The sequence below is a fragment of the Plasmodium brasilianum genome, assembly GCF_023973825.1.
Source record: "Plasmodium brasilianum strain Bolivian I chromosome Unknown PB_00_06, whole genome shotgun sequence".
Taxonomy (NCBI): Eukaryota; Apicomplexa; class Aconoidasida; order Haemosporida; family Plasmodiidae; genus Plasmodium; species Plasmodium brasilianum.
The window spans coordinates 1-72089 of record NW_027122933.1 but is presented as its reverse complement, the minus strand read 5'-3'; the positions used below and the strand labels follow the sequence as shown (position 1 = coordinate 72089).

General features: G+C 19.1%; 11 protein-coding genes across 11 annotated transcripts; 9 read left to right on the top strand and 2 right to left on the bottom strand.

Annotated features, from left to right (window-relative positions):
* Nucleotides 1–181: 181 nt before the first annotated feature.
* On the top strand, nt 182–1065 carry MKS88_000203 (uncharacterized protein; the record flags this gene model as incomplete). The annotated part of the gene is made up of 2 exons (XM_067219290.1): nt 182–268; nt 391–1065. The coding sequence occupies 2 exons, from the start codon at nt 182–184 to the stop codon at nt 1063–1065; spliced, it is 762 nt and encodes a 253-aa protein (XP_067070377.1).
* Nucleotides 1066–6956: 5891 nt separating this feature from the next.
* On the top strand, nt 6957–7918 carry MKS88_000202 (uncharacterized protein; the record flags this gene model as incomplete). The annotated part of the gene is made up of 2 exons (XM_067219288.1): nt 6957–7043; nt 7172–7918. The coding sequence occupies 2 exons, from the start codon at nt 6957–6959 to the stop codon at nt 7916–7918; spliced, it is 834 nt and encodes a 277-aa protein (XP_067070376.1).
* Nucleotides 7919–15709: 7791 nt separating this feature from the next.
* Nucleotides 15710–18291, bottom strand: MKS88_000201 (STP1 protein; the record flags this gene model as incomplete). The annotated part of the gene is made up of 3 exons (XM_067219287.1): nt 15710–16821; nt 17089–18142; nt 18271–18291. 3 exons carry the CDS (start codon nt 18289–18291, stop codon nt 15710–15712), a joined length of 2187 nt encoding a protein of 728 aa, XP_067070375.1.
* A 5928-nt stretch (nt 18292–24219) lies between these two features.
* On the top strand, nt 24220–25153 carry MKS88_000200 (uncharacterized protein; the record flags this gene model as incomplete). The annotated part of the gene is made up of 2 exons (XM_067219286.1): nt 24220–24306; nt 24434–25153. 2 exons carry the CDS (start codon nt 24220–24222, stop codon nt 25151–25153), a joined length of 807 nt encoding a protein of 268 aa, XP_067070374.1.
* A 1984-nt stretch (nt 25154–27137) lies between these two features.
* On the top strand, nt 27138–28095 carry MKS88_000199 (uncharacterized protein; the record flags this gene model as incomplete). Its single annotated transcript, XM_067219285.1, has 2 exons — nt 27138–27227; nt 27361–28095. The coding sequence occupies 2 exons, from the start codon at nt 27138–27140 to the stop codon at nt 28093–28095; spliced, it is 825 nt and encodes a 274-aa protein (XP_067070373.1).
* A 2748-nt stretch (nt 28096–30843) lies between these two features.
* Nucleotides 30844–32528, top strand: MKS88_000198 (PIR protein; the record flags this gene model as incomplete). The annotated part of the gene is made up of 3 exons (XM_067219284.1): nt 30844–30894; nt 31747–32178; nt 32358–32528. 3 exons carry the CDS (start codon nt 30844–30846, stop codon nt 32526–32528), a joined length of 654 nt encoding a protein of 217 aa, XP_067070372.1.
* Nucleotides 32529–39802: 7274 nt separating this feature from the next.
* MKS88_000197 (uncharacterized protein) lies at nt 39803–40792 on the top strand (the record flags this gene model as incomplete). The annotated part of the gene is made up of 2 exons (XM_067219283.1): nt 39803–39889; nt 40016–40792. 2 exons carry the CDS (start codon nt 39803–39805, stop codon nt 40790–40792), a joined length of 864 nt encoding a protein of 287 aa, XP_067070371.1.
* An 8632-nt stretch (nt 40793–49424) lies between these two features.
* Nucleotides 49425–49948, top strand: MKS88_000196 (uncharacterized protein; the record flags this gene model as incomplete). Its single annotated transcript, XM_067219282.1, has 2 exons — nt 49425–49508; nt 49637–49948. 2 exons carry the CDS (start codon nt 49425–49427, stop codon nt 49946–49948), a joined length of 396 nt encoding a protein of 131 aa, XP_067070370.1.
* Nucleotides 49949–54814: 4866 nt separating this feature from the next.
* Nucleotides 54815–55796, top strand: MKS88_000195 (uncharacterized protein; the record flags this gene model as incomplete). The annotated part of the gene is made up of 2 exons (XM_067219281.1): nt 54815–54889; nt 55017–55796. 2 exons carry the CDS (start codon nt 54815–54817, stop codon nt 55794–55796), a joined length of 855 nt encoding a protein of 284 aa, XP_067070369.1.
* A 5554-nt stretch (nt 55797–61350) lies between these two features.
* Nucleotides 61351–63095, bottom strand: MKS88_000194 (uncharacterized protein; the record flags this gene model as incomplete). Its single annotated transcript, XM_067219280.1, has 3 exons — nt 61351–61518; nt 61641–62930; nt 63069–63095. The coding sequence occupies 3 exons, from the start codon at nt 63093–63095 to the stop codon at nt 61351–61353; spliced, it is 1485 nt and encodes a 494-aa protein (XP_067070368.1).
* A 2663-nt stretch (nt 63096–65758) lies between these two features.
* On the top strand, nt 65759–67006 carry MKS88_000193 (uncharacterized protein; the record flags this gene model as incomplete). Its single annotated transcript, XM_067219279.1, has 4 exons — nt 65759–65785; nt 65927–66134; nt 66267–66745; nt 66869–67006. The coding sequence occupies 4 exons, from the start codon at nt 65759–65761 to the stop codon at nt 67004–67006; spliced, it is 852 nt and encodes a 283-aa protein (XP_067070367.1).
* Between the last annotated feature and the right edge of the window lie 5083 nt (nt 67007–72089).

Sequence of the window (72089 nt, the reverse complement as noted above, 5' to 3'; positions counted from 1 at the left end):
TAATTTTAAAGTTATTTTCCTTTGTATTCATTGTAAATTGCATTATATTATGTACGTATTATTAATTTTTTATGGTAAAATATTAGGAAAATAAAAATAATGTCCTTTGTAATTAAAAGAACATTATATTAATGTTAATTTTTTCCTTAATGAATATATTATATAATTAAAATTTTGTATCATGAAAGAAAAATTTAAGTTAATCTTTTTTATTAAAATTTCTACGTTTATCCTTTTAACATGGGGATATCATCTTAAGAATGAAGTGGTATGATAATAATATGGATACATGTATGATTACTATTATTTAGGTTTTATTTTTATTTATAATTCTGTTGGTATTATATTATTTATTTTACAAAATTATGAATGCTTTCTTTGTTTTTTTAGGGTAAATATAATATATATTTAGATGAGAAATGTGATGTTGATGGAAAATTAGGTCCAACAACTTATCGTTTACTAGCAAAATATAAAAAAGAGAACTGTTCAAGTACTGTACGGATAAATGAAGTGATACCCAACAATGGAACGTACGAAAAAAAAGATACATATTATAATGAAAAAATAGTTAAAGGAAAAAATATACGGACAAATAAATATTCACTAAACAATGGAGGAGATTATAAAGTACCTAGAAGAAGTAAATCTTCTACGTGCATCGGAAGAAATTCATATAGTGGAAAAAGAACATTTGACAAAATATATTATAAAAATATAGTTAGGAATGCAACGATTGCTGATTTTAACTCATTAAAAAAAGGTATAAAAAAAAAACAATTTTGGATTTTTACTTTAAGTATTTTTTATGTAGTAAATGGAATACTGCTATATTTTTTAAACAAAATACCATATTTGAAAGAAATTGTTTTTGATGTAACTTTATTGGATAATAAACTATATTCGAGTTATGGAGGATTCTTTGTACTCACGTTTATAGTTATAATTGTAGTTTTTTATCTGTACAGAATATCTGTAAAACAAATAAAGGTAACACATAAAAAAAGTCGTTTGAATAACACAACTTATCCTTCTTTACATAAGACAGTAATATTTAACAAATAACATCTACAATTTCCTAGTTGATATATATTGATAACAAATATACCTATAATTACTGAACTTTCATAAATTTACTTCAATGTACCTGAACTTTTTGATGCATAGCAATGATGACATAAATATAATAACTGTTTTTTAGTTAATTTTAATGTAATAAGTTTTTTCATTTTTTGTTTCAATATATTTTCTTAGCTAAACAGAGCATTTCGGTTCATATATATATATATCTGTATTAACTAGATTTTTTAAACAAACATTGTATATTATTTAATACTAATGTGTAGAAGTGTAATTGTATAATAATACTTATGTTTATACCAAATTATATTTATTACTATTAAAAAATCTATTAATTATTTTTTTTTGTTCTTTTCTAGTCTTAAATAATTATATGTTGTATAAGTAAAAAACGACATTATTCCTTTAAAATTATAAACAAAATACTTCTTTTTTAGTACATTATGAATTTAATTGAATGTACCGCGTTATATATATATATATATATTTAACACAAAAGAGAATTTACAGTTTATTTTAGGAAATAAGCATTATCATATATACATTATGATATATATTTATTTTAAAAAATATTTTTAATACACATATTATGCTTTTAAATGGTATAACTGTGGAGTTAAAAATATATAGTAAAGAAATATCCTTATAAGCAGACTCCATAATTTAGGAAATATGGTTAATATTTTAATTTTACCCCTTCTACTTTATTTTATGAGCTTAGGTACATAATTAAATATACAATTCTTTTTTAAAATGAAAAGCATAAACTTCAAAATTTTAAGAAACTGAAATATTTTTTTATTTATAAACGTAAAAAAAAAAAGTAAATTTGAAGGAAAAACAACTTAAATTTAAAAAATATTTTTTTAATCTTTAAAATTTGTTCTTTTTCTTTTAATATTATACTTTAAAATATAAACAAAAGGAATTTTTTTATTGCTGAAATAATTTATTTAAAAAGAATAAATTATTTATCATATGTTGAATTTGTATGTGAATTATAAAAATAATTCCTATAGATTAATTATGTTAGAAATATTTCAAGTTAATATTATATAAATGTATTTGTGAAAAAATTATATTTTATTATTTTTATAATTTTCTTTGTTATATAACTTATTATGCAGTTTGAAATACATATACATGTAAATATAGTATAATATGTCATTAAATTATTATTAAAAACAATAATTGACAATTTTAACAAATTAAATAATGCCTTTATGTGTATCAGGAGTATGAACCACATGTTTAGCACTATTGTTTTTACAGAAAGTATTACTATAAATAAAAGATCATGAAAAATATAATTAACCATTTCCTTATTATAGAAACATTTGGATTTATACTTTATACTAGATTATTCCATTGTTTCAATGGCGTGGTATAATTTCGTTAATGCACATTTTTTGTTTTATTATTTTGGATGTGATATTCATTATAATTCAAAAAATATCTTATCTACATTAATAAATTATATTCAGATGTATAGTTATATTGGAGAAAATACATTGTTATGTGAAAAAATAAAAATAAAGTGATTATTCTGATATTTCTATTGTCCAAATTAGAAGGGTATTTGAAAAATTTACATAATAAAAAACAGGTTTTCCAATTTCTCACATACCTCATGTTTAGTAATATGTTTGTAATGAGTTCCATGGAGGCTATAGATCGAATTATATGGGGAACCACTAGTGGAAATACCTTTCAATTTTCCTGATTTGTTTCATATTTAATGTTATTTGCCATTACATTGATAGGAATATTTGTCGTATTTTTCCTTTTGTATAAAGTAAATAAAAATGATTTATAGGAACATAAATACTATTCGTCGTAACTATAATATGACTTACTGAGAAATGTATAATTATATAGTATATATATATATATATATATATATTTCCTATTTATGACGTATCCTTTTGTGTATACCTCTTGGATGTTACATATATAAAAGGGTATTAAATAAGAAAAAAATTAATTGTTGTGCTTGAGATGAATATATTTATCAATTATTAAATAATGGATAAAAATATTCTCATTTAAATTCAAGAAATACTAAATTTCACATAGCATATTATCTTGAACAATGACCCCACTACAATTTAACATAGAATATATATGAGATATAGACATCAATATATTGTTGCATAGTGGGTTGAAATTTTAATTCTTTTTAATTGTAACAAAATAAATAATAATAAACGTTTAAAATAATGTTAGTTATATTTAAAATATATATATTATTTTTCTCTTTTAATTAATGTTTTTTTTTAAGTTTTTTATTTTTTGATTTATGTATAAATTATTGGTGTCATTTTTAATTTTTCCGTTTTGTTGCTTTTTTCTTCTTTTCTCATTTTCCGCCTTTTTTTAATACTTAAGTAATAAAAATTAGTTCATATTATTATGTACGAAAATCAACATTTTCTTCTTAATCTTGCGTTGCGTGTTTATGTTTTAAAATTATTTGTTTTTCATCCTAAAAAAAGTCTCATGCATATGTGAATTTTTCTATTTCTGATGTATACGATAGTGCTGTATTTATGTCAACCATTTCTTTAAAAATTTTTTATATTATTATTTTTGTAGTTTTTACACAAATTTATACATTCTTTATATTTATTTTGTCTTATATATTATTAAATTTTCCATTATATGTAAATTTTATATAAATGAGTGTTCTATTTTTTAATGAAAACAATATAAACTGTAATTTTGTATCAAGTATTACATCGGTACTGATATCATATATTATGTAAACTTCTTTCATAATTTATATTTTGTCCATTATGGATGTTTTGTAGGAATTCTGTTGTTTATATTTCAACTTTTTTAAGTTTATTATTTTTTTTTTTTTTTGTAAACAAATTCGTAGATATGATATCATTGGACAAATATATATGAAGAAAAAAACATATATATGTACTTAAAAGCTTTATTTTCTTTTTTGATAACTTCGTGCTAAAATGAATTATACGAATTGTGATACATTATTCACATTATTAATTAAAATTTTAATTAACCTTATATAAAAAAAATAAGGTGAACGTTGTTAGTAATACTGCAGCTTTGTTAAACTGGCAACAAATACATAATTTATTCTTGGAGGTGGTAAAATTTGTGGTACACCAGGACAATATGTTACATTACTCATTTTATTATTATATGCTTTTTTAAAATTGTTTAATTTTTTACAAAAAATGTTTTTAATTTTTTTCTGTTATTTATCGTAATGTTAAATAAAAAAGTCAGAGCAATTATTAATATATATACAAACGCTATCATTAAAATAACAATATTGCCCATTAAAATTGTTAAAATCATTATCATAACTGTATAGTCCTTAAGGTTTTCTAAAATTTCTGTATCAATATTTTTAAACTCTTGTACGAATATATTATTTAATTAGGACGAAAATTTATTATATTTTTCAAAACCAAGTAGTATTATTACTATATATTTTTTAAGCGTTTTATAGGTAATTCAAATCTTTAAAATGCTTGATGCTATAAGATTTATATTGTTCATTTAGTACAATTAAATATCCAAAGGTATCTAGACTGATATTATAAATTTGTTATTTCAACTACTGCCACATTTCTCTCCTGGATTTTTAGCACTTTACCCGTGTCATTTTGAAAATCTGAAATAGCATCTAAATTTCCTTTTAATGTTTAAGATATAATGTCACAGAATTTTACTAAATATAAAAAAAAAATGATAATAAGTTTATAATATAATTGTATGTTTTTGACTCTACTAACAGAATTCATTTTTTAAAATAAAACTAGTTTGATATTAACTTTTATATTGCAACAGTTACTTATTTTATTCTGTATAAATTAATAACTAGTTCATTAAAAATTAATAATATATTTATAATGAAAATTAATTAACTTCTAAATTAAAAGTAAATAAATTTTATGAATAAATACATTACCTGCATAACATTATTATATATAGATGCTTATTTATAAATTTTTCCTATTGTTATTTTTTTTACTCGTGCGTTAACCTAAACAACAGTAGAAATATTAATACGTGAATAATTGTAATTATATTCTATTAATGTCTTGGAATTTTTAAAAAATTAAATGTTCTTTAAAACAATATAAATTTTAAAGAATATGCGCGTTGTACGTATAGACAGATCATAAAATCATTATAGTGTTTTTATCAATGTTTGGACATCTAACATATTATAATTTAAATGTTAATATTTATTTTGTTAATAAAGATAAATTATATGGTTTTGCATGAAATTTATTTATGGAATTTTAACATTATTAAACGAAAAATTTGTTAAAACTGCTTTACGTTATGCTTATACTGAAACCCCCCTTTAGATAAATATTTGATTTATTAATAATATGGTAAATATTTTTGAAAACATGTAAGTTATAAAATGAAAAATCATAAGTTATTCAAATTTTTTAACAGATATATCTGGAGAGAGATATCTTAATATCAATATTTTTAATTTATGCATATAAATAAAATTGGAAATCTTGTAAATAAATATTTTAATGTTTTTTAATTATTTTTATTTTATCTTAATTAATTTTAAAAGATATAATATTTTATGAAATAATATTCTTTTCTTTATATAACATTCACACATATGTAACACTTGTCCGTTTAGATTCAGGTTATTATTAATATATATGAAAGAACTTATAATTCAAGTTTAATTTGTAGTGGTTAGATATGTGTGGGATAACTAATTTGCGTATTAAGAAATTTTATAAATAGAGGAAAAGATACATTTATTATATTATTATTGCAATTGAATAATAGTTTATTTAATAATATTATATGAGAATTAAATAAGTATTTATTACAAAATATATTGGTAAACAATATAGTAATGTTTATTTATTCTTAATGTAATTATGCAGATGCAATGGTAAACCAGCATCATTAGAATTTAATATTTTTTACATAAAAATTATTCCATAAATTTTTTTTTTTTTTTATTATATTACTACTAAAAATATAAATATATATTAAAAAAGGAAAAATTATATTATGTCCTTATATTTACTAAATTCACATTTAGAAATGTTAATATAAATAATACATAATTAAAAACTTTTACTTTGAATATTTATATTATAGAAATAAAAAATATGATCTTATTTGCGTGTAAAATAACTATTCTTTGTAGAATTGTTCCTATTTTGTATATTTTATTTTAAAAATATATCATGGATCATAAAAGAAAAGTATGTGTTTACGTAGTAACTAATGGGAATGCTATAAAATTTATGTTACAAAAAGTTGTACAGAGTATAGATTTCATCATTTGTTATTACTATTAATTATATTGTTATAATAATTAATGATTTAATAATAATAAAAATTATTCCAAAAATATAATTTTTATGCTAAAATTAATAATATAAATATATCAATCAAAACAGTAATAATTATCTTAAAATATAGCGCAAAGTATTCTCTATATTCTCTATATTAGGTATATATTCAATATATTAAGAAATGAAATACTATATTCTTTATTTTATATTTAAAATAATTATTAAATAATTATCTAATTTAATGTATTAAACAGATAATTTATATATTTTGAATATATGTTATTGAATTCGAATGATATTATTCTAATTCAAATTACCTTTTTAAAGCTAGGATTATAATAAAAACTTTATAATATATTTTTTAAGTTAATTTTCTTTGGTTCTTTTGTAAAAAATAACAGAATACATATATACTATTCACTTTTTACGAAAAAATAATAATAATAACAAAAACAAACTAAATAAATAATTATAGTGTCCTTTTTCATGAAATGAATATTACATTATTGTTAATTATTTCCTTAATATATTGAAATATTAAATATATATATAATGAAACAAAAAATGAATCTATTTTTTTTCATTGAAATTTCTACTTTTGTACTTTTATCTTTGATATGCTATTTTTACAAAGATGTGGTATAAAATTGTTATTAGAAAATTTTATTTTTTATTCATATTTTTTGAGTTTACTTTATATCAATGCTTTTTTGTAGCATGAGATTATTTAATCTTATGTATGATAAATATTTACTTTACGTTTATAGAATATTTTTAGCAAATACTTGGATGAGAACTACAAACTAGACAGTAAATTAAATGGAACTTTTCGATTGCTGGCAAAATGTAAACGCGATAAGAATTTATGCATTGTAGAGTTAAAAAATGAGATACCAAATAATGAATTAAACAAAAAAATATATATATCTAATAATATAATAGGGGACACAGGAACAACAATGCAACCAAATGAATGTTCACTGAATAAAGTTGGATGGAATGAACATGCTAATAAAAATAAATGTTATATACCTGAAACAAAAAAATATTCTCGTTTAGAAAAAAAAATATTCAAAGAACTTGATTATGAAGATTTTCTTAAAAATAACAGAACATTTAGTAATAAGATTTACAAAAAAATTATACGTAAAAAACTGGCATCGCAACTTGCTCCAACTTTAATATTTTTCATATTGTTATCGTTGTCATTTGTATTAGATTACTGTGGTAGTTATGGCCTTGTATGGGGGTTAGTTGATATATTGAAGAGCTTTTCAAGTGATTGGTCCAAAAATATAGACAGTTATTTGGGGGAATCATTCTTAAAACCGTTATTAGAGTATAAGTGTCCATCAGCTAGTGATAGTGGTAAGTGTTGTTATACCATACCACTTCTTTTCAATCTATTTTACGTCATACCCTTCATTATATATTGTATCATAACTATATCAAGAATCGTTTATTACCACAAAAAAGTTAAAAAATATGAAAAAATTAAGTACCGTAAAAGGTAAAATGAATAAAAGTAATTATGTTACTTTTTATAAAAAAATTTTCGCCATGAAAAGAAATATATATTTTCCTCAGTAATAGACTTAATAAATATACCCACAATAGCATACTTTTTACATGTTGACCAACGTATACATAGTAAGTTTTATATACAGATGTAATGTATATTGTTTTTAGTGTTATTATAAATTTAAATGTTTTAAAGTTTCTCAATTTGTATTATGAACTATTGTTCCTCATAACTAAAAATTATTCCCTGGTATATATACTTGTGAATTTCATCTGGCTTTTATGTAAAATACATATTTGTAGGTATTAATGAATATATAATACGACAACTTATATAATTTCAGTAATTTATCATGTTAATTTATATTTAAGTTACAAAGAAAATACTGCTTTATATTTTTTTATCATTTTGTAGATTGAAATGATTATTTGATTGCCTAATTAGAAAAATTTCTTTTCAGTTTACAATGAAGCAAAGTTTATTTTATTCCGTATATATATGTGTTTTTTATAAACGTAAAATTGGACTTTATATGTATTTTACAAAATTAGTTTTTTTTAAAAATACATTACCAAAAATATATTTACTTAAGATACATTTTAATATATCTTATACTTTTTTCATGGTAAAAATATGAAATTGTAAATGCATAATAAAATAATTTGATTTTTATATAGGGTTCTGAGATTAGGATGTATGGTTAATATCTTAATTTTGCTACTATAACTATTTTAATTTATTAATTTATATATATTATCAAATATACAATTACTTATGTTTAAAAAAAAAAAATAAATAAACGTTGGACATTTACAAAATTGAGATATATATTTTTTTATTTATATACATAAAAAAAAAGGTAATAGGAATGAAATATGAATTTTTAAAATACTTTTTTAATCTGTAATAAAAGTTTTTAGTTTATATATTATAATTTAAATATATAAAATAAAGCATCTTTTTTTTTCTGAAATTACTCTTCTATAAAAAATAAATTATTAATAATATGTTGAATTTGTTGATTAACTAAATAGTTTATATATGTTGTGTTAAAAATATTTCCAAATGATATTATATATATTGATTAGGAAAGAAATGTTATATTAATATTTTTATTTTTTTTTTATCATGAACATTTTGAAGCACAAAATGTTTAAATATATATTACATAGTAAAAATAAAAACAACGTTTAAAAAAGTATAATAAAAAAAATAGTGTTTCTGTATTTGTAACAAACTTCAACAATATGCTGAGATCTCTTTTCCTCATTAAATTTATAATTACTATAAAAAAAATTTTATGAAAAATAAAATTGAGTGTCTCCTTATTGTAAAAATATTACTATGTTTTTTTTTAATATGAAAACTTTAATGTTTCTATAACGTGAAATAATTTCAACGATAAATATTGTTTGTTTAATTATTTTGAATTTAACATTACACATAATCTGATAAATTCCATATTTAAATTAATAATAAAATTGCAGATTTATGGAAAAACTTAAGATAATACATGACTATGCAAAATCATTAAAATTAATACTCGTTCTGAAATTACTAATATGATTATTAGAACAGAATCTGAAATTTTTACATGTAATAAAAAAAGAGACTGAATTTTTAAAATATAATATGTATAATAATGTGTTCCTCGGAGATCATAATAGTGGAATTCTATTAGAAACATGAACAAAAGTAGATTTCTGTTCAATTTTATTTATTCTTAAGGTACTATAATGATACATGATATTACATTTAAGGAAGCAATTGTCGTATTTTTTCCTTACTATAAAGTAAATAAAAATGAATTATAGTAATATATATGCGATTTGTTACTTTTATAATTTACCTTAGTGTAATTTTTATAATTGTATAATAAATTTATATATGTTTTTTATTTATCATATATAGATTTACTTATTACTTTGGATGTTATATGCATAAAATATATTAGAGGAGAAAAGGAAAATTAAGTATAATGCTTAGGAAGAACATATATATGAATTATAAACTAAATATTAAGAGTTTTCCTATATAAATTAGAGATTGAGTCGAATAAATAACTCTTAATTACATATATAAATAACCTTTTTACAGTGTTACATAGAATATATACCATACAAAAACAACATTACTGAACTTAATGCATATTATTTTAAATGTTTAATTCTGTTTATATGCAAGTAGATAAATGATAAGGAAACTTTAAAGATATAAATAATATATATATATTCTTTTAAATTTTTGAATAATGTTTTTATTTTATGAATTTTATTTTTTTATTTGCACAATGATATTACTGGTGTTTTTTTTAAAGCTTCTGTTCCTTTTCTTCTCAAATTAATACTACTTTAATAAACGCTTCTATATATTAATGTGTAATAAAATAATTATTTATTTCACAATCTTGTGTTATATATTTACACCCTAAAATTATGTGGTTTTTATTCTAAAGAAAAATCCATATATAAGTGGATCTTTTGCTACTGAATCAAACAGTAGTACTGTATTTATGTTAACCCTTTGTTTGAATAATTGCTGTGTTATTTTTTTTAATTTTTATGCGCTTGTATACATTTCTAATTTTTTTTATATCATTTATTAAGAAATATCCTCTTATATGTAACTTTTGCACCACTGAGTATTAGATTTTGTATTGCAAATAATATAAACTGTAGTTCTTATATCAAGGATCACATTGTGGTTGATATCCTATACTATAAGAACTTCCTTTAAATTTTCTATCTAATACTTAATATATATTTTGTAAGGATTCTCTTTTTTCTTTAAATTCAACTATTTTTTTCATAACTAAGCTATTATATAAGCATGATTTCAATAAAATAAACTATATGAAAAAAAACATGTATATATACCTAAATATATTAATGTTTTGTGCTTGTAAATTTTTGTGAAAATGGGCATATTCATTGTGTTAGAATATTCACGTTATTAACTATAATTTTTTTTTAACTTTATATAAAAAAAAATAAAGCGAATGATGCTAGTAATACGACCGCTTTGTATAAACTGACAGCAAATATATATTATACTTGCGTAGATGATAAATATGTGGAAAACAAGTACAAGGAGTTACCGTGTGAATTTTATTATCAAATGCTTCTTTACAATTGATTAAATCCACGCAAAAAGCATTTTAACTACATTTTTGATGTTTTTTACAATTATTCTTGTAAAGGTTATAACATTTCTTAATATTACCACAAATTATATCACCAGAATCCTGTTTTTTATCATTAAATTTGCTAAAATCTTCATAATAACCGTATATTTATTCAAGATTTGTTAAAGGTTCAGTATCAATTTATTTTATTTCTTATATGCATATATTATCTAATTTAGACGAAACATCTCTAAAGGGGTTAAACCAAATGTAACTATTATTCTTTTTTTTTTTTTTTTTCTGAATTTATCAGGTAATTCAAGTATTTACGACATTTGAGATTATCGGAATAATATTTATCCTTAATTTCAATTAAATATCTACCAATCTGTTGACATAATGTAATAAAATTAGTATTAGGAATATTTAAAGAATTATATTTAGTATTAGAGCAATATTGTCCAGGACTTATACTACCACTCTTAATATTTTAACAACCCCCTTCATATTCAATTTTATACTGAAGATATAATTGCACGGAATTATTCTAATAATAAAAAAAATAAAATAAAAAATACTACTACTAATAATAATATATATTCGTAAAATTATATTTTAATGAATAAAAATATATATTTCATTTATGTAACAACAAATTAATGAAATATTATGATATATATAAATATTATAATAAACAAATAAATCTTACGCTTCCCCCTAAAATGTTTGCGCCATTGTATATAAATATACGTGAATGAAACAGCAAAAGTTAAATTAACGTCATATTGATATTTATCTAAGTGAAAAAATTTTACACATTAAGTATATATGTGATACATTCCGTTTTGTCATATATAGAATTTAAAAAAACAATTCATAATAAAATCACCACTTTAATTTTTAGTTAAAATTAATATGAGGTTGTATAGTTTGTATAGTACAATATAAAAGCTTTTAATTGTAAACATGATAATTTGAAAAACATAATTTCTTTATTGTATCTAGAATACAATTATAGTAATGAATATTCTTCCCTTTTGTTTTTATTCGTGTGAAAATTATATAAATGTACTTACATTCTATAGAAAAAAATTAATTAACTTTAGTGTATTCTCATATAAATTGCCAATTATATTCGAGTATCTAATTAAAAATCTTTTTTTACCTTTTAAAATACTATAAATAGATAAATATTATTTATTTTATAGGTATAGAATTTTCCCTTTTATTTTTATTTTAGTGTTAAAATTGTACCTTTCAAATTATTTCAGTTAATATTTAAAATATATTATAATAATATATGGGTTCTTTAGAAATCTCAATTTCATGATTTTTAGTGAAATTATAACTTTTCATAAATAAAAAATAAATTCAACTTAAATAGGTTTATAATACATGAAAATAAGTACTATTTCGTTAAATTAAAAATATATCGCATAAAAATAATATTTTAAGTATGAATGTATTATTCTAGAAATAGATAATATCATAAAATTTGAAACAATCTCTTATTTTTTTTTTCATCCTATTACACAAGAAGCTAAAGTTGCAGTTTAATCTTTATAAAATTTGATTTAGTATAATATATATGATTATATTTAAAATATAACAATTATATAAACAAAAATTAGATATTATTACAGGGTAGATTAATTAAAATTATAAATTAATAAAAAAAAAAATTTAAATGCCTAAAGCTTTTAGTAAAATATATTACTGAATTTAATTTATACATGTGACTTATTAAAAATATAAATTAATATATCAACTAAAATATATATTTACAGACAAAATATAACAAGCTCAATTAAAAAATAAATTTATGGCTTTTGTTCTACATTCCAAATATAGTAAAATAATTGATAAAAGAAATATCATAAAATTTTTAAATTTCACTTATTTCACTGGTATTTTATTTATCTCTATTATGTGTCTTATATATTGTAATATATATAAACGCATATTTCAAAGATCTCAGAGAATAATAATAAATTATTTTTTTTTTTTTTTTTATATATCATATTATTGTAAAATATCTTAAGGTCATATATTTAGTAATATATATAACTTGTATATTATTATATTTTAATTGTACTAATATATTTATGATATAATTAAATATATTTAAAAAACAATATAAAATTACATAAAAACAAAAATCGTTTTTATTATTAGTACATACGTAGAACGATTTCTCCTTTACTTTATGAACAAAGTAGTCATTAATATAGAAAAGTTATTGTTATAATGGTTAAAATAAATATTTTTTAAATTTACTTTACGTAAGATATCCTCTGTTATTTTATTTTTATATTTAGAACAATACTATATCATTTTTCAATACTCATATATGCGTTTCGTTTAATAAAATAGTCCTGTTGTCAAAATGCCTAATAAATTCCAAAGCATTACTGTTGTGCTGTTATGAGATTAATATTAATTCATAACTACATTTGTAGGTTTATGTATGGCAATATTCTATTATTATTTTTAATATTCAATATATTTTAAGTATAATCACAATAGATTTAATAGACTAAAGTTATATTAAAAAATTTATTAAGTACCATATCATATATAAAAAATAAAATATAAAAGAAAACATAAATATTTATTATTCTGGTAACGTATAATTTGTACTAATAAAATATGCATGTAATACTAATATTTTATGGTAAGGTATAAAAATATCTAATGGAATGAATCTTATATAAATTAAAAGAATATACATTAAAAGAACTATATATTTATTTCTGATAAAACAAAAAGAAAAAATATAAATTCTATTGAATTTATTCAAAATTATTGGAACAAAGACAATGCTAATATAATTATCTAAAAATAATTATTTTCCTAATAATATGTTATTAATATGTAATAATATATTTGTTTTATGTATTATAATGTTATTACATTACAATGACGTATATATATTTCATTTAGCATTGTATTAACCTATGGTAATAATTATAATTAATTCATGTTAATATATTTTTTTGCATTTTATTTATTAATATTATTTATGAATTATTTATATTGTAAAATTCATAAATAAAGTGATATTATTATTGGATTTACATAATATAAAACAGTAAATAATAATTTGTAATCTGCCTATTTTTTTGGTATATGATAGCAGTTAAAAATTGTTACATATATAAAATGGATTTTATATTTTCATAGATAAATCTAGTAGTAGTTATTTTTATAAACATTAATATATAGAGAGATGATTTAAAAAATAATAACCATTAATCTTATTAGCTAAGTAGAAAAAAGAAAAATATAATTAAGTAATTACAAAAAATCAAAAAAAAACATAAAGATAAAAGTCAAAATTAACAAATTATTTTTAAAATGTAAAAATATATTATATTTTTTAAATTTACTATAAAATATTTATATTTTCTTTAATATCCTTCTGGTTTTAGAAAAGCTCTGAAATTCATATAGTACTGTTTAACTTATACATTTTTTTTATATTTAACATTTATATCTTTTATTTTATAAAAATATTAATAAATAATAATGTAGATATTAAAGTAAAAAAAAATATAAGAATATTTTTTATTTAATTGTTTACATTTGTTTTAAAAGCGAATATAAATTACAAGTTAATATAAAAAACTATGTATTCAGAATAATTTCATTATTATCATGTTTTAGGCATTTTAATTAGTTCAATTATTTTTTTAATTTATAATTATAAAAGTTATACAATCCCAAAATATACTTGAGTATCATAAATATCTATAAATATGTATAAAGTTTTTTCATTTAAGTTACACTATTTGTTGTATAAAAAAATTGAATTCTTTATGAAGGGACAGTACATTTAAATATGATTTTTTCTTAGTGAGAAGATATATATTATTAAAAAAAAATATATTGATATATAACAAATGAAGGGTTACAAACTTACTATAAATGAAAATGTTTATTATGAGATTATCTATTAAATCATAATGACCTAGAAGTATTTCATTATGTATATAACATATGGTTTTTTTATAATATATTAAATTATATGAATTATATATATGTTTTCACTACGCTTTCATGTGTTTTAACGTATATCTGTTTTTTTTTATTAAATTTTTTTTTATATTAATTAAATCCTTAAACGATTAATTGATAGGAATTTTTTGAAGGATACAAATAAGCATCATTCTAAATATGGAAATAACCATATAAATAGAAATAATGAAATAACATAGAATTATAAAAATATAAGTAATTATGATGTATAAATTAAAAAAAAGTATTTCAAAATTAATGTTTTTGCTTTTTTTTTTTTCCTACAAGTTTAATATTTTTGGAATACATTAATATAATTTTAATTTTTACATATATATATATATACCTTGTTACTTGTATTTAATCAAATACTAATATAACATTCATATTGATAATCTTAAATAAAAAATAGTATATATAATTGAAATATATTTTATGCATTTTTATTTCAATCTTCATATTTCATGTTCGCTTTTCTTTCTTTTATTAAGTATTTTTTTAAATTATTTTTTTCATTGTTCCCTTAGTGAATAATAAAATTTATGAAATAAGTATCATATAAATTACATGCTTACGCAAAAATATTATCCTTATATATTCAGAATGTATATTATAAATTTTAAAAATGTATTTTTTTATAATTCAGTAGTATTTGTCTGCAGTATTCTCCTTTTCCATATAATTTGCATTTGTATTATCTTCTATTATCCAATTTTCTAACTCTTTCATAAAGCTATCGTCTGTTGAAAAATCAGGATTTTCTATATTTTCCAAAAAATGTCGGTTAAAGTCACTTATGTTTTCTATTAATTCTTTTTTACTATCTGAATTTTCTTTTTCCTTAAATTCAATTATGTAATTATCCAAATGTGATTCATTATTTTCAATGTCATGCTCTTTTTTGCATTCTTCTAATACTGACATAAGAACGAGTATACATAGTTTTGTTAATAATTTTTTTTTTATATATTTATATAATTCTTGGCAGTCTTCTTTGTTCGATAATTCTCCTATATTAATTAATGGCAAAGAATCTTTAATTTTTTCATTATCATAATCATCTGGTATAATCTGGAGTTCATTAGTTAAATAGTTAAGTAAGTCCTGTTCAATATATTGCTTAATAATTATACACTTCTCTGATATCCACTGTCTCCATATATCTTTTTCTCTTTGTGAAAATGGAATATTTTGAATTTCATCAGGATCATTTTTTAATTCTTCTCTTTTTTTTAAGTTAGCTAGTTCTCTTTTCCAATCATTTTTTAAATTATTAAACCAATGTTCCTTTTTCAATTTGTCAGCAAGATTTTGATGTTTTTCTATCCATTTATTCCATAATATTTTTTGTTTTCCTATTTGATTAATACTTTTTGTATTTCCCATTATGAGTTTGTCATTAGTCAAATAAGGGTATGTATTGTGTTCCCCTTTTGTTAACAATTCTAAGCATATTTCTATAAATTCTCCTTTTATGTACTCCCATTCTTCATTTCTGTATTCTTCGAGTATTTGCATATGTACTTCTATGATAGTTTTGTATCTACGTTTGTTTTGCTTTGATGCGTTTATATTATTATTCATGTTATGTTCAAGTATTTTTATTTTTTTTGTGATCTCTTCATCATCATATAATGGATATTCCATCTTATTATGTTTTACAAATTCGTTTTTTGCGCAAGAATAAGAAGATGTTAGTATTTTCAGAAATTTCGCTTGTCTTCTTTTTATCTTTTTTTTTTTTTTAAATATTACTTTTAAAGTGTACTAGAATATAAAAAAAAGAAATAATAGATTCATATATTAAATTATTACAGTAATCGAATGTTTTTCATATAATTAAACTTTTATATTTATTTTACTTTAATAAACAGAGAAAGTATAATAATAGTTACAAGACTTGTTAAAATAGTTGGTACGCGTACAATATTTCGATTTGGTGGTTGACCTATAATTGTATTTTAAATGTATATATAATGTAATTACTTCTAAAACGGAGAATAAATTAGTATAAGTTATACTTGGAATTTTAGACTGCACAGTGACCGCAGGAAAATCTGTAGCAACATTTGACCTTGCAGAAGGAAAAGAAACAATTTGAAAGTCCTGGGTTTTTCTGGAGACATCAGGTTTTGTATGTAGTGGTGTAGAATCAGGAGGTTTTTCTGAATCTAAAGAAACAAAACATTTAGGTTCTGATAATTCAGATTGGGGAGATTTTACACATTTAGCGTGCGTATTTTCTGTTTTTGTTGATAATGCTTCAGATGGAGCTGTTCCTGGGGATAGAGTTGTAGGTTCGTTTTCAATATCTTTTTCGGGAGCACTATGCTCATCATGTTGGGATCTAGGTTGAGCTGCAGTTTCTAGCACATCTGGTACAACTTGTTGGTTTATATCTTGAGTTGTAAATTTACTTTCAATTTTTTTTTCGCCTTCAGATGAACTCTTGTTTTTTGTTTCAGCTAGAACTTGACCAGGTGGTACTGGATGGGAGGGCGTGCAGTTAAGCTGTTTTTTAAAATTTTGAGGATCCATTATGTTGCAAATCTTTTTTGTATCTTTTTCTGTTTGGTTTCTATCGTAACACGATTCAATAAGTTTTTTTTTTGTCATAAAATGCTCATTTCTTTCTTCTATCCATGCATTATATTCTTCACATTTACTTGAATAACTCTCATCAGATTGAGGTCTTTGCTTCAACCGTTTTATATCTGTCAGATCGGTATTTCTCTTTTTACAGAAATCATCTACTTCATATTTTAATTTTAAAATTTCTAAATGTTTTTCGTCCATAATCAAAGGGCATCCTCCTAGTTTATCTAGCTTTTCATAATAAGGACTTAACCATACATTTAATGCCTTTTCCCATATTTCTTTTTGTGATATGTAATAATCTGGAGGAGTCTTATTGACAATTAGATATCTAGCCAAATATAGGCATTTATTCCTTAATTGTTCTTTATCTTTCTTAACAATAATGTCATTAATAATACTCTTTATATGATTTACGACATTTGTAAAACGTGGTTCCCTTTGGTATCTTAAAACAGTATTGCCATAAACCTTAGAATACTAAATTAAAGAGAATTATTAAGAATATTTAGGCAAATATTTTCATGTATATTGCATTAGCACACTTTTTATGGTAAACAAATAATTTATGCATAAATTTAAAAATATTAAAAAACAGTGAATATTACCGTGGGTAAACATTTTTCCATTGTGAATATACATTAGTACTTTAGAAAGCTGTAAATAAAAATACGAAAGCAAAAAAAAAAATATATATCTTTTTATTTATCTATGAGAAAATTTTAAATTAATATACATCAATAAAGAGTAATTATAAAATTATCATTTATATTAGAACTCATAATTGTACAATAAAATAGTTGAATACATTAATATTTATTTTATATGATTGTTATCGTCTTTTACCTTAAATAAAATATCTAATATATATTAATAATATTTTAATATTATGTTAGAGCTAAATATATATTCGAATATAAAATTCATATTCCCCATATAAAGTAAAACCCAAATTGTTAAAAATAAAAAATTACATATAAGTAACATTAATAAATGATATTAAATTTATGGTTTACGATTAGTATATATATATATATATATACCCTTTTTTTTTAAATAAACAACATATAAATTCTATTATTAGTGTTACTATAAATAATACTTTTTGTTCTTTTTTTCTGAAAATAAATAGTCTTTATATCAAATCATTAATAGAACTGATGACATGTTTCTTTTTATTTTGTTATTTATGTTTGATCTTAAGCATTATAATGATATAACTATTTTGATAGCACTTTTTTAAATTTAGGATGCCCTGAATATAGAAAAGAATCAATAATAAATAAATAATACTAAATAATTTGTATGGATGCATAAAGTAGAAGCAACTGAAAAGTAGTTATGGCAATTAATATTATATATATATATCAATTACCTATATATTAGTTATTTATAATATGTATTGTACCAACGGATATTATTAAAATAACATAATTTACTATACATATAATATTCTTATGTTTATATCTATTACCACTTTTGTATGTGATTGATTAAATAAGGATTATATTTTATTTAATAAAGTGTATATTTAGGAATATCAGCTAATGAAAAAAAGATTGTCTACTTAATTAAAATATGCAAAATTATTAGATATACGTGTACCAAAAAATTATGCTATATCGTTAAAAATAATTAAAAAAAATTAAAACTTTACTATAAAAAAAATTATTATTACAATTAATTGTAAATAAGTAATGTATTACATTAAATAATACAACAAGTATTGAAGTATTATAACATTATTCCTGTAATAATTAATACATATGTTAGAATAAATATATTAAAAATATTTAATTTATTTTTTTGGTTTTTAATGAATTTGATAACTGTATGTAAGTATCGTTTTAGTATAACTGATGAATATTTATTTAGCATTAAAACTAAAAAAGATCATGTATTATTTTATAATTCTTTTGATTATTTGAGTTTATTAATGGAATTACAGGACTATTTAAAATTATATTGAACAACGTATCTTGTTCTGTTATAATGTAAATATATTATTTATAATTTTAATCCTTTGTTTAAAACAAGTCTATAATGAATGTAGAATTATTAGAAAAAAAAAAAAAAATATATATATATATATATATATATTAATTGGTACTAATTTTTTGTAAGTAGTTAATTCACATAATTATTTAATTTATTATAATAATGTTATATCAATTAAAAGTAATAAAAAATTTTTTTTTTCATATACGTTTAATTTATAATTTTAAATTTATACAAACCTTTTGTTTTATTCTTCTTTTTTCTTTTAATATTCACAATTTTATCAAGTTGCATTTAAAAATACCTTAATTAATAATAATATATGAAGAAATAACATAAAAATAATTTATCGTTTTTTAAGGTATTATATATTAAAAAACAAAATTTGAATATTTTTTATATATAGTAATCATAATACATAATTAACATGTAATAGTGGATGATTATGTGGAAAATAAAAGAAAATATGAGTTTCTGAAATATATGAAAGCACTTTGGGAGAAATATTCAATAAATGTTTTAAAATATATATATACAGTATTTTTGTTTGTTGTAGATGTTTTCCTCATTATTTTATTTTAAACTTTATTCAAATATATTTTATGTTACAGTTGTTTTTTCATGAAATTTAATTTAAAATAATAAAAAATTAAAAAATATACATAAAATTTACTGAATATTTCTTCATATAAGTATTATTAATTTATTTATTTAAAAAATAATATTTAACATTAAAATATACATCCTGAATAGGTAAAATTTTCAGATCAAATACACTAATGGATTTACAATATATATATATGTATAATAACAAAGGATGAAGCTGAAAATATACATAATTTTAATCTTATTTAACATTTTTTAATGAAATTATATAATATGTAAGAATTTATATCTTTCAATATGTATAAAAGTACAGTGTAATATGCCTGATGTATATTATAATAAAAAGCACTTATCCATTTAAGTTCATAGTTCATTTCATGTCATCCTATAATTTATGATTGTTCATATATACTCATAATGTAAGGATTTTTAAAAGGCATTGTACATGAAAAATATAATAAAATAATTTATTTCAATATAAATATATTTTAATTTTACCTATCTTCTATTACTAATACACGTAAATTTTAAATCGAATTATATTATAGAACGAACTTGTCTTTACATGGAATTTTATTAATAATGCAATAAATATTATTTATCCACATTATTTTAATGTATAATATATGATATTATAGTTAAGTATAAATTACTATCATTTAGTCCAATTGATTTATGATTATAGTGCAATACATAATTCATTTAATATCATATTGTATGGATATAACTCTGATATATAAAAATATTATTTTTATAATTTATTACATTTTTCACAATATAAGTATCATAGTATATAAATAATAATTTATATATTAATACAACCTTGATGTGTGGCATACACTTATTACTACGAATTTTTAGTTAATTTACTAATAATTTTGTTTATATATTACAACTACTGTTCATGTTTCGATCATTTAACTGTTAGTTTTTCCTCTTATTTAGGTATCGATTAATCTTTTTTATATGTATGTATTGCTTCTAAAGAATATTATTTATCCTAAATGTGTTAATGTTGAATAATAATATGTATATTGGAGATCAAATTAAAATTAATGCTTTTATATATTTTCTATTTCTCTGCATAACTTATAATTTTTGAATAAAATGTTTGTCTTTTAATGCCCTATATTTTTTTTTACCTTGTTTAACCAGTTCACTGTGGATTTTATATAAGAACTTTTTATAATTTTGTTAGAATAATACTAATATACTATTATATTTGCAGTATAATTATTAAACAAATTTACCCTAATCTTCTTTTTTGTACTTTTTCAAAATACATTTTAAGTAAACTCTTCAAAACTCTATGTTTTAAACTGAAAGATTATTATTGTTTACTATTTATAAATAAAGATTTTTCAAAATATTCTATGATAAATTATACTTAATGTGACCTGAATATGTAGGATCATTTCAGAATCATGAATAGATTATTGGTATTGTCTTTCATCCTGATGTTTCAAATACATAATTTAATTTTTCTTGAAAACAACAGCAATTTTCAAATAGTATAATATAGTATTAAAAAATACAACATATTTGTAAATACAACGCTATTACGACGATAAAGTTTTGCCTGATTAGTATGAAGCTTTGAAGGCGATCATTCATATTTCTAACGAGAATAATTTAAAGTTTTATATAAAAAAATTAAAAAAAATATTGCAATAAATGATAATATTTTTATTGTAAAAAATGATGTATATTCATATGAAGTAGCACCAGATCGTTTTTCTTTGATGACTTTAAACCATCGAATTAGGATTTTTCTTAAATTAAATATCGATGGGATTCAATACGTTCGTGTTTTCATTAACAAATTTTAATTTGACTGAATATCGTATCTATCCACATTATTTTTACAACTATATATTCATCTTTAAAGTTTTACAATTACATAAAAGTAGCATGGTATTTTTGTAAAACACATCCATAAATAGTCAATTATATAATAATTAACATTTTTCTCCGTAGATACCAATACTCTAAATATTAACTGAAGTATTAGAATTTTATAGAATTAGAAAACAAATAATTTGTAATAAAAATATGAAAAAAGGGAAATTTACAAACAATTTATCTTTGTAGAACAACAAAAGCATAGATCTTTAGTTAAATATATTGAAACAATATAAATAACACATTACATTAGATAAAAATTGAACATTTAAATAAATGTATTATATTTCGTAGATTTTGAAATACGTAAGTATTATAAAAATCATATAATATTCTGGAAATTGAAATTTAATATCATTTTATATTAATCTTGTTTTTTTTATATATATTAAATATTGATAATATATTTTATTAAATATAAAAATGACATGATAGGTAAATAATATAAAATATATATATATGTATATACAATGGATGTGTGATATATAGGCTTAATAAGGAAAAAATTACATATTTTTCTGCACATTAAATTTTTTGTTGGTAATTTCTTAATTTACAGAATATAAATAATTTTGACAAATTTAGATTTAATTTTTAAAAAAATAGATAGAAAAAAGCTTTGGAACAGTAGGTGTTTTTAAAACTAAAAAAGATCATTTATATATATATGTTTAGGACTTTATTATATAGTGCCCCTATCTGTAATATTTTATGTCACATTTTATATACATAGGATATTATGAGGTTTTAAAATGGAATAAAAAGTGTTATACATGGAAAGACTAAACAATAGAAAAAATATGGATTGTTCACATTGTGAGAAAACATAGAACAAAATAAATAAGAGTCTCAATAAATTTTATAACGAAATTAGTATGAAAGTTAAAATAATAAAAGTATCATAATGTTATATTTAATAAAATATTATTATTTATATATATATTTCTATTTATATTGATTTACCTCTAAAATATATTTATTATAGGCATTATATAATTTTAGAAGAATATATAAAAATAATAGTTTCCGATTAACATTGTAAATATAAAAATTACTAAAGCATGCGTTAGAGTAATATGTATTGTTATGTTTTTTTATGTGTTACGTGCATGATATATCCCGTATATAATTTGTATATATATTTCTTCTGATATATTTTTATATTAATGAAATTTTTTACGATATTTTTATACAAATATTATATTTAATACGTTTTTTGTTATTCACTGTGTTAATATTTTTTTCTAAACATATAATTAATAAAAAATATTTTCTTAGTGTATTAATATAAATATTTTTCATTTAAAAATAAAGGTGTAAACTGGCCTTAATTGAAAAATAAAATATTCTAAAACTATAATAAAATATTAAAATATCGCTTTTTTTTTTAAATTTAATGTATATATTTTACGCTTAAAACATACATTAAATTAGGAATTCGATTTCTTATAAATAGGTTTTACACCATAAAAGTAAGCATGTATTATAATTGGCAAAATACGAAATTTTTTAGAATATTTATATTTTTTGAATTTATTAATAATTTTTTTCATTGTTGCAAATAATAGCATTTTTTTAATAATAAATACACTTATAAAATAAAATATTAATAAATTTAGAATAATTATTGAGAAAATATAAAAGTAGTAATTATTCTATAAATAACTAGTACAATAACATATATCTATATTTTATACATTACATATTGTAAATAAAGTAAAAATTTGCAAATAATTATAAATCATAGAAAAAAATTTGTTTAATTACCCTAAAATGTAATTAAATTATATCTTAATGATATATATGTATGAATTAAAATTTTTTTATTTTAATTAAGGTTAATTTATTATAAATAACACTAATTATAAAATTTTATAGAATTCTCTTTTAGGCATTTTTATTTTGACTGTGTAATAAAATATGCTACATATATTAATTTTTTAAGAAAAAATATTATAAAAATAAAAAGGTTAATTTTTTATTGTTAAAGAGTATAACTTGATGTTAATTTTTTACTTTTTTTATATATTACAATATCAGAGATCTATAACATGGGACAAATTGTTAAGTTTATTTTTTTTGTCAAAATTTATGTGTTTATCGTTTTAAATTGGATATATCATTTTTACGGTGACACGGTATGTTAATACTTCTTGAATGAATATTGTATTATTTGTATTTTTATTGTACATTTTTATTAATTAATTTTTTGGAATGGGAAAATTTATCTGCTTATATATAAAATATTAACTTTTTGTTTTTTAGTTCAGGTTTAACAAAATTTTGGATGAGAAATATGGTTCTGGTAGAAAATTGGGTAAACGAATTTATCGATTATTAGGAAACTGTGAAAAAGGTATTTTTGCAAATGTTAGAGATTTAGAATTGAAGATACCGCATAATACTAAAAAAAAAAACGAAAAATGTGACAAAGAAAAAGAAAAAAAATTATATAGAAGTTTATTATATAAGGAAAAATTAATTAATCAACTTATGAAAAATAAATGTACTATGTTACATAAATCATATAACCATTATGAGAAAAAAATAATGAATGGACTTGACGATAAAGCTTTTTTTAATAAAATGTTGTTAATTAATGATAAGGATTACAAAAAATTAAAGCATAAAAAATATAGATTACGACTTTTTTTGCTTTCACTATTGTTCGTGGTCACATTAGTGATACCTGTATTAGATTTATCAATTGGTAATTTATTGATGAAATTTTTTACCTTATTCGAAAATAATACATCAGCTGGTTCGGGGGTTGGATTACCTAGTTCTGGAACCGCGTCGAACTCTTCCTGGATCACTTATTTTTCTGAAAATCTTTCTGTAACATACAAAGCCCAAAGTGTTTTAATATATTGTGTACCTATCTTAATAATGGGTATTTTACTTATACTAGGAGTTTTTTATTATTATAAAAATGTTATAAAACATAAAAAAGTTAAGTTCTTGAAAGCATTCAATGAATGGTAAGAAATATGTTTACTTCGGAAAAGAAGTCTTTAATGTTATTTACTATCTGTAATATTTTTAATGACATATTAAATATAAGAATAATCGATTATATTTTATGTATGAATGTACATATGCAAAATTGTATTTATATGTATATGTAAATAAAATATGTTTTTACATTTTTTGTGAATTTGAATACGTAAAAATTTTTTAATATGAAATTTAATGTATTCTTCATATGATTTAATTATTATGGCTTAATATACATATATATATATATATTGTTCTTTATATGAAAATTTAAACAAAAAAAATATATTTGAACGCTAAAATTAATATATAACGGAATAATTAATATTATTTTATTTAATTCATTTGTTAATTTACATTTTAACTATAAATATTACTGATTTATATTTTATTATAATTTTCTAGTATAAAATTATTATTTTTTTTGATTTTTAAGAAAATGAATTATTATATTTAAATTAACAAATAACGTTCTCCGTTCTTTTCATAATGAAACTAAGTAATTGTATTACTGTACCGATACTTGTTCTCTTTTTTCTTGAAAAATTAAATTAGTATTTTAAATTTTACCTTTTTTTCTTTGTTCTTAATCTGTTAAATTATTTAATCAAAGAATAATATTTTTCTAAAAATAAAATAATACATAATTTAGGATTTTTATAGTATTTGTTTCGAATATAATGATTTTATAATAGATGTTATTTGGTTTATATTATATATCAGTAGTAATAATGGAAAATATCATTTTTTTATCTGTAAGTAATATTAAAAATAACATTTGTATTTATTTGTATTCATTGTTTAATCTGTATTTGTAAAAAATATTTTCTATCAAAGCATGTTTGTGAAAAACCAAACAAAAACTAATTTATTTTCTCTTAAATTGTTATTATAAATATTAATATATTATGATAAATTATATTGTTACACTTCCATATTTTTATTTTATATATAATATTCCGTATGCTAATCTCATAGGTAAATTTATATTAATTGTAATATTTTTAAATTATGGTAATTGTATGAAACATTCATATATTAACTTTACTGTATCCTTTTTTTTTTTAATTTTTCCAATGTGTTAATATTACATAAAATATATATTATTAAAAAATGAAAACACTGAAGAGATTAATTTAAAATTTTTTTTTTTGAAATAGTGGAACATATTATATTTAATTACGAATGAAATTATTTTAAAATACGACACAACAGAAAAATAAGCTTTTATTTAATTTTAAGTATATATAATTTTTCGTAAATTGAGTAGTACGTTATATATTGAACTTCTTGAATATACTGTAAATCATAACCTCATATAAAAGTTTATGTAAAAATTAAAATGTGCTATATTTTACAGAACAAAAAACATTGTACGAGTTATGAGTTACTTTATTAATTCTTGCAATTATTTTATAGATAATATGATTAATATTTTTAGGATAAATAACACCTTTTTTCAAAGTGTAAAATCATAAAGATTAAAATTAACAATAGGAAAATATTATTAGAATTAGAATTTACTATCCTAATACAAAATATATTTCAATTAATCTATATTCTATACGTTATATGCTGTAAATTAAATGACCATTTTGAAATATTATTATATCAAATTTTTTTTTTGTACATTGAAAAGAATCTTTAAAAAAAAATTTTAATTCCTCAACTATATGTAATATTTAACTTGTAGTTTTTGTATATTTATAAATGAATTAATATTATTGTAATTTATTGAAATTAATTTTTCTATTCACAACGAAACTATTAAAAATTTATAATATATTGTTAAAGCTTTTTTATTTTGTTCCCCAATATAAAATGAATTTTAGGTATATATATAACTAAGTTTCTATGAAGAAATAATAAACAAAATTTGAAAAAATATAGATTGTACAATTTGTAGTTGAATGTATAATACTTTATTATAAATATAATTATTTCTTAATAAATTACAGATTTAGAAGCATACATGATGGAACAAAAATTTATGTTGTTTTTATATATTAAAATTTCAGCGTTTATACTTTTAACTTGGATATGTCACTTTTACAATAAGGAGGTGTGATCATATTATACAATTACGTTTGTATTATTTATATTATATTATTTTATATGTACTTATGCATTTATTTAGGTTGAGAATGTTTTTCCATTTAAATTAGGAATATTTACATTTTTCTTTTATTTCATAGAACACTTCGAAAAATAATTTGAATGCAAAATGCAAACTAAGTAGAAAGTTAAATATTATAAATTATCGATTACTAGCAAAATATAAACCGAATAAGGATTCATATTCTGTAAATTTTGAAGATGAATTGCCACATAATAGAGAAAAACAAAATAAATGTGTAACTACTAATAAAAAAGAAGCAAATGTAAAACACAAAATATCACGTTTAAGTTCATTATACATTGAAGAATACTGTAAAAATAATGATAAAAATAAACCTGATATACCTAAAACAAAAAAATATTCTAATTTTGAAAAACAAATATTTAAAGAACTTGATTATAAAGATTACCTTAAAAACATCAAGGAAATTGAAGATAAGGAATATAAAAAATTATCACGTAAAAAACGCAGAATACGATTTGTTTTCGTTCTATTATTTTTCTTCGTATTGATTGTACCCATATTAGATCTTTTATTAGAATATTTTGTAACAGATGGATTACTGGGTTCATTAGGTTTGTTAAGCTTAACTAAGGAAGGTAGTGTATATACACTAGAGGGGATTTTGAGTACCTTGTTTGAAATAGGAGGATGGGGTAATTCAGATAAAATACGTGCAGCAAATATTTTCATTTATTGTTTACCTTTTCTAATATTTGTTGTTATATTTATATTAGGAATGATTTACTACTATAAGAAAGTTATAAAATATGAAAATATTAAGTTCAAAAAAAAAATAAATAAGAAATAATATATGTTTTTTTTAAAGATGAATTTAACCTATAGTAAAATCTTTGGTATTATACCTAACAACTCTAACAGTAACTATTTATATTTTAAGAATACTCCTATATATACCTATTTTTTTTTCGCGAGACAGTAAAAAAATATGTTCTTATTTCTTTTGTTAATTTGAATTTTTGACAGAATAATTTTTAAGTTATATTTTAAGGAATAGCTTAAGCTTAACTAAATAATTTGTTTCCATATATACAGCTTAATGTTAAAATATATATCATGAATAATATACATATATGCTTTAAAATTAATATATAATGAAATAAATTATATAATTGTGTTGGAGTGTGTTAATTTTTATTCGACTAGAATTTTTTGCTTTTTGTTTTTTACCTGGATCTAGTATAAAATGATTATTTGCTTAGTTCATTCGAGAAAATAAATCAATATTGTTATGTTAACAATAAATATTTTTTTTTTGCATTCAGTGTATGTATATGAATAATTTTTGTTACAGTGATACATACATATATTTTTTTTTTCATAGAAAAAAAAACTAAATAATTATTCATAAAATATAGTTTACACGGAATATTTTACATAAGGTGCGAGTTCTAAAAGACATTTCAACAGAATTAATTTTTTATATAGTCTAAATGTGAAATTACGTATATAGAGAGAAAAAATATACTTTTTAAATTTACAGTATTTATAAATGCTCATAAACTTCGAAATTATAAATCATTACAATTAATAGAAGTATTTATCTGAAATGTTATATTATTTATATATTTGTGATGTTTACGGAATGTTTCACATATTACTCGAATAAATGTTATATTTAAAATTTATCTTTAAATAATCTATATATTTATTTATTATACTATTATATGATTAAACTATTGGGAAATAATTAAAAAATATCAATAGATTATTTGTTAGATTTCTTTCTAAATATCATTAATTGGGGTTGATATGATGGAAAGATTATATATAATTTCATAATGTGATTTGTACTATTATTGTCGTATTTTGCTAATAATTACATTAAATTTAATGAAATTTATTGATATTATATGTAACATTCAGGTACATTATAGTGTCCTGTATATTATGCTACTTAAACCAATTAATAATAAAATATTAAATTAATATCTTTCTCTTATTCTTTGCATCCTTAATATGTTATAATTTTTATTTATATTCAAAACAGAGGGAAAAAATACAAATATACATAAGGAATCTATATGGATTATTATATAAATATATAAAAATTAATTTTAATGAATAATATAAAAAATTAATATGAATTAATATTTATAATTAACATCTAAATATTTACGCATAACTAAAACACATATATAACTACATAAATTTCAAATCATATATATAAAAGTAATATGAAAAACAGCAATGTAATTTCCAAATAAGTGTATGTTAACATTTAACTTATATTAAAATTGCGTTTTCTAGTACAATTAAATTATCTTGTTTCATAATACAATACAAAGTAAATAAATATATAAAAATATACGAATAATATTTATGCTTAAGTGATAATATGATAATCTATATATTAATGTAAAAAAATTATTTAATAAAATATATTTTTAAAGAGAAAAGAATTTATTTAGAGAGAAAATTTTATATTATATATATATTTATATATTAATGAAAGCGTATTACATGCTAATTTTGCTTTTACTATATTATTAACCGACATTTTTTAAGTGATTTATTTAAATATTCTAAATATAAACATAATTGCAAGTTAAATCGTATTTTTGTTAATAATTACATATAATAAAAAATATGCTCAAAAAAATTTAATTACTAAAAAAAAATTAGTAATTATATTTAATGTTGGTTAAACAAAATAATTTATTCATTATATTTTAATTACACATTGCGATGTATATACATAATTAAATTTGTATTTAAATATACATTATATATATATTTATGTCCTTATTATATTTCACTACCAATATTATCATATAAATGACGAAGTAACAGTAAAAAAGTCAGCATCATCATATGTGATTGAAAATGAAAATATATATATTTTTCAAATTTTAGTAATTTCAATATAAAAAATATGAATTTTTAAAAGTGCATATTTTTAATGTATACATTATTTTTTTAGTTTAATTGTTAAAATTCCAAATTTTATTTTTGACGAAAATATTGCTTATAAACTTGATAAATGATAAAGCCTTGTGGAGAAAGAAAGCATACAGAAATTATAATTTATATATTAACTATATTTAATAATATTAAAATTTTTTGTTTATTTCGAAAAAAAATAAAAATTCCATTTTATATTGATACTTTTTATTTTTTACATATATTTAGGGAAATATAAAATGAATTTGAGTAATATTCAAAATTTTTTTAATTATACCTACACCATTTAGTTTTTCAATATCTATAAATTATCATCAGTGCGTATAATATTATTATATTTACCGAAATGCATTTCATGTTTTAATTATAAAAATTTATAATAGTTTTAAGACCAAGAAGAAAATTTTTATTTTTTAAGGGTTTCTATGAAATAAAATGGATTTTATTAATTCTTCTAATTTTTACAATATTAAAGTTATTATAATTCTAAATCTTTATAATTAGTTCGGAACAATAATTTTTGCTTTTTTTTTTTAAAGTTTTTTTTTAAAAGAACTTTTATGTTTTATTAATCTCTACCTGCATGAGTTGATGTTATACATATACAAAAATATAAAAAAAATTAAATGAAAAAATGATTAGGTTATACCTTTTACAGTTAAAATATAAGAATACTAAAGCGGCAGTAAAGTCTGCGCTAATAACGTTTTTAAATTAAATATGATAATATATGAAAAAATTATAGAATAATTCAATCATTTTTTTATGTTTTATTTTTATTACTATAAGAAAAATTATGTAATATATATATATATGTTTGTTGCTTACGGATTATGTCATAATAAATGATAAATTAAAGCACTTATCTTAATTATTATTATATGTTTTTTGTTATCTTTGAATTATTATAAAATAAAAAATTATATTTTTTCTATTATCATTATAAATAAATAATATTTAAGAACTAAATTTGAAATAGATTTATTGGAAAATATAAAATTTTATATAAAATAATACTTTATTTAAATTTTTATATAAATAACAATTTATTCTTGAATATATATATAATAAGTAATTAATGCATAAAATGTACAAATATCAGCTTTCGTAAGATTTTTAGAATAAAAATCGTTTTTTATTTTTTAAAATATTAAAAGAAGTATTAATAAAAAAATTATATTCTATTATTTCATTGTTAATATTTAATAAAAATTTATGTGCTAAAAAAAAATCTATATTTTAATTTCTTAAGCATTGGAGGAAAAAATGTAAATATGAATATGCGTTTTAAATAAAATAAAAACAAATATATATAGGAATATTACAATTTCTCACTGTTAATTTAATAACATTTAATAGACTTTTTTAAATATGGAAGTAAATATATAATTACACATTAATGTTTACCTAAAAAATGTTATGAATCAATTTGAATATTATGTTGTATATATTATTTAGCATTAATTTTTTAAAACGTTTAATATAATTGTATTTTCTTACTTGTATTTAGTTTTATTTTTTTATTTTTAATTTTCAGATATTAGAAACAAGTAAGAAAGATAAAATTTTAGAATATTTTGATGAAGAATATAACCTTAGCCCTTATGGAACATCATATGAATTTTTAAGTACTATAAGGGATACATATAATAATTTATATGAAATTGGTTGTAAGCTTCATAATAATTATAAAAAGAAGGATACATTATCTATATTAATAAGTGATAGTGATAATGATAGTGTTAGTGATACTGAGTACTGTGAATTATTGAATGAATGGTTAAATGAAAAAAAAAATCATTATATATTTAATGGTTCTAGTTGCGAAAATAATATAAAATTATGGAAGATGTACATTGAGAAATTGTGGGAACTGTTAAAAAATGATACACGTGACATTTTTTTATGTGATAGAAAGACAACTCACTATTCTTGTTCTATTTCACTTGAATTGAAGACTGCAATATCAGTTAGTTTTACACTTTTGGGTGCATTTCTTATTACTTTTTTTCTTCTGTATAAGGTATTATATAAATTATCGTTAAAAATTATAAAAAGTCCGAACAAAGGTATACTTAATTTTTATTAATATATTATTATTGTTATATATATATAGAATATTTCATTCTTTTTCATTTTATATAATAGTTTAGTCCCCTTGGACCACGGATTCACAATCTTCTAAATAAAAATAAAAGAATAATAGAGAACATAATTCCAGAAGAATCATATGAATTATTAGAAAGATATTGTGAAAATGAAAATTTACATTCTGAAAACGGAAGAATTTCTATAGGTTATCATTCTGTAGAAAAATAGTAATTTACATTTACTTCTGGATTAGCGTTATATTTTCATTATGATGTAAAAAATGAAACAGTTAATTCTTGGAATATTCTATTATATAGTAAAAAGAATAATAAATGATATAATGAGAATATAACTAAGAAATGGAAATATTGCACAAATAATATTTTATGCTTATTAATATAGAACCTTAAAGTTAATGCTAATTTTTTTATAACCTATTAGACATATTTCATTATATTATAGATTAGTAAAAAAATATATAATAAATATAACATATTTTACTTAAAAAAATATATATTTCTTTTGCAAAATATTATTATCTATAATTACATTAATTAAATAATTTTATATAACATATAGATAATAGGTTTATATGATTATTCTACTTAGTTTAAATTATAGAAATCACTGTATTTTATGTTACTACAATCATCAGTAGTTAAAATGTTTATGAAATTCGAATTATTACATTAAATTTTAAAAGTAAAAAAAAATAGGTTGTAACAATTATTTTGAACAGAACAATCAATAGTGGGTTTTCTAAAATAATTTTAAATAAATAGAAAAAAAGTATTATGAAACATTTTTATTTCCGGTATATGAATAGTATATGTGCAAATGAGATTACACTACATTTTTTTATAAACTATAATGTATAAATTATGTTATAACGATATATAAATAACATTTATTTTATTTTTTATAAATACAATAATTATTATAATAAATTATATTATTATGTTTTTAAATTTTGTCCTATATTATTCATACATATGTTCTCCATAAATCGGCAGTTATAATAAATAATATTTATTTCTATTAAGAACGTAAGGAAATGATAACGAATGATTTTAATATATAATTATAAATATATTGTTGTAACATAAATTGTACTATTAATTTTCATGTTATAATTTGCATATCTAGCACAATAGTATTATCATTCTCAAATTATTTTAATATATTTTAAATATTTAAATGTATATTTTTATTTAATTTTAAAACGAATAATTATTATTATTAGTACATGAATATGGAAAATAGTTTCACTTTTTTATTTATATATATAGAATTAATTTAAATATATATATTTTATGTAATTATGAATGAGAAAGGTGTCTTTTAAATAGGTAGAAGAAAATAAACGGGATCTATATATACATTGAAAATTTATTATGTTGCGTATTTATTAATATAGCATTATTATATATATATGGGAAGTTATTTATAATTTATTGCATTGTTTATAACAAAACTATGAAGATATATGAAATGAATTATTTTATGAATAATATTATAAACATATATGCTCCATCCTTAATAATTTAGTAGTTGCTAATGTTATGTTAGATTTTGTATTAATCTTGCTATGAACTTTTAAGAAAACTTAAAATATATTTTCATATAGTTAAATAAATATTACTCCAATAATAAAAAAATTTCTTCCATTATTATTGAATTTGCTGTATACTATAATTATTTAGTATAAATAATTGCTTCTCATAAGTAGAAATAAATATATAAAAAAACTAAATTGTATTTTTTTTAAAATAAAAAATTTAATGTAAGATAAATCATTAAAAATCAGACAATAGAAAAACAAACTAAATGTTGGATTAATATTTTAATATTTTTTAATACATTTGAAAAATAAAGAACTATGTGAAGAAAGTATCTAGGTAAACTTGAGTGACGTGAAATATATAAAAGTGATAAAGAATTCCGAAAGAGAGTATGATAGGCAAAATAAATATGATTATATACTGTGAAAAATTTTGTTTGATAAATTTATTCAGAATATGAGAAATTGCCAGAATTGATATAAAAAAATAAATAAAATAACTTACGAATATGTTAAATAATTCTTAAAAAATTATAAAGAATAATAGAATAAATTAACTACCAATTGCAATTACAGATGTTCCTTTTTTTCTATTATATATTACTGTTTATTAGGATTATAAGAATATGAAATTTATTATAATAGTGGCTTTGTTATTAAATATGAAAATAAAAATACAAATTATAATATTATTTAGATATAATATAAATGTACATTGTTATCAGAAAAAGTTAATTTTAGTATTATAGAGTAATCTTTTAACTTAAAAAAACTTGAAACTTTTGAATAAATATTATTTGAAATAATAAATAAATTGAATTACGAATATTATATAAGCTAACATATAAATCATTCTAAGAAATCTATATAATAGAACAGAATACTTAAATTTAAAAAAAAAAAAATTCCTTATATGATAATTATTATGCTATATTACATATTAAGTTTAGAATGTATACAACATGCTAATGATAAAAATAAATATCAACAGGTAATACATTAAAGAAATAAATATATTAATTTAATTTACTCTATAATAAAGCATTACAAAAAAATACTATTTATGTATTAAATAATTTATAATAATTCTATGCGGAAGATAAAATTTATTGATAAAAAATATAAATATAAACCATTGATATAATCATATAAATGTTATTTTCCTTTTTTTCTTTCTTTAATTTTCTTTTTCATAATATTAAATATTATAATATTTTATTATAATTTATTATTTTTTGTAATTATTGTAAATATACATATAAAGTAGTTTTTGCCGTACGGTGTAGTTTATAGGAAATGATAAAAAAATTTTACAGAAGAATTTACATTCTAGAAAGAATGACATACATAAGATTATTAATTTTGAGTTTTATAATAATTTATCAGTGAGAAAAGGAGTATAAATATATAATGTTTTATTATTATACCTTCTTCATTGTTGATTAAATTTATTTTATAAAATTTTTTTGAGTACATATATTATAATAATTCATAAAAAAAAAAGATATGCATTAGTATTATTCAAATAATAGGAAAATAATTGATTGAAGAAAGTTTATTCCTATTATAATGTATTTAATTAAAATAATTACCTTTTTCTTTTTTTTTTTTGTATTTTATAAACAAATATTTTAAATGTCCATATTTAATTAAAATAAATATATAATAGAATTTTAAAAGATTTCATTTACAAAATATGGTATAAATTAAATATAATACTTGTAATTTTTAAAAATTGTGGTGCATAAAAGAAAATTCGTTCTTTTATTCCTATAAAATATATATTTCTTCTTAAATTTCCTAGCACCTTATGCATTATATTTCATAAATGCATTATAGGATACAAAAAATTTTATATGCTCAGGGATATACTAAAGAATGTGTTACAACTGACATAATTCAAAATGTATTTTTTTATTTATTTACTATTAATATTATTATATTTTAAAAATAATTAACATTTTGTTAAAATTAACTAGTTTTTCCGAAATGCAATGATTATAAAATATAAGTATTCGTAGGATATCTTCCTTTATATTATTAAATTTAGTCTTAATATGTAGAAAGATATATTATATATATATATATATTCTCTGCATTTGATATAATACATTAATTTAGTAATTCTATATAACAGGAAATTACCTATTTATTTCTGAATTTATTATGAAAATTATTAATAAAAAATATTAGTTAACTAGTGAACTATATTAAATAATTAAATTATATATTTTAAATATGATTGAAAATATTCAAATAAATTTTTCTTTAAATAACATTGTGATAAATATCACGTATTATATTTTAAAATATACTTTTGTTTGTAAATGGCGCAAAGTAAATTATAGTGATTTGCATTTTTTTATATATTAAAAGAAGAAATAATAAGAAAACAAATATTAAATAAATTGTTACAGTATCCTTTTTTATCAAAATCATGATATTATTAATCATTTTTTTTCCTTTTTTTTGAATATATTAGAATATTAAGGTTCTATATGATGGATGAAAAAATTAATTTACTTTTTTTTATAAAAATCTTAACATTTATACCTTTAACATGGACATGCCATTTTAAGAAGTATATGGTAAAATAATACATATATATATATTTTTTTTTTATTGTTAAAATTTTTCGTCTTATATTTCTATTAAGACAATTTTTTACTATTAGTTTATTTATTACATTAAACAACGAATATATATTTTGTTCATTTAGAGTACATTTAATAAATCACTGAGTAAAAATTGTAACCTTAGTAGAGATTAAATACAAGAAATTATCGATCACTAGCAAAATATAAATAGAATAAGGATTGCAATTATGTAAGACTAAAAGAAGATATACAAAATAACCAGCTGTACCAAAAAAAAAAATATATAATAAGGAAAAAGTAGACAAAGGAAAAAACAAAAAAATAAATAGAAGTATATTACATAAGGAAGAATATTACACAGAAGTTATTGATTATAAAAATAGATTGTTTGATGGAAAACATTTTCATTTTGAAAAAAAATGGATTAGAAAAAAAGATTATAATAATTTTCTTGAAAAAAAAAGGAGTATTTGTTATATAGCTTTAAAAAGGATAAAATTTAGAGACTATGGATTTATAGTTAAGTAATTATTATTTTAATCTTGTTAGGAATAGGATATCCAATATTAAAAGGATTAAATTACTTGAATACTATAGAGGAAAACTTCAATATATTTCTAGTATCCACTAATATAATAGTACAAAGTGGAGAAATACCAGCCTACAATTATATAGTATCATATTCTATACTAGTTATAATATTATTTGTTATACTAATAATAGCGACTACTATTATTTTTATAAATAATGAAAAATATAAAAAATTAATCTAATGACTGAACAAAATGAATAATAAGGAATATATATTTTATTGTATAGAACCTATAATATAAAGAAATAATAGCTGTAATATTTTTAGTGATTCACTTAATAAACTTGCATATAATTAATAAAATATTATAAATACACATATATTATTGCTGTTGTTTATATGATAGTATAATGTTATATGTTCTTCGTTTTTTAGTGAATCTGAACTTATCATTTTATATTTTCTAATTTAAATTAGTATTATAACTTAATAAAAATTTATGGAATAATATGTATATTAGTATATTTAAATAACTTTTTATTAATATATATATTTGGAATTAAAATCGAATATATAATAACACAATTATTGTAATATTTTAGATCTGTGAAAATTTGAAATTGCACTAGACAGTTTTACTTTTTATTTTACATCATGTTGTAGTCTACAATCACTATTTGTTCAGATGATTAAGATAATGTATTTTTTATATGAAATTAAACGTTAGTCTCTCTTGTTTTGTATTTTGTGAAAAAAACTTAATATATGATGATGAATGAATAAGTGTATATATATTTTTTATGATGAAAAAAAGACTTATTATTTATTACATAAAATTAATTTATATGAAATATTAAACAAAAAATATTTTTTGTAAAAATACTGTTAATAGAATTTTATTTTTTTTAGATCGTTTAAATGTAAAATTACGTACATATAATTACATAATATCTTTTTTAATTATAGATTAGTTATAATTAACTTACATTGTGTAAATCATTACAATTAAGTTAATCGTTGAAACCAATTATCGTAACTTTGTTCATAACTTTAGAGTTAATTCAGTATTGCAAAAATTAATTAAATATAGGTTAAATTGTAAATTAATAAAATATTATTATATACATATATATTTTTTTTTTTTTAGTTTATTCAAATATTAAAATAATGAGTTAAATTTAGTGATATACTCATAGATATTATGTACCAAAAATTTTTTTTTATTTTGGACTTGTAAATTTCTAAAAATGTGTTATATATTGTAATAAACAAAATTATCCTTAGGTGTAATTCAAATAAAAATATACTTTTTGCGATAATTTGATCTGATATAAATATATATATATATATATATATATTTTACGTTTTTTCGTTGTCTATAAGTGTATTAAGCGACTATTTATTATTATTTTAAGGATATATGTAAATACCTATAGTTTATATTTAGTATTTCTCGTTTTTTAGTAACTTTAAAAATAATATCATTAATAAAATTATAGAAATAAAAAAAGGAATTCTTTTTAAATATATAAATTATATACACAGATTTAATTTTTAAGTTTTTATTTTTAGTTATTGATAAGAAATAGTCAAAAATTATTAGTGTAATATCTTATTTAGTAGCAATATTAAGTATTGAATTATGATTTTTATGTGTTAATATATTGTTATATTAAATAAGAGTTTGCATACATTTTTTATTTTCGTATAACATTTATGTAATGTTTAATAAATTGCATTTTATAAAAATAGATTCAATATTCATGGTAAAAATATATTATTAAAAAAATATATTGTATAATTATATTATAGACGGAATTATAATAATTTATATATCATGTGAGATTATTAAGAAGTTACTAAAGTTAATACAAGCATTGCATTAAATTTCATTTTTTTTCCTATTATTTTATTGTATTTGCTTTAAATTTGTTTATTTAAAAAACTTAAGAAGGATTTAAAAATATATTATAAACAAATGGCTTAGATTAAAATTCATGAAGAGTTATTAATTTCAAAAATTATTATAAAGGAAGAAAATATTATTTATTTTATCAATAAAATATATGTTTTTTTATAGATTTATTAGTATATTATAAATTCTATTTTTTAAATATAATATAGTTTATAAAAGAAGGCATAAGTTTATATAGTAATTAATCTAAGCTATATAAATTATATAAAAACAGAGGTTATACAATATATATATATATACATATTTATATTTATTATTAATACTAATAAAAAAATCATAATAATTAATATTATTTAAGAATAATAACATTTTCCAGTATATATATATATATTATAATAAAGAGTATAAAAATATCTTCTAAATTAGCTGTCATTATCTGAAAATATGGAACAATATGTTATCTATATTCTATACATTGTATAGTACATGTATCTATATTCTACTTATATTGAGCATTCAGAAATATCAAGAAATTTTATATTTTCTTCTTTTTTTATTTTTAAAAAAATTAATAAAGTTTTATTTAATTAACTTACAATATTATATTATTGAATAATATATATTAAACATTTATGAAACAATGAAAATAGATTTATTTTAATGAAAATTAGTTTTTTAAAAATAAAATTAAAAAAAAAAGTTCTATAATATTACTTAAATTTTTTTTTGTTTGCCTCTATTTTAGAAAACAATATTATCATATAAATTTCACTAAGCTCTTAAAAAGCATTAATAAATTTTTTTAAATATATTATATAATCTTATATTATTATATAAATATTATATTACTGTTTATTTTTTCTCAACTGAATATATTAGGATATTGAAATCTATATCATGGAACATAAAATTAAGTTACATTTTTTTATTAAAATTTATATTTTTATCATCTTAAGTTGGATGTATCATTTCTTTAGTAGTATGGTATAATAATATTATTTAAAGATACATATTCTATTAATATATTTACTGTATAATTTTAATTAATACTATCATTTAACATAAGAATATTTATTGATATAATTAATAAATATTTACCTTGTTTTATAGAGTATGTTTGACAACTTCCTATGTGAAAAGCACATCAAAGGAAGTAAATTAGATATAAGAACTTATAGATTACTAGAAAAATGTAAACAATTTAAGGATTTAAATAGTACACATTTAAAAGAAGATATACTAAATAATGTAATTAATAATGAAAAATATATATATATAAATGAAAAAGGCAACATGCGGAAAAGGAAACATTCGGATGGACGTTCAGTGAATAATAAAGGAGGATGTAAATACGCTGTGAAAAACAGAAGTACTATATTTGATACCAAAAAATTATCCCGTATAGAAAAAAAAATATTCAAAGAACTGGATTATATAGATTTTCTTGAAAATAACAAGACAATTAGTGATAAGCTTTACAAAAAAATAATACTTAAAAAATTCTCATTACGAATTGCTGCACCTTTAATATTGTTTTTGTTGTTATCAGTATCTATGATATTAGATTTTTTTGGCTTTAAAGGTATTATGGGAGGTTTATATTATGTATTGAAAATCATTTCAGACGGGTGGTACAGAAAATTTCACGAATGCTTGGAGAAGTCCTCTTTAGGTTCGTTGTTGAAATCTACGAATAAAATACCATGGAATAGAAAGGAAACGGTAGGAACAAATGCAAATGGATTTCATGCATATGTAGAAGGATTTTTTGGTTATATTATATATTTTCTACCATTCTTAATATTAGGTGTTACAGTTATATTAGCTATTATTATCTACCATAAAAAAGTAAAAAAATATCAAAAAATTAAGTTTGGGAAAAGATAAAATGTATATTAAAAAACGTGTTCTTTTGTAAATAGTAGTTTTTAATATAAAGCAGTACCTATATTACTTATAGTTCTATGCTGAATAAACATTCGTAAATTACTTAAATTTTATAAATGTATATATTTATACTTTTTGATATACAATTTTAAAAAAATATGTTCTTAATTTTTTTGTGAATTAAAAATTTTAATTATTTGTGGAATTCATATTAATTGATTGCATCTGTTTAATTAAATATGTTGAATAAATATATATATTTGAATATGTAAATAGATTTATATGAAAAATATATTTTTATCTTTAAATTTTATATGTAATAGAAAATTTTACATAATTTTAATCAGTTCTCCCATTAATTTATATTTGAACTGAATAAAATGATAATTTCTATTTTTGACCTTGTTCCATTCTAAAATTATAATTTGATAACAAAATTAAAAAAATGAATCGTTATTTTTAAATTAAAAATTAAATTGCTTTTTTTATATTTACTGAAGCAAAGTGAATAAATTTTGTATTATTCATATATATAACTATGTATTTATTTAAAAATGACTTAACATATACTATGTAATGTGTTTTTTATGGAAAACATGTTAGAGAATATATTTTTTATAAATACTTTTTAAAATAACTTCGTTTTATTTTTTTTGTTTTTGAATAATAAAAAAGGGAATATGTAAATACAAAATATAGTAATATCTTTATAAATATGGGTTATTTATAACTTTCTTCTGATATAGAAATTCTAAGTACTTATAGATAAAGAAGAGTAAATTTTTTTTATCTTATTATTGTATTTAATTGTCATATTAATTTAATTTTGGAAAATGAATTAATTGGACACTAAAAAAAAAATTTATAAATTAATATATACATATATTTTTTTATTTTTTTAATCATTAAAGGATAAACTTAATCAACCGTATGAAATAATATATTAATACATGATATTTGGAAATAATATTCTTTTATTTTCATTGTTTTTTCATAATAATACATCACTAAATGTATGTTGTAGTCCTATACAAATAATAATTGTCATTTGGGGTAATGAAAATAAATATATTCATTTCTGAAGTAGTGTATTATTGTGGAGATAAATATTTATATGTATATTCTATTATTTACACTTTTCTATATATGTATTACGTAAAGTAATAATGTCTTAAAAAAAGGAGTATATAAATATAAGCAGGGTGTACTAAGGATCAGCAGTTTGTTTATACAAATAATGTCAATTTTAAAAAAGAGCTTAAGAGTACAATAATTATTTGTTTTTTTATAGATAACATATAAATACTTAAAATGTTATTTATATGCTAATCGTTTCCAAATAAGTTGTATTAAAAATATTACTGTATTTTTTTTTTTAATTTTTATTTAAATGAGTATAATGGAAAAGGTTCCTCATGTAAACATTTTTCGAATATATGTTATATAAAAATTGATTTTATATAAATTAAAAATAAATATATCATATAATATTAATATATATTTTAGTTGTCATAACTATATGTATTTAAAAATGTACTGTTTATTTAATTAAATAACATTATATATATATATGTATTTTAAAGAATGTACTTAAAACACATAGAAAATAATATTACCATATATGTACAGTTCTGCTTGTGTAGAATAAAAAAGTACTAATAAGAATTATAATAAATATATATATATATATATATATATTTTTTTTTGTTAATATTAATTATTATTATATATAATTAAAATGTTTTCATTTAGAAATATAAAGTATATATATGTATGGAATAATTTTTTTTTTGCTATAATATACTTTTTCTGTTTTATACATTTCCAATTGTTATAAACCGAAATAATTATTTGAAATAGAAACAATTTTATTTTGTTTGCTACATGTTTAGCTACGAACAATATAAAAATTAATATCTGTGCATATTCATTTGATATTTCGAAAAAAATATTGCAAAACAATTTTTAACATTCATTTTATTTCCTATATTTCATATTGTAAATATTTTTATATTTATTGGTACAACGATAGTGCTAAGTCAAAATAAGTGCTTGTAAATAAATATATAATTTTTAGCTTTCTTTCAGGTTATATATTATAATAAATGTGTATTGTAAATTTCTATGAAATGTTCGAAGAACTTTATATCTAGGATATCAATAATATTTCAAATAATAATATCGGTATTACAATTAAATACTACATATTGAAGAAAATAACATAATTACATTAAACATATGTTTCTAATTAAGGATAATTTTAAAAACATTTTATATAATTCTATGTTATTATTGACTAATAATTTTCATTAAATCTAAGATAAAACCCATATATGTAGAGTTCCATATATGTAATTGTATTTGTTTTACCTGATTTACCGTTCCGCTTAAGTTATAGTATATATAATTTCAAAGATAGGATAATTAAGATACCAATATGTTATTAATCATAATTTATGTTAAATAATATTATTTTTAATTATAATTGCTATACATCCTTTCGCATCAAATTCTATAATAATTTTTTTTTTGATGTTATATGAAAATAATGTTGCTACTAGATACTATTTTTATTGTAATAACTTTTATCGATGAAGTACAATCCAGTAATATAAAATTATTATTTATTTAACTATAATTTTTTAATATTTACTTATATTACACTTTAAAAAAATTTAGCATTTAAAGATGAAATTATATATTAATTTAAGAGTGGACTATAAAAAATGTTAATTAAAGAACAACAAAAAATTAGTTTAACTAAAACATTTCTATTTTTATATATAAAGAAATAAAATATACAAATATTAATATGAATAAGTATTTATATAAATGAAAAAATAATGTATTTATAGTTACTAATATAATATATATTCATTTAATTCATAATTTGTGAATGTCACAATATATTTAGTGATTTTTTATTTTTTCTCCTCATGTAAAGGAATTATAAATGTACATATATATATTCATAATTGTTGCGCTTAATGATCGTTTAAAATAATATGTAATAAATAAACAAAACAAAACTCTTTTATTTAATGAAGAAATTAGGTAAAGTATTATGAGAAGTAAATATAGAGAATCGCACTGTTGTGATAATTTTGTGTTTCTTTCCTTATGGATAACAATAATTTCCAGGTTACGTATCTGATAGATGATATAACAATACAAGAGTGCTCACTACTTTGCTTTCATGAATTTTATATATAAAATTTTGTGTCAACTATGGATTATTTCCTATGTATCTCTACTCTCTTCCTACTTTTTTTATATATATAGTTGTATTTATTTCAATTTCTGGTACATTGAATTTTATTCTTATTTCTCAAATATGCATGTCTCCATTTTATATGTATAAAATCATTTAATTTTTATAGTTAATTTGGAATTGAATTATATTTCTATTTAGTTAAATTTCTAAAAAATAGGAATATACTTGTATAAAAAAGTACAAAAATAGTAAACTGTATTATATCAAAATATTGAATATTTAAAAGTATAAAAAAAATAAAACGAGAATATTTATAGTCATTATTCAATGTATATTATTATATACGTTATACCATTTGTTGCATATTAATGCATATATGTCCAGAGGCATCATTATTGAATATGTAATCATATTTTAATTACTTTTTTTCTTTTTTTTAACTTTTTGAATTATTTTTACATATGTATATATATATTTATGTAAGTAATGTAAATTACATTTGTACATATGTATCTAAAGTTTTTAATTTCATATTTTGACTTATCATATTTATCTTACTTTTTTACTTCTTCATTTTACCCAAACTCATGCTTTTCGTAATCTTTGCTGTTAATATTTAAAACGTTTTAATTAAAAATTAAAATCTTATTAAAATTTCATGAAATTTATTAATGTGAGTTTTTTTAAAATTAAAGCGTAAAGGATTTTGAATTTTGGAATTGTCAAAAAGTTACCTAATTACGAATATAACATGGAATTTTTTATAATGATTGTAAAATATGTAACTATAATAATAAAAATCATTTTATTTTATGTGCTTGGTGTTCTACTGTATCCTTAAATATTATTGTGGTGGGCATAAGGAAATTTTTTAATGAACCAAAAATTGAGAATTGTTCATATTAACAATGTGTACATTGTAGTAATAAAAGAACGAATGGTACGAAGAACTTATTTTCTTTTTATTAAGTTATATGCGTCTTTATTAAAGGATATAGTTTTCATTAAAGAAAGATATGTTGAAAAAGGAAGAATAGTAGGATAAGTAAAACCATAACTAACAAAATCATTCAAAGGTTACAACAAAACAAATATAAATAAGGAAAAAAAAAAAAGATAAATAATATTTGAAGAATAATACCATATACATAAGTATAATGAAACTTTTAGTACCTCTATTTTTTTATGATTAAATGACTATTACGAAGATGTTTTTATAAAGACATCGTATGGATATGCAGATAAAGGATAATGCAAAAGTGACAATAAGAAAAAAGGAAGTGTACAATTTTGCAATATTTTTCTGGTTTGTTTTTTTTTTCTTACTTGATAGAAAAAAGATACAAACCAGGAATATAAACATGCATTTATGTACTTCCTTGGGAATCGGGAATATAAAAATTTAAAACAATTTCTTTCAAAGAACTTCCGTGAATCATGCATGTTTCTATGCAGTGTATATATACGTGTTCCTACAATTGTGCATACGTACATCTGCATATAAACATTTATATATGTAAATTAGTATAGATACCTGTATAAGGCTAGTTATGTATACCTATATGACGTAATGCATCCTTTTATATATAAAGATACATTTTATATCTTATATTTCAATAAAGGTATATTTATTTTTAAACTTTAAAATATATGTTGAATTATTTGACTATATTGTTAATATAGTTAATGAATTAATATTTTCATAAATAAGCGGAGTATTCATAACAAAAAATAATAGTAAAAAGAATAAGTAAGATGTATTATCTGTGGATTGATTTATCTATTTCATCTTACGACATTGTTTGAGCAAGTTGTAATGACTGAGGTTCATACATATATATGTAAATTTTTTTTTATGTTATTGTATCCATCATATAAGACACGAACGAAGGAACTCATTGGAAAAATACTTTTATAAAGGTAAAAATGTATATTAAAATTATTTAAAATGAAAACAAAATGGAATAAGGTATTTATTTTTATAAAATATATTTATGTATATAAATATTTGAAAAATTCTTAATGACCAATTACATTCATGTTTGTGTACATTCATCGGATAATATTATTCATGAGTTTATTCTTGAGGATGCATATAGCACGCATATATATATATATTTTTCATGAACTAGATTTATTTTTACATGTTAGAGTATTTATATTGAAAAGTCATAAAAGTGCGAACATACATACATATAAATATACATATAAATAAATACAAACTTTGCATACTGGAAATTTATTTATACGTTATGTCTCAAACTAGTTTTTTATGTTTTCCCTTGTAGTTATTCTCATGTATGTGTAAGTTTATGGGCACAGGAAAGAATGAGATCAATGATAAAATTCTGATGAATGAAAAATAGAATATTGCCAATGCATGAATTTCATTGAAATAGAAGTTTTTCTTAATGTTGTTAATAATGCAAACGATTAACAAAAAACATATATGATAGTACACCTATTAAGGAAATTGTTTATATTAATTAGTTGTAAAAACAAAAATAATTTAAGTGTATCCCCGTCCTATATAACGTCAAAATTGGAAACTGACTTTTGAATGAATTTATGGATGATTTGTTAATAGTGTTTTAATTAATACATTTAAAGTATGGACAGATAAAGAACAAGCATGAATGTAAAAAATGCAAATATATAAAGAGGAATAGTAAAAGTTAATTTGTTCTAACTGAAGGTAGAAAATCTTATATATGAATATAGGTTTATATATTCACAAATGGAATTTTACGTAGATACATAAGTTTGCAATATTCTACACAAAATAAAGACACGCATGGAATTATATTTATATATATATATATATATATTAATAAAGAATATATACAAACAAATCCAGCGTGAAGTATACATTTAAATAAGTAATTCATTTATTAGATAAAACAGAATAAAGAAAATTTTATTATTATTTTTGTTGGCTTTTTTTTTATTTTTCTTTTTGGTTTATGCGTGCTTTATATACTAATATAAGTTTAACAAATAATATTTAATAAAAAAAAATTATTATGGGAAAAATAAATTAAAAGACTTCATACAAAATATTTTTATTATATATATATATATATATATATATATATATATATATATATATATATATTTCGCATATATTAAATAGGTAATATGAATATAGTTTTATGGTTGTTATAATTTATAATACTTTATAATTAAATGAGAAGCTTATACCCCAATTGGCATCTTATTTTTTATGTTATATTATTGTTGGAGTTAACTATTTTTGATAAAAATTACTTATATTTCTATAATAAAAAGAAATATATCTTTGTCGTTTACACAATTAAGATAATATGTATTAAAACCAATTTTAATCATATATTAGAATGTATAATAAAAAAATTAATTATTTTCTTTCGTCTAAAACTAGAAGTAGATATTTAAAATGAGTAAAATATTTATAATGAATTTAAGTTATCCATAAAATAGTATTCAACTAAATTTTAAGGATAAATACTTATTTGTTACCATGACATCATTATATATAGACAATTATTTATATATTTTTGACACAGTGAGTTTTTTCATTGTATATGCTTCTACAAGAGCAGTAATGGAATATTTAATATATGAAAATATATAAAGGATTTTTATTAATGACTAAGGATTTTTTCAAATAATAATTTTTTTTTTTAAAATATAAATGTATTGTAATAATCATTTCATATATATAAATTAGTTCATAAATGTTTAATAGCTATTTTATTATTTATGTAAGTTATTTTATATTTTAATTAAAATATTATTCTCTATTATGTATAAAAGCATTACTCACATAAGGATAAGTTTTTTCATTTTTAGTAAAATTTTATTAGTTTTTTAATATGAATAACTATAATTTTTTAAATACTGCTCTTCCGTAATTTAAAAAATAAAACGTATAATAATATTAATATTTAATTTGTTAAACGTGAAAAATGTAGATTTGAAAATGTATTAACTTATGCAAGAAAAATATTAAATATTTCATTTATTCTAATAAATACAGCTGAACCTGTAGATCTTGAATTTAATATTTCTAAATAAATACAAAACATGCATTGGTCACTGTGTTAACGAAAATATTAGGAAGCCTATTATATTGTTTATTTCTTTATATTTAAATTTGTGATATTTTGTGGAATTGTATTTTTCTTTATATAATATATATATATATATATATATATATAGCGGTTTGGGCTTACGTAAAGATTATTAGATTAATATTATCAAATTCTGTTAGTACAATTTTAATCCCGAGTAATAACATAGATAGAATATTATTAATTTGTGTATTGGAATGTTTTAATAATGAAGGAAATATTATATACATGTATTAAATACTTATTACAATTACTTAATCATATTTTATATGAATCACCTAAAAATTCAGTATAAAATAATTTGATAATCAAAAATATACGTATTTTTATTCTTAATGGAATTTATCTAATACCTTTTTAGCGCAGCAGTATTTTGGCACTATTATATTTTATACAAGAATAAATGTATATCGACATTTTTCTTTCTTTTATAAGATTTCATACAAATACGCATATACATATATATAATTAAAATAAACATTATTATGTTCCCAAAATTAAGAACTTTTAATTTATAAAATATAGTATAAAATATATATAATTAATATTTGTATAAAGAAAAAAAAAAGATAAGTCCATAATTACCCTTAAAATATATATTTTGTCATATATTAGTTATTATATTATGTGTATTGTTTAAAATATGTATAAAACAAAAAAAAAATACATATGTTTACATTGTAACTGATGAAGATTCTCTAAATAACATAAAACTATGTGCCTTATAAAATTATTTTTATCCATTATTACAATTATTATAATAATTAATATTTTTTAGAAATAATAAAAAATTTTCAAAAATATAATATATATAAAATAAAAATTATTAATTTCTAAGATGGATAAAAATAGCAATTTTTCCAATAATATATAAATAAATGAATTATCCATATTATATACAATCTACATTCTGTATTCCATAAAATCTATATTCTACATATACTCTGTATATATAAATATTTAGAAATCTTTTTTCATTATTAAAAAGTATTAATAAAAAAATTATATTAATCCTGCGCTGTATTAATTATTATATTTCTGTTTTGAATAATTTTTAATGAAATAAGATTATTTTACTATTGAATAAATCATTTACATTAAAATAAAATATTTACGGCATATTATGAAATTTTTTTTGTCCCTCTTATAAAATGTATTACAAATAATGAATTTTAATAGGTATTTACAAAGGAATAATAAAATTATATTATAAAAGATAATACTGAATTTTATCATTAACAGAATATTATATTAATATTATTATTTTTTACTTATTGTATATATTAGAATATTAAAGATTTTTAATATGGACCAAAAAATTAAGTTATTCTTATTTATTAAAATTACTGCTTTTATTTTTTTAATTTGGACATATCATCTTAACGATAATGTAATACGAAAATATTATTTAAAAAAATTTTTATTTTCAATATAGTTACTATATTATTTTTATTAATAATGTTGTTTAGTATGAATCATTTATTTTTTAAATTAATAATATATACTCTGAATTTTTAGGGAAAGTTCAACAAATATTTGGATGGTATCTGTAATACTGATAGAAAATTAGGCACAAGAAAATATCGATTATTATCAAAATATAAACAGGATAAGTATTCAAATACTCCGGTTTTAAAAGAAAGTACACAAATTAATAGAGAGTATGAAAAAAAATATGTATCTAGAAATGAAAAATGGGGTAATGTAAAGAACAAAAAATGTGATAGAAATTTATTAAATAAGGCACAATACTATACAGAAGTTGTGGATTATAATAGTGGAATATTTGATGGAAAACATTTCCATTTTAAAAAAAAGTGGATAAAATAAAAAGATTATGATAATTTTTTGGAAAATAAGAGGAGAATTTGTAATATTGCTTTAAAAAAAATAAAATTCAGAAGTTACCGTTTTGGAGTTACTCAATTTTTTATTTTTTTGTTTTTGGGCATAGGATTAGCAATATTGCCAATATTTGATTTTTGGAAAGATTTGGAAAGTAAGATTAAAAGTATCCCATTATTTGGTCAATTGTATGATTATATAGGTAAGTTGAAGAAGCTTGAACAATTTTATATTTATTTAGCATTATTTAGCGTAATTATGATTACGTTATCTGTTATGCTTATTATTGGAATATACAAGATCTTAAGAAATAATGAAAAATATAACAAAATTAAATTAATGACGGAGTAAATTGTATAATCAGCTATATATACTTTTTTGTAATAAATTTGTCAATATGACGAAATAATTGTAGTAATTTTAGTGACATACTTAAAAAGCATATATATAATTAATATCATATTATATTATAAGTGCACATATGTGTAGCTGAACACCTTATATACAACAATAAAAATACATCATTTACGTTTATTTGTTTATTAGAATGTTTTAAAGTTTTCAAATTTGGATTTTAATTAATGTGTTTTTCTTATCTAGATGTTATGGTATAACATATATATTTGTGTATTAAGATATATTTCTACGAATATATATATTTATGCTTTAAAACGAATATATAATTGAATAGTTCAAATAATTATGTGGAACTGCTATGATATATATTTGTACTAAAATATTTTTCTTTTCATTTTGTATCTTTTTCTGGTCTAATATTATTGTTTTATATGGTTTTTAAGAAAATCAGTTATGGATTTTAAATTAAATGTAGATATGCCGTCTTTCGTATTCTACATACGGAAATGAATATTTTATATTAAATTGATACATATGTGTATAAATGTATATATTTTAATAAAAAAAGACTTAATAATTATTATATAATGTACATTTTTGATAAATATTCAACAAATCATATTTATTGTAAAAATAATTTAAATGATATATTTTTTTTTTTTTCATTGTATAAATGTGAAACTATAAATATATAATAAAAAAAATCTACCTTTTCCATTATGTATTATTTATAAATGATTAATGGCTTGGATATTCTAAATCAATAAAATTAAATAAAAACTTAAAACAGATTATCACTTATTAATGTCCTTAATAATGCATTTATTTCTATTCTGTATAAATAAATTAAATATATATTTTACTGAAATTACTATATAAATGAACTATATATTATATTTTTATTTTTATATCATTAATATATTAAATTAATGAATTAAACTTATTCAGATATTTGTAGATCACTTTTTTGTGATACTTCTTTTTTTTTTAATATTATTTATATTCATATCATATAACATCTGTTTGGTATAATTATTATCATTTTTATTTAAGTAATACAAAATTTAAATTAACTATGTTTCCCATTTATTATTTCATGGAAAGAATTTTATAACTAACTAATCAAATATTTTTAACAGTATAAAAATCATAAGTATTTTGTTCTCATATAAAAGGGAGTTTGTATTTTTAACAAAAAGGGATAAGATTAAAATGACATATTCTCAAATGCATAAGTTAAGTAATTGTATAATTACAACTTATTTCTTTTTCGTAATGATAAAAAATTAGGAATTTATATAATTCATTAATGATGTATATTTTAATAATTTAAGTAATTATATATTTTTTTTTATTTTTCAACTTAATTCAATATTCCCTTTTTTACGCATAATTATTGAAAGTCTTTGAAAAAGTTATCAATGTCTTCACTGTAAATTATTATAGTTCTCGGAACTCCATTTTAATAATTATTTTCATTTTATTGAAAGATTTATATTTCTTTAATTTTATATTTGAATGCTTTAATCTTAATACTTTTTAATATTTCTATTTCATTCTTTTGAACAATTTTTATAAATTCACCAATTAACTCTGAAAACATATAGTTATCATAATTTTGCTCATTTTAAATGTACTCATGTGTGAGATATTACACAGAATGCCATTTTTTTTAGAACAATTATTAATATGACATTATTTATAGATTTTTTGATACATTTTGTCAAGTATTAATTTTTTTTTTTTGTTTGCAAATACGAGATTTTACATTTATAAAGTTTGCTATATATAAAATGCAAGAGTATAAAACACAATTTGTACATTTCCATGTAAAATATGTAAATTAAATTCTTATTAAAAATTTATTAATTTATAATAATATATGGTTTAAAAACAAATTTTAATTTACTTTTTTAGTACATAGGTAATTATGCAAGTTGGTGTTACTGAATAAAAAGGAAATTATATAGTATTTATTCTAGATTAGAAACTTTGTTTTTAATATACAATAATAAAAAATAGATACGTACTTTTACCTAATATTAAATATAAAATAGAAGGTTTCTAGGGATTTTAATATAACATAATAGCCTTCACATATTGTTCTTTTTCACTCAATGTTTTATATAAAATTCCGCTTATAAAAAAAACCTAATCTCAAATTATTGATACCATTATTTATACTTATAATTTATAAAAAACTAAAAAAAAAGAAATATATCTAATAAACTGTTAATAATAGGTAATTACTATTTTCTGCATAAACGTAAAAGGATCCAAAAGCCTATGTTGTCACTGAGATTGTAAAAAGGGTAGCTGAAATCGAGAAATGTTCATACATGAATATAGAAATATGTTTAAAAAAAAAAAAGCATAAAAAATGTATTATGAATATAAATATAGAAGTATCATATCAATAAAAAAATGATAAATGAGTATTTAAAAAGTGATATTAATTAAAAATATATGTAGGATTACGTGGAAAACATGAAAAAAAAACAACTATATATATTGTATAAAATGAGTCTAATTTGAATTTAAAAAATGCGTTATGAAATTTTAATTTATTTTGCAAATATAAAACGAGTTATAGAATAAAATAGTAGGCAAAATATAAGTTCAATTACATAATTAAAAGATTATATGGAAAGAATGAATAATTAAACTTATGTATATATAAGAGGATAAGTGAACTTTATGAACTGAAAATTTCGTTGCTTTACATTTTGTACAGAAAATGTAGAAATATGCATAAAAAAATGGCTAATGAAGAAATTATTCATAACAAAATAATATTTTAAATGATGATTTATGAAAATGATTAAGATTTATAAAAGTGAAATACAAATGTGTGGTACCGGAGTTAAAGAATGTTCGTTAACGATAATTTAGGAAGTTTAAAAGATAAAGAAGTTTTCAATGAATTTCATAATTGTAAAATAAAGATATTAACAGTACAATTATTTGCAATGATATATATAATGTAATTAGACGAATATATGAATAAAGTATACACATAGAACAAAATGCTTCTTTTAATATTTACCAATCAAAAATATGAAGAATTTAAATTATATCAATAAAAAATAAAATCATTCAGATACCGAGGAAAACATAAAATAATCATGTTGAACATGATGAAAAAAAGGAATTGTAAATATATAAGATTGAAAAACTTTTTGTCAAGGTAAGAACATTTTTGACGAGGAATTATTATTAAAAAGAATCATTTTGGTTTAAATATGCAAATTTATCTGAATTAAAAAAAAAATTTATGAATACAAATACTATAAGAGTAATAGGGGAAAGCTTACAAAGGCGTAACCATAAGAAAATATGTGACATGAAAGAGAATGAAGAAATAATGAAATATATTGTTAATACATTGTTCCTAATAAAGGAAAAATAAAAAATATATGGAAATATTCTAATAGATTATGTAAAAGCATATATCAAATAACTGATTCCTTTTGGAAACAAATACTTTTTATTACGAATTGAAAAAATAATCGTAATACTATATATATTTGAAAATTACTTTATTTTTTCAGCTTGTTTATTTTATTGTTCATCAGAATATATATTAACTTATATTCTTTATATATATGATTAAAAAAAAAAAAATAATATATTAAGTATGCAATTTTAAAATATTACATTTACACATAATATTATAAATAATAAAAAATTAAAAATTAAAAAAATTGTTATAGAAAAACAAAAAATTATAATTTATTCACCAATAAGATAGGAAACGTTTTATATATTTGGTTGAATATAATACATTAAATATTTTAAATATATTATAGACCATTAAAGAAAGATATTGTTATAATTAATATATCATATGATGTTATGCTAACATTTTGATTTTTGTATTTATCATTATTAATATTATTATATTAATTAATAAAATTAAACAATAATAACAAGTTTTTCCAATATATAATATTTATACAATTATATTAATAATAAAACATTGTCAAAATTAGTTATAATCATTTCGATGTAGAGAACAGTGTAATGTATATATTCTATACATTCTATATTCTACATATACTATAGTATTTACAGTATATATTCTGCATCAACTCAATATTTATAAATATGAAAAATTTTATATTTTTTTATTATTTTATTTTTTAAAGTTTTAATTAAAAACATTATTTAGTTACTCTATTAAATGATTTAATCATATATTCAGAATGTTTAGGGATAAATTCAAGTTATTCTATTTTAATTAAAATTAGTTTTTTAAAAATAAAATTAAAATTATATAATATACATTTAAAGTTATTTATACTTGTCTCTATTGTCAAAAAAATTATATATATTTTTTTTATCATGTTTTTAAGAAAAAATAAAATAGAATAGAAAAAAGAAATTAAATCAATAATAAGTTATCCTTTAATATTAAGTTAATATTTTACTATTGTTAATTTATTATTTTATGAATATATTAAAATATAAGTAATTAACGTCAAGGAACAAACAATGAAGTTACTCTTATTTATTAAAATTGTCGCTTTTGTCCTATTAACATGGATTTCCCAATTTTATAATGATTCTGTAAGGAAATATTTTTAAATTAAGTTTGTTTCATTCAAAAATTTTGTGTGTTCTTTTTATTAATACTTTTTGTTTGAATATAATTAATTATTATTTTAAATAATGAATATATTCTTTGTTTTTTTAGAGCACGTGGAACACATATTTTGAAGAGAAATACAAACATGATACAATATTGTGTGGAAGATATTATCGATTACTAGCAAAATGTACAAAGGATAAGTATTTAAGCAATGTACGTTTAATACAAGAGATACCAAATAACGGAATACAAGAAAAATATAATGTACATGAGAGCGAAATGGGGGTCACAGGAAAAAAGAAAATATCACGTAGAACTTCATTAAAGAATGAGAAATACCATAAAAAACTTATGAAAAATAAATGCTGTATATTTGAAACCAAAAAATATTCCCATTTAGAAAAAAAAATATTCAAGGAACTTGATTATGAGAATTATCTTAAAAACAATAGGACGATTAGTGATAAACTTTACAAAAAAATAATATGTAAAAAGTACGGATTACGACTTGCATTACCTTTATTAATGTTTGTTCTATTACCAATATCCTTCATATTAGATTATTTTTGTTCTAATGGGTTTATAAATTGGTTATTTTACTTCTTGAAAATGTTAATACCAGACTGGTTAAAGAAATTTCATGAATTTCTGAGGACTTCTCATTTAGGTTGGTTTTTCAAGAAAGGGGAAAGCATTGTGACATCAGAAGCAGGAAAATCGGGAAAAACGGTGAAAAAGATAACTGAATCATATGTAAGCAGTTTTTTTGTTTATCTAATTTATGTCTTACCTTTCATTATATTGGGTGTCACACTTATATTATGGATTGTTTATTACCATAAAAAAGTTAAAAAATTTGAAAATATCAAGTTCACGAAAAAATAATTAAATGCTAATGTATATATTTATTTTTATAAAGAAGTTGTTGATGTGAAGTAATATTTATAATATCTTTAGTCATCTATTTATTAAATGTAGCTATAATTACTTAAGTTTTACAAATAAACCTGCATATATGTGTCATCTTTTATACAAAAGTGTAAAATAAATTCTTAACTTTTTTGTGAATTTTAACCTTTTAATATATTTCAATTCTTAACATAAAATATTATGTCAGCCTAAATATATATGTAATAATATATATTTATTTTTCCTATTTAAATTCATTTTTATAAAAGTCTTTTATATATATGAACTAACATCAATATATTATAGAAAAATTCATATAATATTATAGAATTCTTGTGATAATTTATATTGTAACCAATAAGTTCTTTCTATTGTATATACGGTTGAAGTATAAAATTATTATTTTTTTAGGTTATTAAGAAAATGTATTACTGGTTTTAAATTAGAAGTAAAAGTATACTCTTCGGTTTTTAACGATAGATTGTAAATGCATCTTGTTTTGTTGGTATTTGTGCATATTTTTTTTATGTTAAGTAAAAAACATAATATAACGTCTATAAATTACGTTTTATAAAAAATATGTTACAAAACATAATTATTAAAAAAATTATTATAGTGCACTTCTAACATCTTCTAGATAATATAAAATTGAAGCTATAAATATATAGATTAAGCACTTAAAGTGTTTTTTAAATGTTTGACTATTTTGTACGATGAAATTAGGGTTCTAATTTTTATTTTGGTATTTATTATTTTAGAATTATTTTAAGGATTTACGTTTTTTTTCTAAATAGGTATTTCTTTATGTAAGCCATGAATTATAATCTTTAAATGTAGTTATACATTAACTATATCCACTACAATTATACGTATTTTTCTGTTATTTATAGGTCCGTATTTCATCTATGTACGTTTTTCTTTATTCTCGAAAATTAGCTTCTTCATACATTAATTGCAAAATTGTTCTATCCATATAATCTATAATGATAGAAAAACCACTCCATTTATTAAGCTTTCCAATTTTATGTTCAAAATGATTTTTATGTACTAGTTTCCGAACATTCTGTTAAGTATATGGTGGTGAAATATTTTTTTTATTAGATATATAGCCATTACTAAGAATTTTTGTTTAAATTTGTTTTTTTCTGTCTTTGTCTTTTGATAAAGTAGTTTCCTTTACAATATATCTTCCAATTCTTTTGTATTATTTTTTGAAAACGTAATTTCCTTCAACATATCCGTATCCTAACCAATTATGGATTCAAAAGAATTAGTAAGAATTATTTAAACAGTAATTTTCATATTATTTACATGATCATATCTGGTTCATATATAGATAATTTATGCATAAATTTAGTGATACTAAAAAGCAATAAATTTGATCGTTGACATAGTGGCATTATAATATTATTCTAGTATGTCGTAAAGAATCACCTGTACGAACAATGCAAATTTAAATCTTTTTATATATCAATAGCTTAATTTTAAATTAATATATATTAAGTGAAATTAAAGAATTTTCTAATGATTATGCGTTTTTATATGTTCATTTATATAATTGGATACACTAATATTTATTTTATATTGCTCCAACTTTTTAATACATTAAATAAATATATTACAAGTGGAGATATATGATATATATAATTTGAAATTAAGTCACAGTAAATTATATAATTTTATAAAATATCAAATTTCACTTTATAAAGGGAGATACAAATGGCTAACAATAATATATTAAATATAAGATACATTAATAAATAATATAGCATTTGTGTAAATTTATCGCCAATATGTGTGTGGAGCCTTTATTGTTTTTTTAGTACAGATATATGCACGTATATATATATATATGTATTATTACCTGTATTATTGTAAATAATTCATTTTAATATTTTGATTTTCCTAAAATGAATAATTCATAAACCAAATCGTAATAATCACTGAGGGTATGTTCCTTTTTTATTGTGTTATATTAGTTATTAATTTTTTATACGGCGATATTATAGTGTTGTAAATTTCTAGTTCATAGTTTTTTACTTTTAATATATTGTATCTAGGAATATGATTTAATAATATATAAATTATTGTATAATGTATATGTAGTTGCTGAAATTACGTATCATTATAATGTATTTGTACCATTTAATATTATATACATATGAATTACTTAAAAATTATTAATGTATAGTATGTGTATTATGCTATGTAATAGTCTTAAGTAGTATACTTTATTACATATATGGGTTTTCCTTTATATGTTATTTGTCACATTCGAATATGAACTATTTAATTTTGATTACATATTTTAATTAATAGAATGTATGGTTCGGCATATTAATTAGTTAAATTATATTTGAACACGTACTGAACATGCGAAAAATTATTAGTATATGTTACAGCAGAATTAATTAAAACATTATGTTAAAAAATGTAAAATAAATTAGAACTTTATAATGAGAAATCGTAACACTATAATTGAATGTAAATAGAATGATATCTTACAATATTTAAATCAAAATATATGGAAGTCTTCCAATAACTTTTCTGTAACTGTTCATATATATATTCGAATATATAGATTAAAATTATGCTACTTATTTCTGGTTCTTATTTTGAATTTGACAATTACATGAATATATATTTTTTAAATACAAATGTTTATTTGGAAACACAAAAAAAGAAAGTCACGAATTAATATAAAATACTTTTTAGCACAATAATTGGTAATTAAAATTATATAAATATTTAGAATTAATACCAAAATGATTGATTATTCTATTATAATATAAATAAATTATTTCAAATTTTAATTTTTCTTTTGAAATAAGTACATAAAAGATAATGAATGGAGAGAAGGATAAATGAAAAAAAAAAAATATATTAATTGATAATAAATATTGGTAAATAGTTAATTAACACAAAATATTAATCTGTTCTATTTATATTTAATCAAAATATTGTATAAAATTATTATTTGTTTAATATTTTATTATTTTTTTATTTTAATTATATGCAAATTTTTTGTAGGATACTTTCTTTATATTTTAAAGCCTTACATACTACCTCATTTCTTTTTATTATACATTGCTTCATAATGATATACAAGTGAATATATATAAAGATAATTTATCATTTTTTAATGTATAATATATTTGAACTGTTGTATTTGAATATACTATATATATAGTAAGCATAATGGATAAAAAAAAGGCACAACGTAGGATAATATGTAAAATACTAAAGAAAATATTACATTCTCAAATAACATAATGAATATTGGAATAATTTTATAATAGTTCACAAATATATATATATTTTTGTTATTTTAGTTTATATTTTATAGATACATTTGTACATAAGGAAACTTTATTTGATATAGATAATTGTGTATTTTCAATATTTAGATATATTCTATATAATTATTTTATTAAACTCTTTTTAGGAAACATATATATATTATATCAACATTAACTGAGTATGTCTATAATAAAAATGTTAACTTATATATACGAAACATAATTACAATTTAAGTGTAAATAAAATACTTCAAATATAAAAGTTTTTAAAATAGCACAACAATAGTTATCACGAAAACGCTATTATTTACAATTTTTCTATTTATAAATTTTGGTATGCGAATTTGTTTATACAAAATAAAAATAAATATATCAATATCATTACAATATAAAATACATGGCTATAATTTTTCATTTTATTATATATTAATAATGATCTGATATTTTGTATAATTTTTTTTTAATTAAAAATATAGAAAATACATACATAATAAAAACAAAAAAAAAAATAAGTTATACATTTTATAAAGAAACGTTATTAATATATTTATATTTAATATTATGAAAATATAAAAACGAAAGAATATTTATTATAATTTTACGTGTAACAGGGTAAAAATATGACTTCTTTATGATATTAAAATTAAATGATAAAAAAGTATAATTAACATTATTCTTATTAATTCCACCTAATGCAATAATTAAGCAGCATTATTATTTTCATCATTAAATATCTATTTATGGATAAACTTTTATATCACTATATTTAATAATACTTACTCTAAATAATATATACTTTAAATGAATGTATAGAACATGAAAGAACATATGCTTATTATTTATTTTAAATATAATATTTTTCTAAAAAATATTTCAAGTTTCATATTATATGTAATATTTTATATAAAATACAATAATGATTCCATATTTTAAAAATTTTAAATAATTTTAATTTTTATTAAATATTACCAACAATATATTTTTTAATAAAATACTTCATAAGTTTTATATACATTATAATATAAATAATATATTTTTCAGTGTATCATAGATAATTAACGTATGTATATATTACATAAATAATATTGATATATCTTTTTATATGGAATAATCTATCATTCTGAATTTTATTGTGCTACAGATTCATGAGAGATCGTATTAGTGTTGTAAATTAATAAATTTTTTTTTTCTATTATTGATAAATTATAATTCATTTTATATTATTCTATTTTTTTATAAAAATTGTACAAGTGCTGCCAGAACGGAAGAGTCACATGTAATACTAAACAGTTTAGTTAATTTATATAAAATATTGAATTGTAATAATACTATTGTATTAATTATGTTAACGTAATTTACAATATTTTATTCTTCTTCGGAAGTTGTATTATATTTGTGTAAAATTTAATATGGAATTTTTATAAAATATATACTTCTTATAACAAATAAGTAAGTCGAAAGAAGAAAAAAAGGGAAAAGAGAAGAAAATAATATAATAATATGTGATAATGAATTTTAGTTATTGAACTTAAATAAAAATATATATACGCAAGATATTTTATTAACGTAGGTATAATTCTTAAATTTAGTTATTTACTTTATAAAAAATATTCCAAGTAATCCTAATAACGAACTATTTTTTTCCGTTTCTATCTAAATATTTACATTTAACGTTATTCTTCTTTCACATTTTTTGATGAGATATATGCATACGCTTTTTTTTAATTTTGTTCTTACTTATTTAAAGAGCTAGTTGTTTAGTTTCATATAGTATCATTATTGTATTTTCATGTATGTTCTCTCAAACAGATTAGAACTTCTTATATTATTAATATTTTCTTATTATTTTATATATGTATTTTAATATAATTTCGTTTTTTATTAATATATATAAATACTAATGTTTTACCATGCTTTTCCGTATGATATTAGTTTTCATATATTTTTATATTTTTCATTTTATATGTAAAATTATACATATTTTCCGTGATTAAATATTTTTTAATATAAAAGCTTTACCATATAGTTATATATAATTAATACACTTTATAATTTTTCATTTATACATTGTAAACACGAAAAAGATATATTTTATGTATTAACTGTATTTCATTGATATTTTTTTTTTTCCGTTACTAATTATAAATGAGTGTATGCCCTCCTAATGCAATATTTTCAATGTAATTCTTCTAAATCATATTATATTCTATTTAAAGTAAACAAATATGGTTTCACCTAGAATAATAAGAAAAATGTAATCTTCTACTACCAAATTTCCTTTTAACGGATTTTGGAGCACGGATTACAAAATGCCGCATATGCGGATCATCATAATAGTAGTCGTCAATTCTTTTTTTCCTTGATGCCTTTTTATGAAAACCTCTTCCGAAGGGCGTAAACTAATATAAAATTGAATAGTAAAAAAAATAAACAATATGTTTATTTTATAATTATAAAATTTTGGGAATATTAAAAATGGTAAATTAATATATATTTTATTTTACTAAGAATATAAATTTACTTTATAATAAATGTAAATAGTTGAAATTATTCCCATTATCAATGTAAATGCGATACCAACACGGAATATGTTGTTACTGAATATATTGGACTTATCTGAATTCTTAAAAAGTACAGATATAATTTCAGGTGAATATTTAACTTTTCCTTGTGGGGTATAGATTTTCCATTTTGCTCCAATCATTGGAGTATTACGAACACTTGGCTCTCTACATATTCCTTCTGAGCTTTTTAATAATCCCTGTTTTTGACAGAACTCTGGAGTGATTTTATCCTTTTTCTGATATAATTGCCCTGAAAGAGATTGCTGATTTTCTTGTCCTGAGCTTCCATTTAATCGTGTGCTTTGTTGTTGTAGTTCAGAATCCCTAGGTGTTTCTTCTTGGGCATCGGTTCTATTTGGAGAAATAGCAAGAGGTGGTGAATGATAGGGTGAATTAGGATTATTAATAGAATTATCCGATGTTGGAAATACATTACACGTAAGTGTGCTACCGTTAGGATTGTTAGGTTCATATTTCTCACCTTTAATATATGTACACCTAAGAAAATAGTCTGAATCCATAGAATCTCTGTGGTAACTACCAGAACTAAACGTATTCATGAATGCTGAAGGTTTCTCTATCTTTTTTAACATGCTACAGTTGTTCACTCCCTTAGAATTTAGCAAAGATAGTGTTTCATTAGGATCAAACTCATCACTGCAGCTTAAAAAATAATCTGAGCAATCAGTCCACCAGGGATTGTCGCAGCAATTATAATTACTTTTATGATTTTTATATAATGTAGCCATATTTTGAAAGTAATCTTTATAATTTTTGAATGAAACACTGTTACAAGCGTCATATGTTCTAATACTATCATAATTATGAAAATAATCGTGCAAATATTTTTCCTCTAACTTCTTATTAAATTCATCAGATATATTATTTCCAAGCTTATATTGACAATAATATGAATTATAAGTTTCGTTAATACATTTTTGTAATTGAAAGATTTTTCCGATTAAGGTTTTTCCTTCCTCGTTTTCTAATTTATCTCCTAAAATATCCTTTATTTTTCCATATATCCAATATTTATAATGTAAGCAAAGTCTATTATATCCTGCATCATGAATTCTTTTCGACAAATACTCAGCGTTTCTTGCAATTTGTTTACATAACATATAGGTTCCATTTACATTATCCTTTTCTTTGAAATCTGCACAACATGTATCGTAATGTGTTCCGCTGATATTTGCATTCAATACATTGTATATAACAGATGATGGAGACTTTTCTAAAATTTTATTCTGAATATTAAGAAGATAAATAAATAATATAGAATTAAATTTTATTTTTAAAGAATGAATTTTTATTTTTATTTGAATAAAAAGAATTATTTATATTATAGGATATTAATCGTATTTTTATAAAATATAAACTCCTACCAATTCCTCTTTAGCTAAAGTTATCATTTTTTTTTGGGATAAGCAAAATAAAAGAAAAGGTCATTTTTGTAATTGTTGAATAAACTATACATAAGGAATAAATACCAAATTTTCATTGATATATCATATATAGCTCTATTTGTATTTTGGATATTGCATAAGTATTGGTTACTATTAACTTTTTATTAATTATGATTTACGCTTAAAAATTCGCAGTATTATTAATTAAAAAAAATATAAGTGTTTTTAATTTTTAAAAATTATATAGAAAAATGAGTATGTTGTGTTAAAAGAATAATGAATAACTCATTTACAAATTATTATTTTACGAGACATTAAATTATACAAGTAATACCCTATCCTATTAATATGTTGAATAATATAATTTGTTTTTATACTTTTTTTAATGTGCATAAATTAAAATTTATGTGCAATAAGTATTTGTATATTTTATTCATCTAATATATTTTTTATATACAAAATTTTGGCATACTTATATTTTCTTTGTTGACAATAATTATTTGGATTTTATGTACAGAACTACGTTAATATAAATATTCTATGGAAACTATCAGTTATTGTATTATATACATTTTTTTTATCAAAACTAAATAAATATACATATGCAAAAACTTTTATTCATTTAAATATGACAATATAAATTAAGTTAGATTGGGACGTTTGAAAACCTAATAGGTTTAATAAGGATAAAAAATTTACATGGAAAAGCTTTTACCCATTGTGATTGCTCTATATAAAAAACTCATTTCTATTTTATTATATAAGTATGGATCCCCCGTTTTTCTACATTTTAAAGGATATCATTCTTATATTTTATTTTATTTTGCATTTAATTATTTATTATAATTTAAATAATATACATTTGTAATATATTTTTTTTAATTTTTTTTTAAGATACATTGCCATATCGTAAAAGCATTTGAACATTATTAATAAAATTAGTTCCCTAAAGTTTGTATTGATATTGATAGTATCTATTTTTATTTATTATATTGAATTTAAATAATAATACAAAGGACATTATACATTCTTAAGATATTGAATAAATGTTGTACGAAATAACACTATGAGTAATAAGTTAGATTAAACGATTGAGAAAAAGAGAGAATTTATTAGTTTAAGTTTATAAATTTACTCTATTATTATATAATTATGTTCTCATAGTAAATATTATGTATACTAATGCAAAAATAATTCTCATTAAATCAATGGTAATATTATCTAAAAAAAAAATTGCTATAAAAATTTTTTATCTCACTAATTCATTAGAAGAATTTATTTATTAAAATATATTTAAAATTTTATTTAATTTTTATTTTATTATATCCTGAATATATTTAGGATTAAATAATTAGTAGTACACGAATTAATTTAATAAGAATAATATATTATTATGACATAATATAGTAAACTGAATGGTATTCATGCTCCTTGATTGAATATATTCCATTGTAAAACGTGTGTTTAAAAAAATATATGAATAACTATATAACAATTCTTTTATTTTTTTTAAAGTTTTTATTATTGTTGCTTTACTTAATTATTAGTAAGTAGAGAATAAATAAATGAAAAAATATTGGATATAAATGAACTGATATGTACAAGGGAAGTCTTTTTAATTATTATTTTAATATATATATAAATGATAAAAAAATATTTTTATACTATATATATGGCTTGCAATTAAATTCATTTTATGTTTAATTAAATTTTCAGCTTTATTTTTTTATGTCAGATAATAAAAATATATATTCTGTATTCTTATCTTAGTCTTTTTAAAATTGTGTATTTTTATATTTTTTAAAATAATATTATTTCAAACAAATTAAAAAAAAAAAAAAACTAATCTTATATATGTATGTATTTGAGTGGTTATTTTTTGGAGCATATATAATGTATTATTACTATTGTAGTATACAGAAAAATAAAATATTAAGTTTCCAAAATAATAATATAGAGAGAAAATATAATTTTTTTATGCAATAAATGGAATATTTTTTATTAAATATTTACAAATATATATATTTTTTTTTATCAAGTAGATTTTATAAAGTATTTATTATATTAAATAACATATTATAACATTAAAAGGCTTTTTTAAATTTCACACTTCTAATGTACACTAACAAAAGATAATATATTAAATTATGCATTATTATAATTGTTTATAGGAAGTAAATTATATTAATAAATAACATATATATTTGAAACTTCGAATCATGTTATGATAAAGTAAATCAAATTATAAGAAACATTTTAAAAATCAGTTATGTTAATTTAATGAATATTTTAATATAAACTTACATTTATATATATATATATATATATATCATTTAGTAATATTTTTTTGTACTATATAACATTAATAAAGCCTTATAAAGCTCTTATAAAATTAAATTTTATTATTGGTACGAAGTTGCTAATATTTATTTAAATTTTTCAATAATAAAAATGTTAATTTTACTTTCTAATGATATAATTATTGTTGCATAACCTAAAAATTGCAATTAAGGAATAAATATCTCTAATTAATATTTATTTACTATCTAATAGTATACATAAGGAATAAATATTATATGAGAATGTTATGGGATATTATTCTTTATATATTGATGTTTATATTCTAGTAAATATGATTACTTCATTTAATCGATAAATGTTAAAATAGAATGAAGGATACAGAAGAAAATGTTTTGGTAAATTTTGCATATAAATTATAATCGTTAATGCTTACTGGTTGTTTTAATATTTTATATCTTATTTTGAGTAACAAATAATTTTTTTTAAACAAAAAGTACACGTATTCATATGGTTAATTTGTTCTAATTAATTTTTAGGAAGATATATCAAAAGAATTATCTAAAAATGAAAAATTTGATAAAATTAATGACGATAGTGTTACAACCGAAAATAGTAGTTATTGTAAGGCGTTGAGTAATAATGGAAGCACCCAAGTGAAAAAATTTTGTGAGAATATTTTAAATAAATTAAATAAATTAAATAATCTTGAAAATAATTATATAAAAAATAATAACCATGATTTTTGTCCTTACTTTTCTTACTGGACATACGAATAAATAATGAAAGAATTTAGTACAACATGGAATAATTCTTTGGCCAAATGTGATATATCTAAAATTAATAGCATAATAATTTACGCATATAATGAAATTATAGGTGAAAGTTGTACATTTGATTTGGATGGTACGTTTGATGAATGGAAAGAAGAAAAGTATTTATACTATTATTTTAAAAAATATAATGATATTAATAAAAAAAAAAGTGCAAAACAAGAACAAACAAAGTATTGCAAATATCTTGAACAGATAAAAATTTTATATGAAAGGAATATAAATAAATGCTGCACTTATTTCTTGGAGGGGAGAAATCACGAAAACGGGTGTCAAAAATATTTTAATTGTGGAGAAGCATATAACCCTTATGATCTTATATCTGAATTAAAATGTGAAGAAAATTCATACAGTGGATATTGGAAAACAGTAATTCAAGATTTAATTATTGACAGAGATAAAATGAAAAGTGGAAATTCATTAAAAGAAACACTTAATAAGTTAATGAATGATCCTTTCTACAAAGCAGTAACATTTGGGTTTGTAGTTGTAGGAGTACTGTTTACTTCATTCTTATTTTATAAAGTAAATTAAAATTTCATTTTAAAATATAAATATGTTACACATTTTTATATAGCTAATCTTCCTTATAAAAGTATAATTACGAAATATAACTTTTTTGTTTCTTATATTTTTTTTTTATGTCAGATTTCTTACCGTGGAAAAAATAAATATAAGTATAATTTTTTGGATCCATCTGGAAACCTAGCAAGATTTTATGAAGGAAAAAGCAGAAAAACAAAATGGGGAGATAGTGAAATTCGTTTATCATATTACTCAGTGTGAATAATTTGCTTTATTTTCACATATGTTATAAAATGTTTTGGGGAAGCAGAAGTGTTATATGTATAAATTATGTTCTGGAAGTAATAGCCTTTGGTAGAACAAAAAATTGAATAAATAATTTGCATTGAAATTGTAATAGTTTATTCGAGAATTATACACTTATTTATATATACATTATATATTTTTATTTTGTTTAAGAATATATGTTAAAGAAATAAAATATTCTTAATTTATATAGTAGTGAAATGTAATTTTTTTTTAACGATTAATACTTATTTTAATGTATCGTAAAACATACATATATGATAGTTATATATTTTTATTTGTTCTATTGATATAGTGATTAGTGTTTAGCATTATTTACTTGTAAATGTATGTAGTCGAAATTGTAAAAATTATAATATATTATAAATTATTGTTTTATATATGTTTATCTATTAATTTTAAAATTGTGTATTATCAAAGATTATATTAATTACTTTATAAACTTGTAAAGCTTAATAAAGGTGTATAAAGATTTATCATAAACGAGAAAATTATTAAAATGTTACATCAATTATATATTAAAAATATATTAATATATATTTATTTCTAAAGCAGCAATAAGGAATATGAATTATATTGATGAGCTGAGGAAAGGATAATAGTTTACGGTTTTTATTTTTTTTGTTGAAAGATAAATCTATATGATTACAAGATTTAATACAATAATTTAATTGAAGTACATTAGAATGCCTTAATTCAAGTTATTCATCATGGATATTAAAGAATAAATGAATAAATATGTAATATTTATTATTTTAAAGTATGATGATGATTTATTGTAAGTGAATTAATCAGTAAAAAACTAAAAAATATATATTTTTGAAATGTGAAGAGCTGAATGAATTTAGAATTATATAATTGCTGAAATAGAAGTTAATTCCGAAAGAGAAATAATATTCATATGAAATTAACATATTTATATTTGAATAATTTGAAATTTAAAATTAATTTTTTTTGTATTTTTCTTTATTATATAAAGTTCGTCATCTATGTATAATTAATAAATAAAAGAAAGTTATTTTATGTAAGTTGCATACATAATAATATCTTTGAAATGAAAAAGAGAAATTAATATAAATGGGAAAAGAATTACTTATTATTCAGGAGTAAAAAATAATTAAATTCACGAATATTATGGATTCATCATGTATGAAGCATAATAATACATATTAGACAAAGCAATTTTTTTTTTTTAAAATAACACTTTTAAATGATTATATTATTCACTACATTCGCTTTGAGTTATTTATACCTTCCATAGAAATTATAATAAAATAAAATAATTCCATAAATAATACATTCAATTGGTATTCAATATGTCTTTCAATTTTGAATTTATTGAAAAATTACATGTACTCTGTCTATATATTTATTCATTTATAGTTTAATTTATTGCTTAATCATTATACAAATGCAGTACGTCAAATACATGTTTTATATAACAGTGCGGACGTTCAGTTGATAAAACAGGATTGTATTATTAAATATAAATTCTTTGTTTTATTATTATGTTACGAATATTATTCATTAGGAAGTTTATTATTGGGCTTTGATTGTATGTGAAAATGAAATTAACTGTTAGTTATAAGAAGTTGTAATAAAAAAATAACTTTTTCAATTATACATATTTATTATTTTAACTGGATTTTTATTTACATAAATGTTCAGTTAACATTTCATATTTTCTTGGTCTTTTTTTATTCGTAGAAATCATTCATATATGGAAGGCACAGATAAAATTTTATGAAGCATATTCACTTCGACAACTATGTAACATTACCAATAATAGAAAGAAATATATAATACGTGAAATGTACGCATATACTTGTATTAATTTTTTTCCATATTTATATTGTCTATTTTAGGGGATTATATAGAAAAGAAAGAATTTAGACAATAAGAATTAACAAAATAAATAAAATATGACATTACTTTTGAATAGAATAATACAAAAAGTAAAGAATATAAAGCACTAATGAATGTTATAAAAATTTACTCGCTTAAAAATTGAACATGATAAAATGTTTTTGTTAGTAAAATATGTTATGTAATCCAATACTTTATTATGTTTTTTCATAAAACAAAATAAATCATTAGAAAAATTTGACACTTTTAAATGAAAAATATTTTAATTGAGTAAAAATTATTACGAAATTAATTTTTAAATTTAATAATAGATGTTTAATGTTATGCTGCTCTTTTAAGGAAAGTTATCTTAAAATATAAAATAAATATAAGCGGGCTCTGTACATAAATTTACATAAGGGGAATAATTATAAATCCTAATAAATCAATTTCTATAAGAATTTACATATATGTTAAAATGCAAATGAAAAAATGTACATACTTACAATAACTTAAAAACTTAGTAAAAGTAATAGTAAAAATATATCTTAGGTAATATTAGTAAAATCAACAAGTATAAGAAAAAAAGTAAAATAAAAAAACAAATAATAAATTAATTTACATTTTCTTATAGATCTTATGAAATATTTATTTTATAAGTAAACACAAAAAATATAAATTAACTATTTAAACTAGGTGATATAAGGATAACATTGAGATTAATTATATACATATATATATAAATTTAAAAGAATATATTTCATGTATCAAATATATATCAAAAGCTTTGTGTGCTCTTAAATGCATAATGTTTCATGGGAATTATGACGACTGCAATCAATTCAAAGATTTAAAGGAACCATTCTTTAGTAAATACCTAAGGAAAGTTCATAAATTTTCTAATAATAATCTAAATTGTTATACATTTTAAACTACTTTAACTTATTATTTTTTATATGTACGTAGGAGTATAAAGGAATAAATAAAAATGCATATAATTGGGGGAAAAAAAAAAACTCTGAATACAATAGTTTGGTGATCATTTTAGCCTAGACAATTTTTTACTATAATTGAATTTATTGTCTTACGCATTCTTTTAATTCTTTTGTTAGATATATCTTCTAAATTACGGTTCATTTTATTTTTAATATCTGGAAGTTTTAATCTTTCTTTTTTTACAATTTGCACATAATACTTTCATATGATAACTTTTTAATGATTTTTTTTTTTTTTTTTTTATTCTGTCCTAATTTTCCAGTATATCCTCTATAATCATATCACTGAATGAATTATATGATTTATGAAATGTATCTTTGAACCTTATTCCTGACAATTTTTCTATATATTCTGGGTATACATATGTTATTAAGTATATTATTCTTCATACACTTAAATCTAACGTATTACTTAAGTTTATTTTCTTAATAGATGATTTTCCTAATGTATTTTTCTAGAAATTATGGTAAATATTTAAAAAAATATTTATATTTCAGTATAAATAAAATATTAGATTTAGAAATAAGAATTTAATATTACAAAAAATGTATAAATATTGTGCGTAATAATTATCCAACCTCATAGGAATACTGTCATATTCACACTGAAAAGACAAATGAAAAAATTTTAATGAAGAAGAATAATTTACTTGTTTTAGTAATCATGTCGAATTTATTTTAGGATAACTAATATTTTGTGATAATAAAAATTTTATAATTATAATTTGTTCGGTAATATTCATTAGAATATATATAATAATTTTTTTTTTGTTTCTTATTACTTTAAAATTTAGGACTACGTAGCTCACTTTAGTTAGTGATAATCATAACTTGTACTAAAAATTAACAATGGATAAAGTGCATCAAATAATAGTATTTTTGAAAATTTTCTATGTAAATATTATTATTAATTAATGTAATATAAGTATAATAATAATTTAAAAAACTTTAAATTGTTATAAAAGAATTACAAGAGGGCTGTGGATAATTTACTACAAAAAAATTTATGAATTATGTATATATATTATTAAAAAGCTAAGTTTATTTGTTGTAATAGAATGTAATCATATTACTCGACTGAGTGTATAAAAATTAACTTGTAGAAAAATATTATTTTAAATTTTTACATTAGGATTAAAATAAAGCAAGATATATTGATATTTTAGGAAGTCATACATATATAAATTTATTTTTAAATAATTTGCAATGTAGATAATTAGAACAACCATTAATTTGTATGTATAAATATAGGAATTTAATAAAATTTAGTCAGTACACGTAATATATCCAATAATAACATAATTATATATATTTAGCACAAAATGTTAATGGTCTATTAATAGTAAATTATACATTGTTTGACGCTAATATTATAATATTGCATAAATTATATTTTTATTTTTGAAAATAACGTAGAACATATATTTACATAAGTTTTCTTGGAACATAGTGGTTTTAAATTTAATTAAAAAATTTTAATAATACAATATACGAAATGATATTAAAAATAAAGATTTTAACAATAATAATTTTTTTGATTTTTTGAGATAAAAACAAGGAAATATAATAAAAATAAAAAAAATTAATAAAAGGTAATAAATACCTTAATGTTAAATATGCTATAAAGTATTATATATAGAAAATTAATTTAAATTTTAATGATTTTTAAAATGAAATTATTAAATATTTTGAAGTATTTAATAAGGAAATGCATCTAATTACACAGGAAAATTGCTTACGATATAGAAATGAAAACAAAATTATTATTAACTCATAAGAAGCATCATCTTTAAGCGTAATAAATAATTGGTAGCTAATATTGTGTATGTTTTTTTTGCCATACATTATTAATATGATATTATCTTTTTTCACCTTTTATTGAATATGATTCAGTTAAATTTATTATGACTATATAAAAACATGTTCCAGATTTATTAATATTTTTGCCCTGTAAAATATACATCTATAATGAAAATATTAAAATCTTTTCTTTATACTTCTTATGTTTATAATAAATAATAAATTGCTATTTTTAATTATCTTCATTTATGCATATATATATAAGAAAATTTTAAAAAAATTTTTATTTTTTAAAATCGATAAAATTTTTCACTGTATAAAAATACTTTTTGTAATGTTTTGTAACGAAAAATAATTAATGATTTAGAATATATTTATATATATGAAGTATAAATTTC